At 36.2% G+C, this 72,089-nt stretch overlaps 3 protein-coding genes and 1 long non-coding RNA gene across 5 annotated transcripts in view; 2 read left to right on the top strand and 2 right to left on the bottom strand.

Moving 5' to 3' along the window:
• Positions 1-2,888, bottom strand: part of LOC110777280 (protein FAR1-RELATED SEQUENCE 5-like) — a 2,952-nt gene extending 64 nt beyond the window's left edge. Inside the window, exons 1-6 of the mRNA XM_056839815.1 lie at positions 2,777-2,888; positions 2,624-2,689; positions 1,938-2,096; positions 1,645-1,856; positions 1,188-1,580; positions 1-1,100 (exon numbers count right to left, since the gene is read on the bottom strand). The exon at positions 1-1,100 is cut by the window's left edge and continues 64 nt beyond it. Coding sequence (XP_056695793.1) covers positions 1-1,100; positions 1,188-1,580; positions 1,645-1,856; positions 1,938-2,096; positions 2,624-2,689; positions 2,777-2,888 — 2,042 coding nt within the window. The remainder of the gene's footprint in view (positions 1,101-1,187; positions 1,581-1,644; positions 1,857-1,937; positions 2,097-2,623; positions 2,690-2,776) is intronic.
• A 5,588-nt stretch (positions 2,889-8,476) lies between these two features.
• On the top strand, positions 8,477-10,597 carry LOC130470179 (uncharacterized). The gene is made up of 4 exons (XM_056839814.1): positions 8,477-8,606; positions 8,858-8,941; positions 9,020-9,413; positions 10,497-10,597. Exons 3-4 carry the CDS (start codon positions 9,038-9,040, stop codon positions 10,595-10,597), a joined length of 477 nt encoding a protein of 158 aa, XP_056695792.1. The 5' UTR covers positions 8,477-8,606; positions 8,858-8,941; positions 9,020-9,037.
• A 23,721-nt stretch (positions 10,598-34,318) lies between these two features.
• Positions 34,319-39,192, top strand: LOC110779602 (growth-regulating factor 1). 2 transcript variants are annotated; one of them, XM_021984094.2, is made up of 4 exons: positions 34,319-35,063; positions 35,754-35,966; positions 36,825-37,194; positions 38,161-39,192. In XM_021984094.2, exons 1-4 carry the CDS (start codon positions 34,655-34,657, stop codon positions 38,915-38,917), a joined length of 1,749 nt encoding a protein of 582 aa, XP_021839786.1. In that variant the 5' UTR covers positions 34,319-34,654; the 3' UTR covers positions 38,918-39,192. The 2 variants fall into 2 exon arrangements, with proteins under 2 accessions (XP_021839786.1, XP_021839785.1); XM_021984093.2 differs by having other exon boundaries at positions 34,321-35,063; positions 35,742-35,966.
• A 10,665-nt stretch (positions 39,193-49,857) lies between these two features.
• On the bottom strand, positions 49,858-52,889 carry LOC110777278 (uncharacterized). Its single transcript, XR_002530401.2, has 3 exons — positions 52,690-52,889; positions 50,509-50,626; positions 49,858-50,331 (listed from the first exon to the last, which is right to left on the bottom strand). It is a non-coding gene; the product is annotated as an uncharacterized lncRNA (long non-coding RNA).
• Positions 52,890-72,089: the final 19,200 nt, after the last annotated feature.

Raw genomic sequence — 72,089 nt, 5'->3', positions numbered from 1 at the left:
CTTGTTATATAACTCCCTAGAATCCTCTTTTTTGACTTTTCTTTAGTGTTGGCATGAGCCGGGTCCAAAACTTGCACAGAATTCTCATTCTCAGTTGTCGTATTTGTTGTGTTCTGTTCATTGTTGCTTGCAGCTGTAACAATTGTTTGAATAGCTTCTGAATCTTTCTTGAAGATTTCTTCAAGTATTTTTCTAGCCTCTTCTATTGTATGGCTCTTAAGGATCAGACTGTAGTATTTTCTCAGCATGTGTAAGCGCCAGGGGGTGAAACTGTTCAATAATCCTTTAGCTTTTAGCTGTGCCTCATGCTTGTTCCACACCTCAACCTTTGCGAACTTTGTCCATCTAAAGGAGATGTACTTCTCTGGGGTTTTTTGAATAGAATGTAGATGCAGAACACGAATACAATGAAAGCACAACCAACCTAACTCCTCAAAATTCTTGCAGGGACAAATAATGATATCATTTGGCGGATCATACATCACAGATTGTGCGGAGCCAGCTCTATCTTCAAGGTAAACTCGATAAATCATTTTCGGTCCATTTGTGTGAATGAGTTGTACTTGAGATGCAACAGCAAGATTAAATTCTTCTTCAAAATCCCTGAAAAGTGTATGTGTGTAGACTTGAGCAGCATGTTTCAATAACGAAGTCATTGGATTGTGTGAAGTCGGAATAGATTTGGTGGTGTTGAATTCATCAATATCTTCTGTCCTTCTCCATCTCTTTATCGTTTCTTGAAATATGTGATAGAACTCGGTCAAACTAGTCTTCTTAGTAGCTCTGAAACCCACAGCATTATTCGTACTCTCACTCCTTTGTGATGACAAAATCCCAGCAGAGAAGAAGTCCTTACTCAGAGTCGTTGCCCACTCATGTCTTAATTTATATATTCTGATGAACCATTTGTGTTCCTTTAGTTTGTACTTTGTGACCATTGCTTCCCAACATGCGTTAAACTCAGCTTCATTCAGACAACCACTCAAGCATTTGTTGAAAGCGACTTTGAATGTTGCATCACTCTTCAGGACTCCAAATCGTGTTACTGCATTCTGCATCAAATGCCACAGGCAAAGTCTATGCCTTGTGGTTGGAAATACCTGCAAGAATCAATACAGTTACTATCCCCCTAAAATCATGGTTATTATCTTTGGAAAAGGTCACTATATAAATGATTATCAACTTACCTTCTTTATTGCTCTAGCCATAGCTGCATCTTGGTCAGTAAAGAGTATGATTGGACTTTTGTCACGCATAGCTTTTTTGAAAGTCTCAAACAGCCACACAAAGGATTCTGTTTTCTCATCTCCTAAGAATGCACACGCAAACATAGTATTTTTCCAGTGGTTATTAATCCCCACAAACGGTGCACAGATGAGGTTGTAACGGTTTGTTCTGTAAGTAGTGTCAAAGATAGTAACATCACCATAAATTTTGTAATCTTCTAGCATCATCGAATCCCTCCAAAATAAATTACAAACCCTTTCTTCCTTATCCAACCTTATTCTGAAAAAGAAATTAGGATCTTCATAATAAGCATCTTGCGCGCAGTTTGTCATATACAACTTGAGAATCTCCTCCTTCAATAAACTTAATTTTTATCTTATAACAGAAATTCATATGATCCTTATATAAATGTCCTACATCATCTTCTCCACCAGCTTCGTTTGACATGTATCGAAAGGACTCACTAGGTCGAAAACCTAATTCGTGCATAGTCTCTATTGCTTGCTCCTTAGGTACTGTCATTGCACGTTCTGAGCGGTGTAAATGGTTCCATTGTTGTCTTGTCAGGGGGTGGTTGTGTGCCATAACATGTTGTATTATCTCATAATGACCTCCATCATTCAGTTTTGCTTTGATCAAAGCATTACATTCTGTCCTAGTTACTGCAACTCTTCTAGGTTTTCTTTTCTATTTTTTCACAGAAGTATTACTTTCCTCTGTTAGTAGACTTTCAAGTTCATCTTTCTCCTGTTTTTGGTCTTTTTTCAACACAGTGTTTCTTTTTCCAGCTGCTGAACACAGAAACAGTTTTGTTGTAACCTGTGTAGTTCCAACTTTTCGTACTTGTTTTGCTTTCCTTACACTGAAACCTACACCAGCCCCATGTTGGCGATACAAATCATATATTCCTGTAAGACTTGCCCTAGTTTCTCCAACCAACCAACCATAAATTTATTCACCATTATTTGTTGTCTTAGCTGTACTCTCTGCAATTAGTTCAATTATTGTGTAAATAAGTAACTGTGCTACCAACTTACTATACTATGTTATATACAAAACTAACCTATTATCCATTTAAATACTATAGTCCATCATTTTAAATACATATAGTAACCTTTTATTATTTTGTAGTTACCTTTATGCAATTAAAACGCCAATAAACAAGGTATAAAACTCACAAAATAGATATAGTGACACTTTATCACAACATAGTAGTGTTTAACTTCAAGGTAAAAAATATGGACATATAATAATAATCAATTTACTCGACACTAATAGCATAGTTTACACAAATCGCAGAATTAACTTACGAAGAAAATAAAATCACAAAATCGCAGAATTATATGTTTACGCAAAAGACAGATCGCATTAATCCAAACCGAAAACGTATAGGTACCTTCTGTGATTGCAGAAATCAAAACTAGGTCATCTTCAACCTCTCTCACTTCTTCATCTTCATGATCTGCAAATTGAATTTTACATTATAATGTATGAAATTCTGTTTAAAAATAGCATAATTTGATAAATTTGTTATTGCATAATTGATTACCTTCATTATGAATGTGTAAATTTGCACTTGATTCAGATTCACAAATCGATTTGTTAAGATCAATTTGTATGATTTCTGATGATTGATTCTCAATGACTTCAGAAATTTCCATTAATATTATTCGATTTGCTGTAACGAGAGGAGAGAGAATTTCATAAATTTTGCAGGAGAGGGCTCGCGAGTTGCTGTAGAATTATGGAGGAGAGGCAGAGTGCAGAGGTGAGGGTTTTTTTCGTGAAGGAGAAGGCAACGGGGAATCAAATATGTAGCGCGCAATTGTTTGGCACGTGTGGGCCTTGGGTCCACAGTGAATTTATGGTGGACCAGGTCCACACAAGAATTTTCCTCCCGCCAAAGGTTTTTCTAAGAGAAAACAAATTTTATATATTTTATTTTATTTTGTAGAACCTTCTTCTCATTTAATAAATATGTATGTTAAATCAGAGAAGTATATATGCGTTTCCAATATTTCTTTCGTAATGTACTCTGTATAATTTATTTATTTTTCCTTATTAAGATTTTTTTAAAGAAATAATGAAAGGCTAGGAATCCTAGGATATTCTTACTAACCATTTTCACTCGTCTCCCTCCCAAAATTTAAGAAATAAAAACTCAATCGTCTTTTCTCTCGTATCATATCATTAACAAACAATTACCATTGTTCATACATCAACTCATCGGTACCCATTAGGAAAAGCAAAGCATTGAAACACTATCACAGATGAGAAGAACAATGGTAAAAAGTATCATACTCCATTGTTTTCTTTTTATTTGTCCTCATTTTAGAAAAATGAAATTTATCAAGAATAATCTCCAATGAGTATAAAAAGTAGGAAAATTTGTAATTATTAATCCAACCTTTTCCCGATTTTCTTTAATTAAGTCTACCTAAGCGATATTTCTAAATAATCCAACCTTTATGATCCAACTACTATTTCTAAATTATAAATTTTCCTTGACTTTGTAGCAGGTAATCGGTCATCCAGGCTTAATAATAGTAGTTGGGTCATAAAGGTTGGATTATTTAGAAATATCGCATAGATAGGCTTAATTAAAGAAAACCGGACAAAGGTTGGATTAATAATTACAAATTTTCCTAAAAATTAAAACATTTTGGTTTTATAACCAAAGATCGCCTTTTATTTATCTAAAATTAAGTTTTCATAAACTTGAATTACTTGATTCGTGTACCGTACGGTGTATGATTGATTTCGAACTCAAAAATTCAATCTAGGTTTTATTAAATTACGTCAGTATTTTTTACTTTTTTTTGGTGCAAATTGATAAAAATACATCATCCGTTTCGAAAATATCGCATCATGGTTGACTTTTACTCCTCTAACGTATTACTTAACTCTTAATATCTCAAATCGTGTGTAAGTAAAAATTATAAAAAATTAATATTCAGAAAATATATATTGATACAAATCTAAAATGACCTCACATGACTACAATTTTCTTAAGTACAAATCACAAAAATGGGTAAAGTCGTAGTGTGAATAGTGTAAAGAAACAAAATTGTGAGATATTTCCGAGACGGAGGAAATACATAAATCGATTTAGCAACCTTATCATGTTTAAAGAACAGTTCAAAATTAAAGAGCACTTTCTTTAACTGACGTTTTGTTTTAAACACATGGCCGGCCAATAAACAATGTTTAATGCATGGAAAAAATATAAAAACAAATAAAAAGATCGAGTAATTAAACGTCTCATAAAATCCTACTAATTACAATATGGATAATAAAAAGAAAAGGATCTTATACTGCAAATATCCCTAAAGAAAACACAAACTAACGATGTAAAAAAAACCCTAATATTATTCCATGGTTGAATCTTGCATACATATTAATCAAGAACTAAACATAATCATTAGTTAATTAAGGACTACGAACAGGTGCAGCGCCACTGGTGCATACTAAGACGTACATGAACTTAACTCTTATCGCCGACTCTTTTTTAAGTAATGAACAACACTCAGCAGTTACAGAGCCCTGGTAATTATTATTGAGGTAATTATTCACGTCATTTGCGCAAGCATCGACATCAGCGGCGGCTGCCGGAGTTTGAGCGGGTAATGAGAAATTCGGTCTTGGCCGCCACGGTCGTGGGTGGTGGACGTGGTGGTGGTGAGGCAACAAATGGTGTGGGTGGAAGAACGTTTCTTTTTGCACTTCTTGTGCAAAAGTTCCACCTAGGAAAAGAGTTAGTAAACCGAGGATTAGTAAAATCTTCATCTTTTAATTTTTGGACGGTTTTTGTTTTGTTTTCTTAATAAAACAAAAGGTTTTGAACTTTGAAGGTTGATTTGTGTGATTTTGAAAGTGAGGTTTGAGGGGGTTTATATAGATTTTTAAGGTATGGTATAAACCTAGACACTTTAGACATTGGTATATACGAAGAGTATTAAACATATTTTCAAGTAGGAATAGGAAAGGCAAGGTGACACATCTAACTTTGATAGTATTTTTTGTTTATTTATTTACTTATGGAAAACTTTGATAGGATTATTACATACGGAGTATGTAATTAGAATCATATCCTAGTTAGTTAATTAGCTTAGAGTTTCGTTTAAGTGTGAGTTTTATCTTAGCTGGGACTAGTGTGTTTCGTTTTAGTGTTAGAAAAAGGCTTGTTTGATTATTTTTATTTTTATTTTAATAAATAAAAAAATAAAAAAAATAAAAATAGTTTTTACCTAAGGTTTTACTTGTTGTTCTTCCGAGGGAAAGTGGTGGTTTCATCATTTTCTCTATTGAACAAGATCGATCGGTAATCCCATAAATACGTTCGTGAACTACTCGTGAATAAGATTGGTAAAATCCGGTCAAAGATTTTTTGTTAAGTTAAGAAACAAGCTTGAAAAAAAATTAAGCTCGTTAAGCAAATTAACGAGTTAAACTCGAACAAATTCATGCTCGGCTCATTAATTAATGTACGTGAACAACTCGTTTAAGTATGTTTGTAAGCGTGTTCATGTTCGATCATAACTTGTTTTGAACTCGTTCAAACTCGAAATTCGAAAAAATATAATGAAATGTATTTTAAAACTCTTTAGTATTTTTCTATATTATTTAACGTAATTAAAGTTTTTGCGTTATGAAATATTATGTGGATGTCCATTATACTCATAGTATCTTTCTGAAATATTCTAGATTTTAGGTTTTGTTGTTCTCTAAGCAAACCCTATTCTATTATATGTATATATACCCCCATTGTTCATGGAATAAGACACACAGTTGTTCTCTTCCAATTTCTTTTCCCTTATCTCTGTATTTCACAACACGTTTTCAGCACCAAATCCTAGCCGACTGAGCAAGCCTAGAAACAAAGGAAGTCATCTGTTTTCTTTGAGGTGAGTTTTATTATACTTTTCTTATCATTAAAAAATTAATTATGAACATGCAATATATGATAAATTGGCGACTATTTGGTTTAAAATTGCTCGATCGGATTATTTATAAACAGAGATCATCCGATTCCTTTAAGTTATTACGATTCAATTGCATTGTAATTTATTTTTCCTTGGGTCGGTGAATATTGATTTTGTGATTGATTCTCAATTATGATTTGTTCCGGTGTTGTAAAGATGGAAACAATGGGCTTCGAATGAAGGCCCCTTTGTATGTGTTGAAGATCTTGCTTGTTTGAATGAGTGGAGTCCGAATTCACCTGCACAAGAGCAAAGTCACTAGCCTCGGGGGTGTTTCCGAGGAAAGCCCCTCCGATGCCTAAGTAAGAATGATGCTCGGATTCTAGAGAGAAGTTCTCTAGAAGAGTAGTCTTAAGGCGGTAAATTGGACGTACCTTGAGGTGTGAGCCTTGGCGGCCTATTTATAGTGTTTGCATAATAAATGCCCATAGGTCATTTATTACTATTGGGCCTTGGGCCTTAATGGATGGCTGAATAGCCACTGGTGGGTTCGATGTTGTTGTTTAGAGCCATTGGGCTTTGGACTTAGTGGCCCAATTGAGAGTCAATTGGGAGCCCAAACAACATGCCCCCCAGACCCGGTCCATTTAGAATTAAATGGATGGGTTTCCAGCTGTCAGAAGTCCGAAAGTTCCCTCTCTTTTTTGAAAAGGGATGATTTGCATTGATGACAAGTGTTGGGAATTGTACTGTGTCATGGAGATCGTGGGTTTGAGGAAGTTGATGCGCCCTTTCTCTTTTCTATAAATACTGGGTGCTTTGCTCCTTTTGAACTTTTTACTCCTTATTTCAAACCCATTCTCTCTCTAAATTCCGGCGATCGCAGTGCAATTTGCTTCTTCAGATCTACGAAATTCGGCCAACTTTAGACTTCGGGAACTTGTGTTGTTCGCTTTATCGGCGAATTCCGCTTCGGAAAAAGGTAATTTGTTTCTGAGTTCTCCTTTTTTCTTCGTTCTTCCTTCTACCCCTCAATCTAAACCCTAGATCGAGATTTCGCGACCATGGCAAAGAATAGGGGCAAAAGCAAGTTCGTTGTTGGCTCCTCGAGTGAGAGAGAGAACGTGCCTTCGGGGAGGTTACCGAAATCTTCGAGGGGTCGACCTTCGGAGAGGCCGTTGGAGAAGAGTTCGATTGGTTGGGATGCTTCCGAAGATGAACGCGCAACCTCTGGTGAGAGAGCTGGCTTTTCGGGTGCTCGTCGTCGTTACTCCGAGTTTCCAGTTCATTGGACGGAAGCTGATCCGAAGGGCAAGTATGCCTCAATTTTGCATGAGACCACGCAGATCGACGGTCCGTTGGAGAAATCGGTCAGCGGTGACTGGTTGGTGGAAGCGAAGTTAGGGAATTATCATCGGAAGGCCGAGGAGCTATACGGAATTCAGCATGCCTTGGGGTACTGGTGCGAGCTTCCTGAGCAAGAGCGTCCTCGGGTGACTCATCCACCGAGGGGGTTCATTTCCGTGTATACTCACCATTTGGAGAATGGTCTCCGCTTTCCTCTGGATCCGTTCGTATCCGAGCTTTTGGTGTCGTACAACATTAGTTTGGCCCAGCTCACACCCAAATCTATGAGGCACATAATCGGATTTAGATGGGTGTGTGACTTCGTCAATTTCCCCTGCTCTGTCGCTGTTTTTCGGGATCTTCACGATCTGGTTCTCAACCATGCTTCCAAGGGTGATGGGTATGGTTGGTGGACCATTGTCAACAAGAAGTCTCGAAAGAGGGGGGATCCGAACTACATCACGGCGTACCCCTACCTTAGCTCTGACCACAATTGGAAAACGGAGTGGTTGCTCGTCCGTGTGCCGACGGATCCGAAGCATCCCAACTTTTATCGTCCTCCGAAGTGGTTCGTGGCTCCTGATCCTGATATGAGGGGTGTGGCAGCTCCAGATCGGAACCATCGCCACTATGTGGACCTCCTCCAGTGGTTCTTGGCTCAAGAGGATAACCATCGACTGCCGTCTAGCTGGCTTCCGAATCTCAATTACATTTTGAGGGAGGACATTCTTGCTGTTGCCGGTCTCAGCAGGATCTTTGACAGGGGTAGGTGTCTTTCGGCTGAGACCGTTTTTCAGTGAGTTTGTCCTCTTTCCTGCTTCGTTTTGCTGACATGTTTTGTGCTTTGTTTTTGCAGAGTACGGCTTTAGCCGCATTGATCCTAAGAAGTTGGGCATTTCTTTGGATTTGAAGACTATTCACGACCCGGCTCCCGAGTACAAGTTCGGAAAAGATAACCCTCGTAATCCTCGTCTGAAGGATTACGTGTTGTCTCCTTCGGGGGTTGCTCGGATATCCGAAGTTCGAGCTGATCCGTGGGATTCCGCCTCCTCTGTTGAAGCTGTTCCTGTGAAGGTTGTGCTTCCTGAGTTGAAGACAACTTCGGACCCGGTGAGTGTTCATTTATAGGCTCGATTTTCTGTTTGTCTTTTTCTTTTCGGTTGGCCGTCGGCTAACGTCTTGGTCCTGGACCATCTTTTTAGGGTCCTGGGACTGACGCTGTGCCGCGTGCCGTTCCTTCGGTTTCATCTCCGGCTCGGATAGATATCTCTTTATCTAGGAACCGGGTATTTCCCGCTTTTTTCTCTATTTCTTCCTTTTTCTTCTTTTATATTCGTTGACCCTTGGTCTCCCCTTTTTAGGATCAACGCAAAAGGAAGGGTAGCACTCTTTTGAGGCCTTCCACGCATCCGAAGAAAGCGAAGGCTTCTCAGCCCTCGGAGAAGGTATTTGTTCTGACTTGGAGTTTTTGTAGTTCGTTTCTCCCTTTTTCTGAAACTAATCTTTGAACGCTTGCTATGTAGGAAGCGGTTTCGGAAGTTATGCCTCCTCCTAAGAATCTTCTTCACTTCATGCCCTTGCCGGGGCAGAAGTTAAAGAGTGTGGTGGTTGCTGAACCGCCGCCCGTGGATCAGCCGCTGATCGAGGAAGATATCATCCCCTCTCCCCTGAAACCATCTGCTGCTTCGGGGATCGAAATCCAGGATATCACCGAGGTGATGGAGGCGATTGAAGCCGATTTTGTTCCTGGTTTGGTTGTCCCTGAGGTAGCTGAGGAGAAGGAGTCTGCTGATCTTCCCTTCGAGAGAGAGAAGAGTCCAGACAAGGAGATGATAGATCTCTCGGGCCCCGAAGCTGCGGTCCCCGAGGTTCAGAAGGAGGTTCCCTCTGCTGGAGAGGAGGAGCAGCCCGAGCAAGGTTTGACGAGGAAGAGGCGCCACTCAACTTTGGGCTCTACTTCTACCTCGGCCCTGGATAGGCTGATCCATGCTGATCCCTGTTCGGATGTTCCGCTAAAACGGATCCCCGAAGAAGTAAGGGAGGCGATGGCTCGATATGCTAGGGCTCCGATTTTGGGAGAGGACCCCTTGGCCCACGTGGGATCCTTGGTGGGCCCCGAGGCTGCTCGGGAGAATCTGCTTCGTGCTAACCCGCAGTGGAGGGTTCCTGGGGCCGAAGAGAGGAATCCGGCTATGATGGCCCAGTACTATCTGAACGAGGTAATTTGCTAGATTTTTCTCTTTGAGTTGTGTTTTTGTTTTATGTTTTTCCTATTTTGCTCATCTTTCTCTCGTTCCCAGGCTGTTTTCTGGTCTTCGTTCGCTTCCGAGTGTAGCTCGGTTGAGGAGAAACAACTGAGGAAATATCGTGAGGCTTATGCTCGTGATATTCCCATTTTGGACCAGAAGGCTGGGCAACTCCTCTCCGAGCTTACGGAACTCAAGCAGCTGTACCTTCATTATAGTCGCGAGGCTAGAGAGTCTGCTGAGAAGATCGGGACCGAGGTTGGCCAGCTCATCTTCCGAGTTGAAGAGGATGCTGAGAAGATCGCTTCCTTTGCTGAGGAAAAGAAGGATATGGCCGCTAAGTTCGCTAGCGAACTTGAGGAAAAAGATAGACTCTTCCAGGAGATGAAGTCTAAATTTGAAGCGGCCGACAAGGAGCATAAAGAGGCGGAGTTAAGGCTCCACCATTTTGTCCAGCATCGGGAGCTGATCCAGCAGCAAGCTGATAAGGTGCCTGTCCTTCGGCTGAAGCTTCGGGAAAAGGATGACTATATTCGGAAGCTGGAGCAGGAGCGAGTCAACCTCTACACTGCTGATCAGTGTAGAGAGCAGTACTGGAACGGCATCCTGGGTGCTCGGCGCATGTTTGCGAAGCACATGCCTCACTTCCCTTGGAACGAGAAAGTTCCCCTATGGATGCAGGCCGAGGACCACTTGGTGGAATGCCAAGCTGATCGAGATGAAGCTGAAGCTGAACGCCAAGCTGCTCTTGCAGAGGCTCGGGCCCAGAAGGCCACTTCCGAGGGTGATACTACTGCTGGGGGTTCTTCGAAGGATGCTCCCCTGGGGGCCGCTCCTGAGACTCCTAAGAGTTAGGGACTCGGGCAGTCGTCTTCTTCAGAGTCGGTCGGTTCCAGTTGAGGACTTCCGAATATGTGCTTGCTTTTCCCCCTTTTGCCTCGGCGCTGCGTTGTACTCGTTTCTTTTTGCTTTCTTAGTACTTCGGTAGGCCGGTATTGTCTGTTGATGGCTGCCGATTTTAACTGTTTCATTTTGTTTTCAATTTTTGAGGTTTTCAATGTATTTGTACTTCCCCCAAATATTGAATAAAAAATGAATGTTTGTTACTTGGCTGCTTCTTTTCAACTTGTTCTTTCGCAATTTTAGGTCTTTAAATCCGTAGATTTCTCGAGCTCCTCTTTCTGTAGACTTGCTAAAAACCTTTTGATCTTGCGAGCTCTTTAAATCCGTAGATCGGTTAAGAGACTTTTTAACTTTTGCGAGTTCTTCAAATCCGTAGATCTGCTAAGAGACTCTTTGACTTTGTGAGTTCTTCAAATCCGTAGATCTGCTAAGAGACTCTTTAGTTTTGCGAGTTCTTCAAATCCGTAGATCTGCTAAGAGACTCTTTAGTTTTGCGAGTTCTTCAAATCCGTAGATCTGCTAAGAGACTCTTTAGTTTTGCGAGTTCTTCAAATCCGTAGATCTGCTAAGAGACTCTTTAGTTTTGCGAGTTCTTCAAATCCGTAGATCTGCTAAGAGACTCTTTAGTTTTGCGAGTTCTTCAAATCCGTAGATCTGCTAAGAGACTCTTTAGTTTCCAGACTCTTCAAATCCGTCGATCTGCTCAGAGGTTTGGATTGTTCTTCCGATCTCTTGTGGTTCGGAAACCTGGGCAAGAGATCGCTAGTCTGCCTCTTTAGTTATGCCTTCGGCGATCCGTGGATCTGAGCCGGAGTTTTATAACTTGATTCGAGCGACTGTTTGTTGCGAACAAATTTTATTAGGGTACCGCGAATCCGAGGATTCTGGACGATTCCCTGAAGTGTATGATTTGGTCATTTCTTGCATTTTATCAAGGAATGGGCAAAGTCAACCTGTTTTTAGTCTCGGATTGATCAGATCCGAGGCTGCATATATATATAAAGGGACAATAATTATAGAGATAAGTTTAATGAAACACATGGTGCCAATGGCTTTCCTCTTCTCATTAAACAACTTACTTGGTTTACAGACAGAGATCATACAAAATATTTCTTGAGAACATCGGTATTCCAATGGTTCTTCAGAATTGTTCCATCTAACTGTTTCAGCATATACGTGCCTGGCCTTTTTTCGGAATGGATGATGTATGGTCCTTCCCAAGTGGCTGAGAGTTTGCCATGGATCCGTCCTTTCTGAACCGAGGCGGCGTTTCTGAGTACTAGATCACCGACTTTTAGGGGTCTGGCGTTGACTCTTCGGTTGTAATGCTTGTTGACCCTCTGCAAATAGGCTGCGTTGAGTGTCCTTGCATCGTTCCGAGCTTCGTCCAGTAGATCGAGAGCTTCGGATAGAAGTTGATTGTTGCTTTCTCCTTGGAGCCCATCATACCTGTTGTATGCCTGGATCCTCAGGCTTTCTGTTCCGATTTCCACAGGAATTACAGCTTCGGATCCGTATACAAGGTGGAACGGTGTTTGCCCGGTAGCTTCTTTCTCAGTGGTCCGAAGGGACCATAGCGTTCCGGGTAGCTCTTCTAACCATTTGTTTTTGTCATCTTCGACTCTTTTCTTGAGTGCATTGAGGATGAGTTTGTTAGCAGCTTCGGCTTGCCCGTTGCTTTGTGGGTGACAGACTGCCGAGTACGCTAGGTGTATGCCGAACTGTTTGCACTACTTTTGCAACGGGGTGTTGTCGAACTGTTTCCCGTGGTCGAAGACCATCAGTCTTGGTATGCCGAACCTTGTGATGATGTTCTGCCATATGAACTTGCGGACCTGAGGTTCGGTGATGGAGGAGACAGCTTCGGCTTCGATCCATTTGCTAAAATAGTCGACTCCTACAATCAACCACTTCTTCTGGTTCGTCGCTGAGGGGAAAGGACCAATGATGTCTAACCCCCACTGTGCGAATGGTAATGGATACAGCGTTGATTGTAGGGTTTGAGCTGGTTGATGGATGGCTGGTGCGAACTTTTGGCATTTCTCGCATTTCCTTGCCATCTGCTTTGCCTCGGAAACCATAGTGGGCCACCAGTACCCAGCCCGAAGGGCTTTATGTGCCAATGTCCTGCCTCCGATGTGGTTTCCGCATATCCCGAGGTGGATTTCCCTTAGGATGTAGTCAGCGTCTGTTGGACCCACACATTTTAGCAGCGGAGCAGAGAATGATTTCCTCATGAGCTCTCCTTCGGCGCTGATGATGAACCATTTGTTGAATCTTTTTAGTTTTCTCGCTTGCAGCTTATCTTCGGGAAGTTCTCCCCTTTCTTTGTATGCAACTACTGCGTCCATCCAGCTAGGTTCGGTACGTAAGCTGCATACTGTGGTGGGTAGCAAGTCGATGCTTCTCTCCTGGTGAACTTCCACGTGGACCGACCTGTTTAAGTCGATGAGTGTTGAGCTTGCGAGTTTTGACAGTGCGTCTGCTTGCGTGTTTTGTCCTCGGGGGATGAGGATGACTTCAAAGGATCTTAACTTTGACGTTAAGGATTTAATTTTTGCTAAATAGGCTGTCATGCTGGGCCATTTGGCCTCATATTCCCCTCGGATCTGGTTGGCTACAAGCTGGGAATCAGTTTTGAGGCAAACATGTTCGGCCTCCAGGGATAAACAAAGCTCTATCCCTGCGATTGCGGCCTCATATTCGGCCTCGTTGTTGGTTGCTTTGAAGCCGAGCTTCAATGCATACTCTATGCTTTTCCCCGTCGGGGGGATCAGTACAACTCCTGCTCCTGAGCCTTTTATTGTGGAAGATCCGTCAGTGAAGACCTCCCAAGTGCTTTTCGTATCATCCAACATTTCCTGGTATGAGCATTCGGCCAAGAAGTCTGCCAATGCTTGTGCTTTGATTGCTGTCCTCGGCTGATATTTGATGCCGAACTCTGATAGTTCGAAGGCCCAGGCAGCCAATCTTCCTGACCTCTCTATTTTGTCGAGTACTTTTTCGAGCGGTTGGTCAGTTTGCACTGTGATCTGGTGGGAGTCGAAGTACGGCCTCAGTTTTCGTGCGGCTACCACTACTGCATATGCGACTTTCTCGATGAGTGGGTATCGGGTTTCGGCCCCTGTGAGTGTTCGGCTGGTGAAGTAGATTGGCTGTTGCTTCTTTTCTTCTTCCCGAAGAAGCACTGCGCTGACGGTTCCAGGGCTGACTGCGACATATAGGTACAGGGTTTCTCCCTCCTTTGGTCTGGCCAGTGTCGGCAGTTGAGCGAGGTGGGCTCTGAGTTGCTGAAAAGCTTCTCTTTGCTCCTGTTCCCATATCAGTTCGGGATCCACTTTCCTCGGGACCCCTTTTTTCTTGACTGGTTCTGCTTCTCCTCCGGGGAGGTTCTTTGGTTTCAGTGCTTTGAAGAAGGGGGCTCCCTTGTCCGAGGCTTTTGATATGAACCTTGTTAGTGCGGCTAACCTGCCGGTTAGCCTCTGCACATCTCTCTTGGTCTTCGGCTCGGGTAAATCCAATGCCGCTTGGACTTTGTCTGGGTTCGCATCAATTCCTCTTTCGCTCACCATGAATCCGAGGAATTTCCCTGATTTCACCCCGAAGACGCATTTTTTTGGGTTCAGCTTCATGCTGTATTTCCTCAGATTTCCGAAGGTCTCTGCCAGGTCTTTGACGTGGTCTTCCTCCTTGATGCTTTTTACGATGGAGTCATCCACATAGACCTCCACATTCCTCCCTTTCTGGTCGGCGAAGACGTGATCAACTAGCCTCTGGTAGGTGGCTCCGGCATTTTTCAAGCCGAAAGGCATCATTTTGTAGTTGAACACTCCTGCGCTTGTGATGAACGCTGTCTTTGCTCTGTCATCGGGGTGCATGAATACTTGGTGGTAGCCTGAAAAGGCATCCATGAAGCTGAGCAGTGCATGGCCGCTGGTGGAGTCAACCAATTGATCTATCCTTGGCAGGGGATAGCAGTCTTTGGGGCAGGCTCGGTTCAGGTCTGTGAAATCTACGCACATTCGCCAGGAGCCGTTCGCTTTTTTGACCATCACCACGTTGGCCAGCCATTTCGGATACATGCATGGTTCAATGAATCCGGCCTCCTGCAACTTTTTCACCTCCTCGGCGATGGCTTTGTTTTTCTCCGAGGAGTAGTTCCTCTTTTTTTGCTTGACTGGCCGAGCTTCAGCGTTGACGTCCAGCTTGTGACAAATCAGCTTCGGATTTATCCCTGGCATATCTGCTGCTGACCATGCAAAGATGTCTTTATGATCCCTGAGTAATCGGATCAAATCGATTCGGAGCCCCGAGCTTAGGCCCTTGCCTATTCGGACGCTCCTGTCTGAATCCTCTTCGAGGAAGATATCCTCCATTTCTTGATCTGGTTCGGGAGATAGGGTTTCGGGGCGGGCATCAACTTCTGCGGGAGACAAGCTGCTCGTGCTTGCTCTTCTCCTTTTTGCCTCGCTTTCCTCTCCCTTAGCTCCTTTTTCTTCCTCGGGGCCGTCCTCTAGTTTGGGCTTTCGGACAGCAGTGTGGCAGGTTCTTCTCGCCACTTCTTGATCACCTCTGATTCGTTCGGCGAATCCTGCATCCGAGACGTATATCATCAGCTGGTGGTATGTGGAGGGGACTGCTTGCATCTTGTGAATCATGGTTCTCCCCATGATTACGTTGTATACGGAGTCGCAGTCCATCACCAAAAATTCGTCCCGAAGGGTTTTTGCTGCCTGGCCTTCGCCCACTGTGACTGGCAGGGTGATCTTTCCTCGAGGGATAGCTGCGGATCCGTTGAATCCGATCAGAGGATAACTGACTTTCGTCAGTGCTTCCTCTGGCTCTTCGAGGATCAGCTGCTCGAAGCAGTTTCTGAAGATGATATTGACGGCACTTCCTCCGTCGACTAACACTCGATGTACGTTGTGGTTATTGAGGTCCATGGAGATGACCAGAGGATCGTCATGTTTGTACTGGACTCCGAAGCAATCATCAGCAGTGAAGGTCATGTTCGGGGGGTGTGGCTGGTTGTCTCCCACCGCGCTGAAGTTGACCCGATGGGAGAGGGCTCTTAGGTGTTTTTTGCTGGCCTGGCCAGACTTCTGTCCCCCGAACACCACTAGGATGTCATTTTTCTTGTGCCCTGTTGCTTCGTAGACCCTTTTCTGGGGTTGCTCGTGTTGTTTGCCGCTTGCGGCCTTTTCTTTTTCCTCCCTTCGGTCTAACAAGTACTGTTTCAGGTAGCCTCGGCGAACGAGGTCCTCAATGTTGTCTTTCAGCGAGTTGCATTCTTCGGTATGGTGACCGAAGTCATCATGGAACTCGCACCATTTGTTCTTGTTTCTCCGAGCTGGGTTGGACTTGAGCTTCCCAGGTAGTTTCCACTTTTCGTCATTTCTGTTGAGGCTGAATATCTCCTTTCGGGGCAGAGCTAGTGGAGTGTAGTTGGTGTACTTGGGTTGAAGTTCACCCCTTCTCCCGTCTTTCTTCGGGCTCATCTCTCTAGCTCCTACTTTCTCTTTCCCCTTCCTTGAGCTACCCTCGGGCTTGCTCTGGGTATTCTTTGTGTCTCTCGGATCCGACGATCCTTTCAGTCTTGCAGCGGCCTTGTTGAACTCCTCGGTTCTGATGAACGCATCAGCCATTTGGAGCACGTCAGCTATTCTGGAGGGGTTCTTCATTGAGAGTTCGTCACGGAACTTCCCTTCCTGGAGCGCGTGCTTCAAGGCGAAGATGGCCACGTCTGGCTGCAAGTTTGGTATGTTTGTTGATTCCTTCATGAATCTGGCCATGAATTCTCTCAGACTTTCGTCTCTTTCTTGTTGGATTGAGGTCAATTCTGCTGTGGTTCGCTCGGGGCGATTGTTGCTCACGAACTGTGTGCAGAATCTCTTTTTCAGCTTTTTCCAGCTCTTGATCGATCCCTTCGGCAGCGATCTAAACCACTCTCCCGCCACTCCGGTTAGCGTGGTTGGGAAGTATTTACACCAGCATGCTTCGGAGTAGGGACTCAAGAACATTTGCTGCTCGTAGGAGATGACATGATCCCTCGGATCTGTGATTCCGCTGTAGGTTAGGTGAGCTGGCAGTCTTACCTTCGGTATTTCTTCCATGATCAGCTCGTCCGAGAAAGGGGATGACGTAGGAGTCATGATTCTTTTCCCGAGTCTAGCCCTGATGCCTTCGTTTGCCGAGGTTCTGTGATTAGAACGTTCGGGCGTACGATGGGGGCTAGGGGTTCGATCATGCCTCCTGTCTCTTCTTCTTTCTCGGCTACTGACCTCGGGTCGTTCGCCAGATCTGCTCGACTCACCTACCCCGAGTCTCGTATGGATCGAAGGTCTTAACCTTGAGTGGACCGAGGGCCTCAACCTGCTGAGTACCGAGCTTCGGATCCGAGTGTTACGAGTAGTTGATTCGCTTTGGAGAGCTGTTGGAGTAGGCGATGGTCTCGCAAACCAATCTGGTTGCTGTTGTGCCCTTTTTTGGGTGTCCCACGTGCTTTCCATCCACCTCGACGTCAAGTGTGTACCTGTCAAGGGAAGGAGTTCTCGTTCGGGTCTGGACACTTCCGCACTGGGTGGCTCGTTCAGCCTTCGCCTGGTCCTCCTCTCTTCTCTGCGGTCATTTGCCAGTCCTTGCTGCTTCTCATTGAAGAGGAAGTTTTGCATGATGGTCATGGCCGCAGTGAGCTCTTCCCTAGTTGGAATCGGAGGTCCTGCATTTGTGGCGGTCGTAGCTCTGCTTGGCTGTGACCTCGCCATCGATTGAGGGTGCCCCTCTTGGTCAGATTCTGAATCTGACCGCACCATCATATCGTCGTCATTGTTGTTAACAACATCATTCACCATTTTCGCGGAAAGAGGTGATTGATGTCTTTCAAAGGCTTTGAAGTGTTCTTCCCCACAGACGGCGCCAAATTGTTCCGGTGTTGTAAAGATGGAAACAATGGGCTTCGAATGAAGGCCCCTTTGTATGTGTTGAAGATCTTGCTTGTTTGAATGAGTGGAGTCCGAATTCACCTGCACAAGAGCAAAGTCACTAGCCTCGGGGGTGTTTCCGAGGAAAGCCCCTCCGATGCCTAAGTAAGAATGATGCTCGGATTCTAGAGAGAAGTTCTCTAGAAGAGTAGTCTTAAGGCGGTAAATTGGACGTACCTTGAGGTGTGAGCCTTGGCGGCCTATTTATAGTGTTTGCATAATAAATGCCCATAGGTCATTTATTACTATTGGGCCTTGGGCCTTAATGGATGGCTGAATAGCCACTGGTGGGTTCGATGTTGTTGTTTAGAGCCATTGGGCTTTGGACTTAGTGGCCCAATTGAGAGTCAATTGGGAGCCCAAACATGATTAATACCAAGCTTTATCCTATACCTTATGTTTCGATTAATATCAAGCTTTTCGTTGAGGATTTGTTATTTACTACTCGTATATAATTTCATGCAAACAGTTTGATTATGGCGTCACCAATAGCAACATAGTATTAGCAGCATAATTTGGAGTAATCTAAAGGAAAGGTATGACCACCTGAAAAATATTATATTACCTAAAGTTGGTTACATTTAAGATTACAAGACTTTAAGTTCATAAGCGAATATCACTCAGCTACGTTCAGAATTACTTCACAATTGAAATTATGTGGAGAGAAAATCATTGATGGAGAAATGATGGAGAAAAAATATTCTAATTTTCATGCAAACAATGTTATCTTGCAGACACAATATATGTCTAGTAGACATTGTAGCCGCTCCCCAAACCAAATTTATAAATAAATACATGCAAGGATTAGGGGGAGATAACTCTCAACATAATAAAATTAATAGTATATGATCAAGAATATAATACAATGATGTTGAATTTGGTACAAATATTTGTTCATATCTTATTGACTCGCTTTATGAACATGAGTAGAAGGCTACATTCATATTTAAGGTTGTTTAGCTACTGAAATAAAATACGGTTAAGTACTTCAACAGGTTTCAATCTGCTATAACTAAATACTCTTCTGATTTTAATTACCTCGTATTGAGCTTAAAATTAAAACAGAAATGGTTTATGTTTATGTACCTTACTAGAAGTAACTGCTCAAGGAAAAATAATTTTCAACCTTCGGAACCAAAGTTTTTTCGTCGGTGCTATCTACACCAATAAAATATTTTATTCAAAAAATTGTTAGTGTTAGTTATGTGCTGCAAATTGATTGGGCGAAAAAGTACACGTGGTTAAGTAATATATTGTGAGCAAAATAATAAAAGTAAAACACATTATATGTTTACTTACTTTTACATTGGTACCGCAATTTCGATTTTTTGTCATGTAAGAAATGAGTATCATGGAGAACATTGTTTCACTATTTACATGTTTAGTTCATGTTGAAATCGATGTTATCTAATTTTTCTTTAGATGAACATTGTGAATAGTTTTTCTCGCCTGTTGTACGTTTATGGTGAATAATTATAATAACACAATTTTATTTATATATATATATATATATATGCTTCTGCACGTATCGTGTATATAAAAGTAGTCCACATAAACAAGCCGCTTGGTTTAAGAGGGCGGCATACCCCACATCATATATATTTTTACAAAAATATATCATCTAACTAAACGACAAAATATGATAAGGATGGTTTAACACTTTAACCCTATTGATCACATGAGTAGCTTTAGTGGAGCACTACTACACTTTGTTTTAACTTAAATGTCGATGACGTATTGATGTCCTATACATGAGTTGATGAGTATGAGAGTCACCACACACGTGGGGTAACACATTTGTGCAATTGGGTACTATCTTTTGTCGAATATTGTATGTTACACATTTTATTTTATTTAAAAGGAAACATATACGTTACACATTTCATATACACGCTTCTCACTTTTACCTAGTTTTTTTATAATTTATAATTTTTACTTAGTGTTTTTGTACATTTATATTATATAAAAATAGTTGGTGGATGAACATTTAAAAGAGTTATATGGTTATTCACATTATTAGTGATTTTAAAGATATAATTTTTATTAAAATGAAAATTTAATCACTAAAAACTAAATAACTTTTATCTATATGAAGGTAACTTTTAAATATTTTCAGTTACTTTTACTCCGCTTAAATAAGAATTTATGAGTTTCTTATACTCTGTATTTCTTTGTAGATGTCCTCATCTATTTATCCCATAACTTTTTTTGTACTCCGTAACTTTTTTTGTTTGTTCTATTTCTATCTCTTTTTCAAGTCTACTTTACCGACTAATACGCACATTTTATACCCAAATATTATTAAAGTCAAATTTACTCTATGAGATAATCTTTTAGGCACGGAGAGATAACTCCGTATTACCCTCATAGTCTCATATATTGCACTTGTTTAAATTGACCTTTAAAAAAAACAAAAGTATTACTCTCCTACTTATAGAAATGATTTGCTCTATTTTATTACGAAGTACTCTATCCGTTTCTCTTTAATTGCTACGTATTTTTTGTTAGGTATCCCTTTTGAGATTGATGTATATTTTAAATAGTATCTCTGTTTAAACACCCCCCTCTCTCTCAGTCCCATTTTATTAACTTGTACGCATATTTTACATCCTACTTTTAATAAATATTTCCTCCGTTTCGGAGTACTCGTATCGTTTTTACTGAAAATATTTGTCAATGCACAATTTTGACTACCAATATCTTTAACTACATATTGTAAAAACTTATAAAATATTAGGGTTGGTATCACTGTTAGTTTTCAGTTTTTGATTTTTTGGTTTTGAAAGTCATATGAATTAGATTTAATCATGAACCAAAAAATAGTCATACCTATAGTAATTATGTTTATTTTGAAAACTGGCAACAAAAAACTGGAAACTACTTTTTATGGTTTTCAATTTGTGTTTTTTGTTTTGTAAAAAACAAAAAACTGGAAAAAAAAAAATTATACCAAACGGACCCTTATATTTTGAAAATATATTAATATTTTGAAAATATATTAATATTTTGAAGCCAATAATATATTACATACTTCATTTGTTTACATATATAAGAAATAAAAACGGGTCAAAATAAATTATGTGTATAGTGCAAAAAGTCAAAATGGTGCGAGTATTTCGGGACGGAGTGAGTATATTTTAATTATATGGAACAATCAAACTATTAATTAGGGTGGAGCCGGTTGTCACGAAATAAGCATCTTGGACCAACAACTGGCCCCAAAAACCACCAGTAGTTCTTCCGCCGTATTTTGACCTCACTCTTGCCCACCATGGAAAAACTTCTTTGGAGATCACCCATACTAATAATACTCCCAACCAAGCACGCTTAACTATGGAGTTTCTTAGCATATGGCTCCCTAAAAGAAGGTGCACCTTGATGGTATAAGTAGTACGTTAAATCCATTTTAAAGCAAAGCAAGGTGATTACAGAGAGAGTACCAGTATTTTCTCTTCATCGTCTAGTCTAGTTTTGTATGCATTTTCTAGTTTCAGGTTTGATTTGGTCTGGTCAAAATATTTTATAGGAGCGTTTTTTGCATTTTTCTGAGGGGTTTAGGGTCGAGTATTAAGGGACGGAGGGAGTACTTCAGACCATGTTTTTTTAGGAGTCACAATTTCATTTTTGATGGCTTTTACATACTCTCCATAATTAGTTATTATTTTTTACTTCCTATGAGCCCATTTAAATTATAAATAATTTTATTTTTAATAACGGTTACACTTACTTCTTTTTTTATATTTATTTATTGTCAACTACTCTAATTATTTATTACTAGTCTTATATGTACGCGCGCGATACGTGCGAATATAAGAAACGGATTTGTGTTATTACATTTAAACCTGAAATAAGATGTAAAAAATATAGGAAAATTTGTAAATATTAATCCAACCTTTGCCTGGTTTTCTTTGATTAAGCCAACCTATGCAATATTTTTGAATAATCCAACCTTTATGACCCAACTACTATTATTAAGCCTGGGTGATCGGTTACCTGTTACAAAGTCAACATTCAAAACGTTGACAACCTAAAGTTGATTTCCCTCCTAAAATTTTGGACACGTCCCATCACGTGCCACCTAAACAGGATTTTCTAAATTTTTTTTTTCAAAAAACCCTTAACCCTTTTCTCCTCTTAACCCTTAACCCGGATCCAACAGTTGATTGGTTTAACCCAGTCATAGCAATTGCTGATTATTTTTGACGAACTTCGAATGTAGAGGTATGAGGGACCAACAATGGTGGAGAAGAGGTAGAAGAAAAATGATGAACACAGGAGAGAGTAACGAAAATTATAAGGGTTATATTGCCACGTAAGGGTGAATCGGTTACAACAGGTTATTAACTTGCTAGGCTTAATAATAGTAGTTGGGTCATAAAGGTTGGATTATTTACAAATATTGCATAAGTAGGCTTAATTAAATAAAACCGGGCAAAGGTAGGATTAATAATTACAAATTTTCCAAAAATATAATATAAATGTGATGCGTGCGAATATAAGAAACATATAAGTTAGATAGAGTCGAACGCATATAAACAGATTAATTAAAAGGGTAAGAATTTATTTAAGGGGCTATATTGATTAAAATGTTCTTTGGGCTTTTCCTATTGGGTAGGTTGTCATTATAATCTTTATTCTTTAAGTGTGGAGGGTATTTTAGTAATCCAAAGGGAAAACCAAAAGTGGATTTACTAAAATAACCTCACTTCTTCACTTATATAATAGATATTACATCAAATTCAATTATGTTTCTTTAATACGTGTGACGGGTAACATTTGAATCCTGGCAAAATTATGGAGGAGGTAACAGAAACAACGACAACTTTTGTGTAAGACCGTCTTACCGAAAAGACCATTTTGGTTGCTTAACTAATTGATTTCATTACTTAACTAATGAATTTCATTGTTTGACTAATTAATTTTAATACTTAACTAATTAGTTTTTGTTTAACTAAGTGATTTTATTGCTTAATATATATGACACTAATGTGATCTTTTACTCCCTCTGTATTTATTTAAGGGATACACTTGTCTTTTCCGGCCGTATTTATTTAAGAGATACACTTACCATTTTTAGTAACTTATCAACCCCACCATCTAATTAAATAATATATTTACACCCCACCCCAACCCCACACTCCCTAAAATGACATGATCTCCACTTGTTTTTCTTATTAAAATATCTACTCAACCCCACTTATTTTATTACTTTATTTCATTCAATTCTTTTTCTTAATACCCGTGCCCGATCAAGTGTATCTCTTAAATAAATACGGAGGGAGTATATAATACCGCCTTACATAAAAATTTGTATAGAAACAATGTCCCTTGAGGATAGGGTGTGAAGTTTGGATAAAAGTTGTCAAGTGACTCATCCGGTTGAGGACCAAATCAAATCCATCGAGCTGGCAATTGGAGGACAATTTGGACTATTTAAAAGGGAACGGTAAAAATGAGTTATTTTTTTTCCTTTTTTAATATTCTTAACTACTTTTCACTCAGTTGACATAAATACCCTCTTTCGTTTTTGTTTTCTCGTGAGATCTGGATCCTCTGAGAGTGATATTGATCTCGCATGATACTCCGTAAGATATTATGATGTACTCATTTGGCATTTTGTGAATATTTGTTGTTAGGTTTTGACCTTCTACTAACTTACTCCCTCTCTCGATACATAGTACTCCATCCGTCTCAATTTAATAGTTATATTTATCTTTGCACAAAGTTTTAGGTGATAAGTGGTTGTTTAATTATTAATTATTATTTTATTAAAAAGTAGATGTGACAGGAATTAGTTGGATATATTTTTTAATTGAATGATAGAGGATGTGGAGACAAAAAAAAATAGGGAAAGAGAGAAACAATATAATAATTGTGGGGTCACTTCTAATTTAGAAGTATAAAAGTTAATTTGGGACGGACGGAAAAGGAAAGTATAACAACTAATCTGAGACGGGGGGAGTACTACTTCAGAGTTATACGTAGATCCGTTAAAATTGACCCTCCAACATGAAACACGACTCGAAACAAACCGGAAATAATGGGTTTTAAAGCAAAAAGTTATGCATGTAACACGACTTTATTTGACCCCGAAAAGTAATAGATTATCTGATTGAACTTCTTTTACCCAACTGATTAAAATTTGTTGTACTTAGAGTAACAAATGAGATTATAAAAAAAAATTAAGAATAATAAACATGTTGTTGTTACTATTGTTGGATGTAATATGATTTTGATCTTGTGTATGAAAATTTGTTAATTTGTGCACATATTTTTTTTTATTTACTACATAAATTAATGAAAATATAATACGCGTATTAAAATTCTCAACCCGTTGCTCGATCCGAACCCAAAAGTTCTATGTCTTGAACAAGCATTTGTAAACCCGAACTCCAAAGAGACGACCGGATCGAATTAGCCCGAATCTGGAAATAAGGTTTTATAACCCGACCCAACCAACCTGTTTGACATTTCTAGTAGTACGGATTAAAAATCACCGAATATAAAAGTTGTTATTCTTAAATTACTTTCTGCAACGGATCAAATAAGACCTTATGGGATCATATATCTTGAGTAAGTTTTATATATGACCATTTTTTAATGCTCATAAGACCATAACTAATAACGTAAAAATCACAATTGTTATATGAAGCCTTTTTTTTTTTTGACAAGTGCTAACTAAACAAATTACGGGAAATGAGAAAAGCAAATTAAATCTCGTGAAGCTCCAGTTGCGAGATCATGAGCTCGATTCACCCGCTCGTGCTCCATCTTGAGAATGTTACATCAAGAGAAAACCTTACCTAAGTTCCTGATTTCTTCCAAGATCTAACAAATCTGCATATCCTGAGAATCTTCTTTCACAAGAATTTGCACCAACTACTTAACATAAAATCATAACTATATACTCATAAAACAATATGAGTTAAAAGTTGCATTATATATTTTCATATACCGTACGATTTTTTTTTTGATGTTATCACCCGATTCACCCTAAAGGCTAATTCGAATTTGGGGGGAGTTTTTGGTGGATAGGTTTCAGTCCCCTTCCAATTATTACTACGAAGGATCAAACATGCGGTATTTTTTACCAAGTTCAGCCACAATTAACACTAAACCATCAGACATTCGTACTATACAGAGTAATAGAGTATATTAGAGTATTTAAGTATAAATGGTGATAAAATTTAAATGTGGAGAACAAAAAGGATTCACCTAATTTTAATTGTAAGCCGTTAGTTGGGTTGGGTATCAATAAATTCACCTAGTTTTTGTCACAATTATATTGTGGGCCACTTTACAAGGAGCACCATGTTCCATTGTACTCTCTTCGTCCCTTGACCTTTGGCCCATTGTATTTTTTAAGTCAATGAATTCTTAAACATATAAGAAATAATGTAGTAATGTTGGATATTGTTATACTCATTTTAATGTATATTTTTTAATATTAATTTTATAAAACTTTTACACATGTGAAATTGGGATATTCACATTTATGTTGCATTTTAGAGACCATAAAAAAGTCAAATGGAGCAAACAAAGAGACAGAAGAGTACTCTATAATATGCATTGCTCATAAGGAAGTACTTCGTATAAAATATTGTTTGGTTGGATAGATATTGAAAGTAAGTTCCCATGGAGAATTTCATTTATCTAATGGGATATAGGAAAACAACTTTCTCCATTTTGTTGTTTCCTTCCTTTTATGGAAAGTGAAAGTTCAAAGAAAGTTTGCATATATTTTGGAATTATTCTCGTGGACCTGATCCACAATAATAGTTTTCTCGAACACATTTTTTTACACTCATAGGGACCTTTATTGTTCATATAGTAACTATAATAAATTAAACACCAAAATTTTTAGACACAGTAACCATTTTTTGAAGCATAGTAACCCTATGTTTTTAAAAGAAAAATGTGACTTAAAATCACATTATTCAAGCACAACATGTATTTAACGGCACTAATTTGATATTTTTTTTTCCATAATAATCCTAATAAAATGCCAAAATAAATTAGAAATAAGTTGTTGGCTTTATTTTAAGACATGGTCCGCAATAAATTTAGTGTGAACCAAGTCTATTTAAGAATTGGTGGTTTTTTTTTACTGAACAATACTATAATCTTCCACTTTTTATGAAGTCATACTTCCATATTTTTTCATATCAACCAAACAACACATGTCTTTATTAGCAATACATATTTACAATTACCAGGGTGTTCTACTTAGGAGGGCGGCGTGCCCTATATCAGATATGTTTTTACAAAAACATATCACCCAACTAAACGGTAAAATAGGGATAAGACAAGCATTAAAACATGTGTCATTTTTCAAAGAACATATGCCATTTTTCAAAAACATATGCCATTTTGGAAAAATGGATGCCATTAAAAAAAAAAGATGCCATTTTCCAAAAAAATTGATTTTGTCCTTTAACGTTTGTCTTTAGCCTATTTTGTCGTTTAGTGGGGTGATATGTTTTTACAAAAACATATCAGATATGGATTTATACTTCATCTTTTACTTAGTGCACTCTGTATTAAAATCTTGTAGATCGTAAAATATTTTCACAAACAGTGCGTCTCATGTGTGACCAGCCACACCATCTTGATGGTGTGACGGCGCAACTAATATTGAAAAAGTTATTGCGGGTGTTACTTGACTTTCTATGTTGGTGTTTCTATACATTAATTGTATTCGCTATTACTTTTCTTGTTTTGCTGCAGTTTCTTGAATTTCATGTTAGAGGTTCCTTGTATAAACTGATGTTACTTGATTTTCTATGCTCATGTTACTTGCTTTTCTATACTCGTGTTACTTGATTTTCTATGCTGGTGTTACTTATACATTGTTGTTACTTTTCTTATTTTATTGCAGTTTCATGTTAGAGTTTACTTGTATATAGACTGGTGTTACTTGATTTTTTATGATAATGTTACTTATACACTGTATTCGATGTTATTTACTTGTTTTACTACAATTTCTTGGATTTCTTGTTCGAGGTTCCTTATACAGACTGGTGTTACTTGACTTTTTATGTCGATGTTACTTTTAGTTATTGCAGTTTCTTCAATTTCATGTTAGAGGTTTCTTGTATAGACGGGTGTTACTTGACTTTCTATGTTGGTGTTATTTATACATTGTATTCGTTGTTACTTTTCTTGTTTTATTGCATTTTCTTCAATTTCGGGTTACAGGTTCTTCGTATATACCGATGTTACTTTATTTTCTATGCTGATGTTACTTTATTTTTACGCTGATGTTACTTTACTTTCTGAGCTTTAAACATATTGGGCTTATTTATAAGTGTGAACATGTCACATCGTCAAGTTAATGGTGTGGCTGATCACATATAAGACTTAAGGTTTCACAAATCACTTTTACAGGGGTATTCTATTCAAGATTGTAAATAGTTATGAGAATCGTTTTATTCAACTTGAACTTATCAAACCTTTGAGAACTTAAGTTAGTTATAAATTATACTTGGGTAATCTTTAATTTTCCCAAACTTATATATAAACTCAGTTTTCCTAAAAGAAGTCTTTGTTTGGTTTACCTTATTTTCACTTGTTTCATGTCTCATTAGATAAGATAAGATAAAAGTCAATAGATTCATATACGTTGATGGCATGATGCTCATATAAGATCATTTTAGATACGATAAGTTCAATGGACACGATAAGATAAGATAAGGTGATGTAAGAGAAAATAAGATAAAGGTAATAAGATAATACAAGATTAAGGATCAATTAGATAAGATAAAATACATAATATATAAGTGAAATAAGATGAACAGAACAAGAGCTTACTCCCTATCTAGTCAAATTCATGGTAAACATTCCCTTGTTACATTGGGTTTTGGAAAAAAGAAAAGAAAGGGGGGGGGGGTGTGGGGGGTGGGGGTGGTTTACATTTAGACAATCGGTCCCTAAATCACGAACTTAAAACAATTGATAAAAAAAACCCTACTTGTAGTTGTAACATTGATGTTACAAGATGAGATATCTATACCAGATACTAAAAGGTGTTCCTATTACGATGTATGCACTACGTGACACTCTCCTAAAGTGTTTCGTTATTTGTAAATAACAAACAATAGAGACTTAACGTTGGGCAAACATGGGTAGAATGAGAATTACAAACAATAAATACTTAACTATTAGATTATATTAAAACTTACTCCAGTTGTTATTTTTTCGTCCTTAAAATATTGCCCATTGCAATATTTTGGGTCAAACTTTGGAAACTTTGATCACGAATTCTCATTAATTTGGAGTAAGAAATAATATAGTTGTGTGGATACTTGTTAGATTTGTTTATATAATATATTTTTGGAATATCAACTTTTTGTAAATTTTTATGCGTGTTGAATTATAGATATTTACATTTTAAATCATGTGTTGGAGACCGTAAAAAGTCAAATAATACGATCTTCCCAAATTCTTATATGAGACTGTCCTCACCATCAACTGATGGTGAGACCAGTTCACACTTGCGAATTTAGGTATGTTACTTCTATAGTTTAGACATGTTACTTTTTTTATAATTTTAGAGGAGATACTTTTTTTAGTTTAGGTATGTTACTTGTATAGTTTATATATGTTACTTTTTTTATACGGAGTAGTTTTAGGGTAGATACCTTCTTAGTTTAGGTATGTTACTTCTATAGTTTAAACATGTTACTTTTTTTTATATAATTTTAGAGGAAATACTTTTTTTAGTTTATGTTACTTCTATAGTTTATACATGTTACTTTTTTTTATATAATTTTAGAGGAAGTACTTTTTTTAGTTTATGTTACTTCTATAGTTTATACATGTTACTTTTTTTTATACAGAATAGTTTTAGGAGAGGTACATTTTTAGTTTAGGTATGTTACTTCTATAGTTTAGACATGTTACTTTTTTTTTTTTTTTTTTTAATAATAATTTTAGAGGAGATAGTTTTTTAGTTTATGTATGTTACTTCTATAGTTTAGATCTGTTACTTTTTTTATATAGTTTTAGGAGAGGTACGCTATTGGTTTCGCGCTCGTCACACCATCAAGTAGATGGTGTGACTGGTCTCACAGGAGACGCGCTGTACGATCTTTTATGGACGGGGAAGTATATTTTAAAACATAGTTAGAAGAGGAATGGAACCCACGTCCAATGTTCAAACTATAGAGACTTAACTATTGGGTAATATTAACTTATATGCCATAGTTTCAAAATAAAATATACCATGTTTCCCCAGTCATGAATTTCACATTTAAAGTCGAAATCATAATTTATGTAAATTCGGATATAACCCAGGCCCAAAAGCTAGTTGAATCATTAAAACCTAAGTTGATGTAACCCCTAATTGTTGTATCCGGGTACAGTCATTTTTGGATGTACTTCAAAAAAATGACGCGTCTATATTATTTGTTCTTTCTCGTTTACTGTTTGTTCTTTCGTGTTATTTTTTAAAATTCATCATAAAATTGTTCATAATTGTTGTATGGTTTGTTCTTTCTTCTGGAATTTTATATATTTTTTATACTCCCTCCCTCCCAGATCAATTGTTACACTTACCTTTGTACAAAAATTTTAGATATAAGTGGTTGTTTGGTTATCAATTGTTATTTTATTGAAAAAGTAGATGTGATAGGAGTTAGTGGAGTATTCTTTTTAATTGAATGAGAGAGGGTGTGGGAACAAAAGAAATTTTTATGGGAAGATAGAGACAATATAATAATTGTAGGGTCATTCCTAATTTAAAAGTGTAACAACTAATCTGGGACGGATGAAAAAGGAAAGTGTAACAACTAATTTGGGACGGAGGGAGTATTGTTTTTTTTTTTTTGAATTATTTGTTTTTTCTTGTTTATTTGTTTGTTCATAATAATTATCTGGTTAATGTTCATAATGAAATTAAGCTCTTCATTGATCTTTTATGTTTTTACAAGCGTATGTATTGTTTGTTATTTTCTTTTTGTATTGTTTGTTCTTTCTCGTTGTACTGTTTGTTCTTTCTTTTTTGTATTGTTAGTTATTTCTAGTTGTATTGTTTGTTATTTCATGATTTTTTTTTGAAATTCATCATAAAATTGTTCATATTTGTTGTATTGTTTGTTTTTTTCTTCTGGAATTTTATGTTCTTTTTTATATTGTTAGTTCTTTTTTGTTGATTTGTTTGTTCTTTCTTGTTTATTTTCTTGTTCATAATAATCATCTGGTTAATGTTCATAATGAAATTGTTCATACTTTTTGTTTTATTTGTTCATACATTTTGTATTCTTTGTTCTTTCTTGTTCTATTACTAAGCATCTTTTAAACCCTTGTTCTTTCTTTTTAACCTATTTGTTTTCTTTGCATGTTCATCATTTTCAAATCAGTAAATGTTCATTTTTAAATTAGTTGTGATCATCATATCAAATTACTTATTATTTTCATTTTCAACCTACAACAATGAGGAAATTGAAACCGTGAAAGTCAAATATTTGTTCAAATCACACTTCATACACACATTCAAATGTATAAGAACTCGAGACTACATCGAAAGAAATATCCAATATTAAAGATATAGAAAAATAAGTGGGTGATTTCTACCAATATCTTGTAATTCAAATACAATTTTACATAGACAATGCCTAAAATGTTCAATTTTTTTGGTAAAATATGTTACTTGACATGTTTTAATTGCTCAATATATGTAAATATATGTTCAAAGTAATAACATAGTAATGCAATAACTAAGTTCATTTTAAAATTAGTAAATACTCATCTCACAATCAGTAGATAAATGTTCATTTCTAAATTGGTCGAATAAATTAATGAGAATTTTCAAATGATTAGATAAACGTTATATTCGAATGAGTAGATAAATGTTCATTTTCAAATAAATAAATAAATATTCATTTCCAAAATAGTAAATGTTCAATTCCAAATAAGTAAATATTCATTTTAGATGGGGGTACAACCAGCTCTGCCTGTACACGGTTACAACCAAAGATTTGCGAAGTTGATGTTCAAGATCTAGTTGAATAATTAAAACCTAAGTTGATGTTCAAGATGGGTGAAACATAGGATAATTCATATAATGCCATTTGTCCCCAAGAAAAAAAAAATAGAATTAGAGATAACTTTTAAAAAAATTGCTTTCTGTAGTATTGATGTTACAAAGGGTCTGTTCGGGAAACTAGCGACATCAATAACTTTTAGCTATAGTGTAGCGACTAGCGAGTCATGGTTGAAGTAGCGGGTAGCGGATAGTTATCATAGTGGATAGCTAGCTAGTATGAGTGTTAAGTAAAGTAATATTTAAGATTGTAAAATACTATGAAAACTACTCCGTATATGATCATTATATAGTTTAAAACTTTACTACACTGTGTAATTTTATCAAATGCTACCTGTTACTTTCGAACGCTAATATTTTTAACGTTTTGAGAAAAGTTACCCAACTGCTACCTTATCAAACACTTACAAATTTTACAATTATAATTTTAACTAGGTCAAAACGCTATCCGTTACCTTAAACGCTACCGCCGAACACTCCAAAAGTCGCTACTCACCGGTCGTTAGTTGTTAGGCCAAGTCCAATATGATCACTCCATAACACCCTCCTCCTAAAAAACATCGGATATTGTGGTGATCGAACAAATTAAAGATGGTCGTGGGCCGGGCTGGGCCGGGCTTCGGGCCGAGCTCACAGGTCGTGGGCTAATCGGGTCGGGCCCACCCCAGCCCCACGGGCGTTAGGTCTGGGTCGGGTCGGGCCAGTCCGTCGTGCATAAGGCTAATTTTTACTAAATTTAGCGTACTTTGTTGTGGCGGGTCGAGTCGTGTACGTCGTGTCTTGTCGTGTTTTTTCCAAAAAAATAAGGCCCATCCCGATCTACGGCCGACGACTTCGTGCCCTTACCGAACCGTGCTTTTTTGGTGCTCGTGTAAGGCCGGATTTTTTTCGTGCCGGGTCCCGACCCAGCCCACAACCATCTTTAGAACAGATTATCTCTTGATCAATGAAACCCGACTCAAGAACCATACACATAATTGGCAAAATGAAAAAGATAATGGCACACAAACAAATCTTCATGATTAAAGAGGGATTAGATAATGTGCTCCGTAATACTCCTTCCGTTTGTTATTGATTTTTTGTCTTGACCTATTAAAATATTTATGATTTAAAAAACACTACTAAGACGAATCACACAAAATTCTACGTGTTTTTTATGTATTGAAATAAATAAATAGGGTTTTCCAAATTCTAAATAGTTGTAAGATTTTGTACAAAAAGAACATTAAGAAAAAAAATTAAGCAATGAAAATTGATTTTATGCCCTATTCAGTTCGACTTACTCTGAGTTATTTCAGACAAAATAAGTCAAGAAAAATACATACAAATAAGTTTGTTTCAGACAAAATAAGTTATTTTTTTATATAAAATAAGTTTTTTTCTATATAAAATAAGTTTAGTTAAGTTCAAATAAGTTGAAATAAGTTCAGACAAATAAGGTTATGTTCTATTCCCCTTACTTTCACTTATTTCAGGAAAGATAAGATTAGACAAAATCAGTTAAGTTCAGATAATATAAGTTTAGGAAAAATAAGGGTTGACAATGTATAATTTATAACTAAAATAAGTTTTGATAGTTCAAATAAGTTCTGAAAAGATAAGTTTAGAAAACTAAGTAAAAATCAAGTGAATAGAACATAGCCTTAGAACGCCAATTTTTTTTAATACACCCCTTATAAATAGAGCACGGAAAATTGTGTTTGTAGTGATATGCTAAAATCATTTATCTGAAATAACGTGTACTATAATACCAACAAATTTATTTTAATGCCCCCTTATAAATATTACACGAAAAATTATGTGTTATAATGGAAGTAAAGAAAAATTAAATAACGTAAATAAAGAACGCATCGATTTAACGTGGTTAACTAACAATGGGTTAGCTACGTCCACAGGCAGAGGGGAGGAAAGTTTTATTGATCTTGAGGAGTACTGATCACATAATACTCCCTCCGTCCCGGAATACTCGCAACGGTTTGACTTTTTGCATTACTCACATAATTCACTTTGACCATATTTTACTTATAGTATATGAAAATAAGTGTTAGCATATAATATATTGTTGGCTTCATCTTAATATATATTTTCAAAATATTAATATTTATAAGTTTTTATAATATATAATTGAAGATATTGATAGTCAAAGTTGTGCATTGGCAAGCGTGTCTAGTCAAATCGTTGCGAGTATTCCGGGACGGAGAGAGTACAACTGTTATGACCTAGAGAATTTATATAGTACTCTCTAGACATATTCGGAAAAGCCCAGAAAATAGGCCCAAAACAGATAACCTAGGCCAGAAAATAGATAGGGGCGTTGCAGTAAGGGGTTTGACCGATTCAAGGCATTATTCTAACAAATATCCACCTTGACTTGAATCCTCTCACAAATAACAGATGTACTAGATGCACCATAATAATGTCATATGTACCAGAAACTCCCCTGCCTCATATTTTGCCCCCATAAAGGGCAATCAACAACTCTTAACATTTAGCAAGTCCAAACAATGTTGAAACTCGTTATGTGGAACCGGCTTGATAAACATATCGGCTGGGTTATCAACAATTTCCACTTTTGTTCACCTTAATTCTCTTTTCACGTCTAAGAAAATGACATCTTACATCGATGTGCTTAGTCCTCTCATGATGAACTTGATCGTTAGCTAAACAGATTGCACCGAGACTATCACTTGTAAACTATAACATGATCATGCTGTAGACCCAAATCACTGACCAATCTTTCAACCATATTCCCTCTTCTGATGCTTCTGTCAATGCCATATACTCTGCTTCTGTAGTAGACAAAGTCACCGTAGGTTGCATAGTAGCTTTCCAACTGACAACTGAACCACCAAAAATGAAAGCATAACCAGTCATAGATCTTCTACTATCAACATGTCCAGCATAATCAGAGTCTGAAAACCTTCTCAACAAACACTCTGTATTACCTCCATAAATGAGACCTACATAAGATGTACAATACCTTTAGGTGTTGCCAATGTTCTTTGCCAGGTTCACCCATAAACCTACTAACAACACTAGCATACTGTGCTAGATCAGATCCAGTACATACTACTACATTAGTATAGGGAACTCCTCAAGATTCCCGTGTTGAGGCGTTGCAGTAAAGAGATCGATCGATTCAAGACATTATTCTAACAGTGTTTTTTTTTGGTATCATTATTCTAACATTGTTGGTGTGCTAAAATATGTCCGTGAAATAACGTGTAATCTAAATCAAAAGGTCTTACGCGCACAAGGTGTACAATAAATTTATTGAAAACCAAGATAACATTAACCATTTTTTTTTTAACTTTAACTTAGTTTTGATTAACTTTTATATTAGTAAAAAAAAATTGATAGATAAATATTTTTAAGGGTTAAATTATTAATTTTATACATTATTAGTGATTTTGAAGAAATAAGTTTTACTAAAATGAAAAAATTTATCACTTAAAAATAGATAACTTTTACATATATATGCTTAACTTTTAAGCATTTTGGGTTAACTTTTACTCAGGTGTACAATATTTATTGTACACCCATTGTAAATAAGAATATGTGAATCTAAATTACCTTCAAGGCTTGAAGCTTGAACCCAATGAAAATAAAATAATGTATTAATTGAGCTGCAAATGTCATGTCCGAAAGTTGGAATTGTGATTTTGGGTACTACATTGTCCAAATTCCTCAATTTCAAGTTTCAACACTCTTTGAGTCTTTTCTTCTCTCTCCTCTTCTTCTTCCCCAAACATAAAATAATAATTTCAAAAGAAAATTAAAAAAAAATCCATTTCTTCCCTTTTCTCAAAGAAGAAGCACCCCTCTTCCTCAACCCCCAAACAAGTCCTCAACTTAAGATGCGCCTCCCATTCTCTCTCCTCTTCATCTTCCTCAACCCCCTTTCTTCATCTTCCTCCCACTCCAAAATCTCATGAACTCATCCTCTGTTTCCTCTTCCTTTTCACTCGAACTCTCTCTCTTCAGCAAATGGATTTCGGGTTGGTGGGTTCTGTAGATTCTTCAGAGCAGCAGCAAATACTAGAAGGGAAACCCAATGGATCTGGGTTACTCATCAAGCAAGAAAGACCCGACCCGTTTGGAGATGAAGATAACAACAGGGCTGCAAAAATGGTGAAAAGGGGTCAAGATTTGGGGCTGAGATCTGATAATAATAATGTTAATGTACTCCCAAAACAACAAATGTTGAGCTTTTCTTCTTCAAATAAACCTCAACAACTGAGCTTTCTGGGTTCTAAAGATGTCGGATTCATTGCAGCAGATAATAATAATAATAATAACAATAATAATAATACAAATGCACAAAATCTTTTCTTGTCTTATTTTCAGCACCAACCTCCTCCTCCTTCTGCTCCTAATTACTCCAGAACTCCTGCTGGTAACTACTCCACTTTTTAATCTAAATTAATTAATTCCTGTTTTAATGTCTTAATTTCCTATTTGGGTTTGTTTTGATCTTCTTTATTTAAGATTGTGCTTCTTTAATTAGTAAAATGTCATTATCAATATACAGTTTTTATTTTATTTTATTTGTTTATTTGTTACAAGTAGTTTAAGTTTTCATTGGTAAAGGATTGTCTTTTCAATCTTTTGTTGGTCTTGTCAAGATACAGTTCTATTCATTGAATTTGTGGTAAAAAAAATTATCTTGTAATTTATTTGTGGCAAACAAAAGAGGAAATTTTTGTTAGGTGAAAAAAGTTTGATTAGTTTATCTTGTCTTTCCCATTTCCTACACCTTCATGTTCTGTCTCCTCCTTTGTAGCAAATTTTACAATTTTTTTTTGATGATTTTGGCTGCTGCAAACTTTAATGTGTCTGTCAATTAAATTCAGCTCTTCTCACTTTTATATAATTTCATATGTTTACTCCTTTTAATTCTTATTTTCTCTGATAAATCTTTGCCTTTCTGCTCTGGCAGTAATAGATTTTAGTGAAACTAGTGATGCATTTCTCTAGATTATGGTCCCCCATATAATTTTGTCATGTTTTAATTTCTAAAAAAAGTTGGTCTGATTTTAGCAGTTAATTATACAATTTGATTTCATGAAATCAGGGTTTAATCCAGGAAACTTGAATGGGAACATGCATGGATCATTTACAGGGATAAGAGGACCATTTACACCAGCTCAATGGATAGAATTAGAACATCAGGCAATGATATACAAGTATCTAACAGCTAATGTTCCTGTTCCTCATAATTTGCTCATTCCTATTAGGAAAGCCTTATGTTCTTCTGTCTTTCCTGGCTTCTCTATTGGATCTTATCCTCCCCATTCATGTAAGCTTTTCTTCTCCCTTTCTGAAATCGATTTTTTTTTAACTGTTCTATGAATTTTATGGTTTGAATTGATCTGCCACAATGTGCTATTACTTTTAGAGGAGTTGGGGTTTTGAAATTGATGTTGATTTTCTAACTTTTTTGGTTGCTTGATGATTGTATGAGTTTTGAAGCAAATCATAGATTCATAGTGATCAATGCCAACTTTGCTTCTGACTTAGTCTCCTTTATGTGTTTTGTGTTACCTGTCAAACGGGTCGGTCGGGTTGGGTTGTAAGAAAGTACTTTCGGGTTTGGGTTAATTCGGGTCAGTCACTTCCAGGTTCGGGTTTACAGATGCTTGTTCAAGACCTTGTTTAAGACCTGGAACTTCCGGGTTCAGGTCGACCCAACGGGTTGAGAGATTTTAAAACGCGTGTTATATTTTCACTAATTTAGGTAATAAATATACAAAATATGGGCACCACTTAACAAATTTTCCTACACAAGTTTATATTTAGTCAAATTCAACAATAAAATGGCGTAAAATTCAAATCAAAAATTATATTACATCCAACAATAGTAACAATGGTTATTGTGCTTAGAATTTCTTATAATCTCATTTATTACTATAAATACAACGATTCAATCGGTTGGGTAAAAAACGGGTTCGGTCGGGTTTTGACCTATGATTGTTCGGGTTCGGTCGGGTTTTGGGTGACAAAATCTTGTGCAAGACCCAGTGTTTTCAGGTCGGTTTCAATCGGGGCAATTTTTGATAGGTCTTGTGATGTTATTTGTGAGTTTCTGCAGCATGAATTTTGTTTCTGACTTGGCTTCCTTTTTATGTTGCGTTTCCTTTTACGACGAGAAATGTAGATGGATGGGGTGCTTTCCATCTAGGATTTTCCGGCAACACCGACCCCGAGCCGGGGAGGTGTCGCAGGACCGATGGGAAGAAATGGCGGTGCTCAAGGGACGCAGTCCCCGACCAGAAATATTGTGAAAGACATATCAACAGAGGTCGCCATCGTTCAAGAAAGCCTGTGGAAGGCCTCACTGGCCAAGCTGCCTCTGGACCCACTAACACCAAGGAGGTTCCAGCGATGTCTATGCCATCATCGCTGGTAACATCCAGTGGCGGTGCCTCCAACAGTAGTACTGTTACTATAGCACATCACCACCACCACGTCAAACCCTTGCAGCCTAGTGGTGCCACCAATGCTACTACTGATTCAATTGTTAACCGGTGAGACATTCCCTACTTTTTCGTGATTTTTGTGATGATCTGGATTTGATAGTGCATATACGTTAGACCTGATCAAATTGCGGGCCGGGCCATGCCTTAAAAATTCTGTCCATCAGGTCGGCCAAACTCCAGGCTGAAAATTTCTGCCCAAAACCCGCTATTTGGGGCCAAAATAGCGGATTTTGGGACATTTTCGGTCCGGCCCAAATTTATAACTAAAATTGCAATTTTGAGTTTCCCAAAACCCACCCAAAGAATTTAAAAATCGGAGCGGGTCTGAAAACGGGCCTAAAAATTCTGCCCAAACTCCCGCTTTCTCAGGACAAAATAGCCTAGTGGTGCCACCAATACTACTACTGATTCACTTGTTAACCGGTGAGACATCCCTACTTTTACTGATGATCTGGATTTGATAGTGCATATACTACGCATATAGCTTTATTCACTTCCTTTTACTTTCACTTATAAGGTAGACCCCTTCAATATAGGGCCGAACTTATAACACAATAATTTTGAAGTTATGATTCTTTCATATTCACTTGTATTCTCATATGACTCTTTTTTTGTTTTCTTCATTTTTCCTTGTTTGTTTATTGACCCGCCCGCTATCTGCCCCCCGCTTTGACCCGCTAAGAGTGACTCTTTTGTTACCCAACCCGCTTTTGACCCGCACTGACCCGTCCAATAACCAGGTCTAGTGGATATACTACGCATATAGCTTTAATCACTTCCTTTTTACTTTCACTTGTAAGGTAGACCCCTTTCCTTATCCCAGCATCACTTTCCAAGAAAGTGAACTACAGTCTTAGTAATATAGCCTTCAAGATTTAGATTCCCCTCTAGGGATGGATTGCTGCCTTGTAGTGGACATTGCTGTTGCTCATCATCTGTTTACCTTTTTGGCATAGTTTTTAGCAGAGAATTTGATATTTTCTTTACTAACTGTTTTTGTTTTTGCAATGACAGCTTTCATGATGAGCAGGGTCTGTCTGTGTCCGTAATGCCTCCTCCTACAACCATGAATTTGAAAACAAACGACACCTCATTTTCCTTAGACGATTCCTCGCAATCAGAATTCGGACTTGTTTCGACAGATTCACTCCTCAACCCAACACAGAAAAGCTACAACAATTCTTCTTCATCTTCTTCAATCTTGGGGTTCAATTCTCAGCAAACACAAGACCAACAATACCCACTCAGACACTTTATGGACGTCTGGCCCAAAGACAACTCAACCCGCTCAACCATCCCCTGGCCCGAAGACCTTAAATCAGACTGGACTCAACTCTCCATGTCTATCCCCAATCAAGAGAACAAAACAGCTGTTTCACCCTTGAGGCTTTCTCGTGAACTTGACCCGTCTGAAACGGGTTTGGGTTTGGATGAAACGGGCATGAAACAGCAAAATGCATGGATCCCGATTTCATGGGGAAATAATAATAATAATAATAACTCAATGGGTGGTCCTTTAGGGGAAGTGTTGAACAATACGAGTAAAAATATCATGACATCAGCCCTAAATCTCAAGGGTAGTGATCAACGATGTGGCGGTGGTGGTGGTGGTGGGAGTCCTCAACTCGGGTCATCTCCGACCGGGGTGTTGCAGAAGTCTACGTATGTTTCACTTTCCAACAGTAGCTCCGCTGAAGGTGGTGCTAGTCCGTGTGATGATATCTTTGGTTTAGCTGCTCATGCTAGCTCTACTTTCGTCCCCTCCATGTAAACTGGTACATGGAATCGGAATCTCTTCATATTGTTATCTGTTTTTTTGTGTTAAGATTGTGTTTGCTGAAAAGTTGTGGGATTGCAGGTGGTGAATTGCTGATAGCTCAACCTTTTTTAATGGTTTGTGAGCTGTGAAAATCTGTTTCATAGACTGATAATTGTAATATTGTGTCTGTTGCTGTTACTACTGTATTTATCAATGATCACTTTGCATATCTCCTTTTTTTCTCCATTGGGAGAAATTAATCCAAACTTTCATGAATTTTAGTTGAAGGGAAAGTTGGATTTGGCATTAAACCAAATTCCTGGTGTTTTTTCTTCTGAAAATTCTTGATGTTTCGTGAGGAAAATACTGAAACGCTTTTCTATAGTTCTGTGTATGCTGATTTAGATTTACCAGCTCAGGCGTAATCTTATGTTCTTTGTCTACAGTTAGATTAGACTGGGAGAAAGTATGAGACTGGTTTTTTGGTGAATATTAATAAAAACACAGAAGTTATGATATGCTATGCATTGGAAAGCGTGAAAATCAAAGTGTTAGTAAGAGAATGAGCAATGTTGAGGTTGTCCACAACATAATAAATTTATCTCTCTTTCCCACCATCCTCCACATAACCTTCCACCATTTCGAGTCACTATTATGATTTTGCTGGATGTTGGCTCGTGGGCTGAGGTTGTCAGTGACAACGGTCACTACAACCTCTAGGTAAAGATGGTCGGGCTTCGGGCCAACGGCTGGGCCCACTCTGCATCGTGTTGGGCTAGGCCGAAAAGTTCAAAAAAGGGTCCAGGCTCACAGGCTGTCGTGTCTAAGCCTAATTTTAATGAATTTAGCATGCTTTGTCGTGTGGTGCCTTGTCGTGTTTTTTTCCAAAAAAATGCTGCCCAGGCCCGGCCCACGCCTTCGTTCTCATGTCGGGCCATGCTTTTTTTTTTATACCCGTGCCGGGTCGGGCTATTATCCACAAAAAAAAAAGGGTATTGTGAGGCACTAGAAATTCACCATTGTTCATGCTCCAAGGGAAACGGGTGAAGTACAAGTAATCACTAATCGGATGTTACAAAGTTGATGATTCAGAGACTCAGATTCAGACTCTAGCAAGCAGGGAGAAGGACTGAAAGAGGTGAAGAGGATAAGTTTAACGGATTTTTCATGAAATACCCCCGAGTTTTGGCGGAATTCACCAAATGCCCCTCGACTTTCAGAAATACATAAATTACCCCTGTTTCAAAACATAATACACCAAATACCCTTATGACGTCATCAACCCTAATTAACCAATTTAACTCACCCATTAACCCATGTTTTACCAATTAATCCACTAAACTCCTAATTAACCCTTTTTTTTCTTTTTCTTTTTTCTCTTCTCTCTCCCCCCTTTTTCTTCATGTTTCTTCCATGGATCTCCATCTCCACCAAGATTGTTGACTTGCCAGCCGCCACCATCGCCGCCAAGCAACACTAACAACATTAACAGCGACGGTAGAAGCAGGCCGACAACATCACCACCAACTCATTTTCCCTCCTTTTGTTGCGACAAGTCCAACTCCATCAACCTCATCTCCCTCGGCAACTCCGACATCTCCATCAACAACTCCGACATAGCCATCAACAACTCTGACATCTCCCTCAACAACTCCGACATAGCCATCAACAACTCCGACATCTCCCTCAGCAACTCCATTAACAACCAGCTCTCCACGAATGCAAATTAAGATCCGAAAATCGCATAGAAGAAAATCAAATACTAGAATCGAATAGAAGCAAAATCAATCAATTTTTTGGGCGAAATTCCCTAGCGTCCACCGTCGCTGCGCTGATTCCCCCGATAGAAGAAGAATCAGCCGAAGAAGTCGTAACCCTATGCATAGGCGGAGGCAGGAGAGGTGGTGGTGATTTGAGGAGAGAGAAATCGAAGTTGGTGGTGGAGGAAGTGGTGTTGGCTGGTGGTGGTGCAACGAGGAGGCACAAGAAGACGGACGGGAGAGAGGAGGGAACTGCAAGGTGGGGAGCAACGCTGTTTGAGGAGTAGAGGAGAAGAGCGACGAAAGCAGGGGAAGAGGGAGGATGAGTGGCTGAGTTTTGGCTCACTTTCTTTGAAGTTCTTCGTTCTTCAATTTTCGTTGATTCTCTTCAAATTTCTTCGAATTTGTTCAACTGCTTTGATTTTTTTTTTTTTTTTGCTTGGTTTGGCTTCAATGGAAGTGGTGTTTGCTTGGTGAGCTGATGGAAGGAGGAAGGAGGAAGGAGAGAGAGAAAAGAAAAAAAATGGGTGGGTTAGTGGGTTAATGGGTGGGTTAGTTAGGTTTGTTAATGGGTGGGTTGATTAGGGTGTTAATTAGGGATTAGATTGGTTAATTAGACGTTAATTGGTCGATTATAGGTTTGATGACGTCATTAAAGATATTTGTTGTATTAAGTTTTGAAATAAGGGTATTTGGTGTATTATGTTTTGAAACAGGGGTAATTTATGTATTTTTGAAAGTCGAGGGGCATTTGGTGAATTCCGCCAAAACTCGGGGGTATTTCATGAAAAATCCGTAAGTTTAAATTCAGAAAATGAATAAAATTGTAATAGTAATAATAACAAGTCAAAAGAAAATGAATAGAACGAAAGAGAAAAGGTACAACTCCATAAAAGAAAGAAAACAAACAAACAAAAGATGAGATGAGATGAAATGGGGCCATTTGGTATGTTTAGTCATTACTACTCCAGCAAATGCGAAAAAACAGGTGGGTTGGATGGATTTAAATCCTCCTGTCGGATCAGAGGTTTCATTGGTGACTCTTGTCTGGGATCCGGAAGCTCCTCCCCCCGGACCGTTACTATCACCCTCCCACACATGGCACATACAAAGTAAATTTTATTATTACTTTCTCCGTTCTTATCTACATAACACAATTGGGTTTATGAAACTTCACACAAGCTCCTTTGACTTCATTTTGTGATTTATAGTTAAGAAAAAACATAGTCGTGTGGGGTCTTATTGGATTCGTCTCAATAAATATTTTTTTAAATATTAAATTTTTATAACTTTTTCTTATCCTTTGGAGATATTAACGTTTGAAATCATGCATTGGCAAACGTGACTAAATTATTGTGTCATTTAAAAAAGAACAGAGAAAGTATTATAAAGAATTTTACAGTTACTATTTGTACAAATATTAAGACAAAAGTAAAAAATTGGTTGGATATAACAAAATATGAATAAAATAAGAGAAGTATGTAAAAATGCCGGTAGGTGTAAGAAAAAAAATGAACAAAGTAGGAGAAAGTGAGCGGAAAATTGTAAATATTGTGGGTAGGGACCAAAGACCGAAATTTTATAATTCAAGACCCGAAGACCGGACCGATTAAGCTTGGACCGGACCGGAAAACCGGTCCAAATCCCGGACCGGACCGGTTCGGATCGGTTGTAGACCTATTTCTATATATTTTTATTTTTTCTAAAAATTATGGTAAAAAAGAAAAAATATTATAAAAACACAATTGTTTAAGGCCTATTTTAGAAGCTAAAATAAAATATATCACAATATAATAAATATTTACAACATATTAAAGGAGAGAATTAGTTTTTTAAATAGTTTATATTATATTTTATTAAGAAAAAATCGATCCGGTCCAAAATCGGGTTTTGAACCGGACCAGACCGGATCGAAGACCGGAAATTGATATTTCTCGACCCGAAGACCACTTTGGTCCGGTCTGATCCATTTTTTCGGTCTTGACAAATATTTGCACACCCCTAATTGTGGAGGTAAGAAGGGTAAATTTGTAAATTTTCATGTCCAAAATAGAATAAAGCAAAGTGTAAAAAATACTCCCTCCGTATTTATTTAAGAGATACACTTGGTCGGGCACGTGTATTAAGAAAAAGAATTGAATGAAATAAATTAATAAAACAAGTGGGGTTGAGTAGATATTTTAATAAGTAAAATAAGTGGAGACCATGTCATTTTAGGGGATGAGTGGTGGGGATGGGGTGTAGATAGATTATTTAACTAGATGGTGGGGTTGATAAGTTACTAAAAATGACAAGTGTATCTCTTAAATAATTACGGCCGAAAAGGTGGAGTTGATAAGTTACTAAAAATGGCAAGTGTATCTCTTAAATAATTACGGCCGAAAAAGGCAAGTGTATCCCTTAAATAAATACAGAGGGAGTATTACACTTTGCTTTAACCTACGTCATTAGTTAATAGTTCTGTAGTTGTTTTTTTCTTCTTCTTGCTTTATTAGTGTAGTGTGTGGTTTATTCTTCGCTTTTAATTTTATTCTTCTTCGGGGCTGTTCCCCTCACTTTCACCCAAAAAAAAGAAAAAAAAATTATGAAACATGTTAAAACGGAAAGTGAAATAAAATAATAATGTTGTCCTAATATTGTCATTAATGATCATTTTTATACATTAAACGATTAACCACTAATTTACCCCAACATTTTATACAAGCATCTAATTCAGCCAGATGGTAGTTCATCTTAGTAGCTAGTAACATGACTAACATCGACGAAATAATAGCCAAATGTGGGGTCATAAAGACTATTTTTGTTCATTCGTTAATTATGAGGGAAGCATGAATGCGTATTGCGTACACATACTCTTTTAATTCACATAATCACATTATTATATTCATTTGATGTCTTGGCATTTATTAGCATGTGTTCCCTTAAACCTTTTTTTTTATATAGTTGTTCCTTGAAGTCTTGAACTTTAGTCTTTGTATCTTAAATAAATGGACAAAAGGAAAGTTAGTGTAGGAAAAACTTAAAAGGAAATTGAGTAAATACAGAGTTATAATATTTAGTAACTAGTTAGTGGCCCGGGCGATGTCCCAAAATATATAATTCGAGTTTTTTTTTTAATCATCTCAAATTCACTTATAAATTTATTTTTAGATATGCAGTTTGACCATAATATGAATTTCATTACTTATTCAGTTTAAGAATAAATTTGGTTAACCAACTATCGTTAAACTAATTTTTTGAGTAATTTTGCATTATTTGTGTAAATTTTACTTTTTATACCTACTTTACTTGAGGTGTAAGAAAAATTTTAAGTTACAATTGTATATAGAGTTATAAAAGCCGAAATACATTTTGGAGGAAAACATACATTTGATGAGTTAAAAAAAGGCACATCATTTTTGTCTATTATTTTCTCTGTTAATTTCATGGTTTTATGTTTGATCTAAATATATTTCTAGAAAAGTAAATGAATCGATTAGTAAATGAATAAAAATTAAGAAACTTTATGTTACCATAAATTATTATTCAAGTACATAAATTTGGGTATTAAAGGTTTATGCATTCATAAGTATGTATTTTCTATTTTTAAATTGTTTTATATTCATAAGTTGTGTCATTGGAGTGATGGTTAAGACTTTGTATTAACATGTAAGAGGCCATGAGTTCAAGGATGTATAACAACATTTTTTTATGAGGACACACAATAAACGATGTGTGCGTATGACATGGCACTGCTACACCGTGTCACTTTCCAAGTTATCATGACACATGGAGAGATGTCATGGAATGCCTTGAAGTTTTAATATATGACATTTTGATAATTATTAGAGTTGAATGATATTGTACGCCGTAATTTAGCCCGTCTTTATCATATCGGTTCGAAAATTTAGATATCCGAAGTTCGTGTATCCGGTTCAAAAATTTAAATACCTAAAGTTTGGATATTTTCAAATTTTATCGATTAATTTACGATATTAATTTAAATATTATAGATTATCGGGTACTTGATCTGATAGTGATATCGATTTGGATATTCAATCATGCTCAAGGATGGATAACAACATTTTTTTTATATGAGGACACACAATAAACGATGTGTGTGTATGACATGGCACTGCTACGCCATGTCACTTTCCAAGTTATCATGACACATGGAGAGATGTCATGGAATGCCTTGGAGTTTTAATATATGACATTTTGATAATTAGAGTTGAATGATATTGTACGCCGTAATTTAGCCCGTCTTTATCATATCGGTTCGAAAATTTAGATATCCGAAGTTCGTGTATCCGGTTCAGAAATTTAAATACCTAAAGTTTGGATATTTTTAAATTTTATCGATTCAATTTACGATATCAATTTAAATATTATAGATTATCGGGTACTTGATCCGATAGTGATATCGATTTGGATATTCAATCATGCTCATTTTTAGATAGATGAGCTTAAATTGAATATCAATTTCACTCAAGCATCCCCATATCTATAGATGAAAATAAATTGTCTGTATTCCACTCATCCCATGCCTTTTCCATCTTTAGAATCAAAATCAAACACATAATCCTTTTAAGGGTGATGGAAGTTGGGGGGGACTACCATTGTACATACCGAATAAATTATTGACCGTACTTTCTTTTGGCCCATACACATCACACACCCAATTAATTATGCATTAAAAACGTTGAACTAAAAATGTTTTTGGGGTAAAATCTATTGAGAAGTACTTCCAATAACATGTTTTGTGTGTTTGGCTAGATAACTATTATTAGGTAAATAGAGGGCCCATTACATGGCTTTGTAAGTCATCATACATATAGCTGGATCTTTTACCAAATTAGCTAGTTTTATAATTTTATTTACCAAATTGGCTACTTTACAATTTTATTTACCAAAATAGCTATTTTTATATTATATTTTTCAAACTAGCTACTATTTTGACTTTGAAGTAAAAATCAATCAACCGGTTTCAATTTTTTTAGTGAACCGGTTTGATTTATTTATTAATTAATTTATTAGTTAACCGCTTTGAGTTTTTATTTAATTATTTATATTGAACCGGTTTGCTTTGAGTTTTTATTTATTTATTTATATTGAACCGGTTTGGTTTGAGTTTATTTTTTTAATAGGTAACCAACGTGGTTTTTTTAGGGACTTATTTATATATATCTTTTGGGTTCTTTTTATTTTTCTAATACCTAAGTAAACGTCATTAGAGTCTGGCGTTTTCCAATTTCTCCAATTGTCTATCGACATTCATAAACGCTAATGTTTTCTGATTGAAGATTCCAAAAGGAAAATTGACAAGTATGTAATTTCCTTTCTCTTTGAACGTTTAAAGCTTATTTTTCATGCATATATATTTGAGACTCAATTATATTCAATGTTCTGGAATTTTTGTCTTCAAATCAGCTCGAATAAATAGGAAAGGTAAAATAAAGAGTTAAGTGGAAGAGTATTATATTTGCCAAAACTCTTGACATCTCGTAGGATTAGGAAAATAAGGGAATGGTTCATCTAAAACATAAACTAAAGAAAATAATTTTACTTGCTTTTTTGTAAAAAGTATAAAAAACATTAAAAAAACTCCAAAACCAGGTTCACTTGTTAAAAAAAAGAATCAAACCAAATTAAGTTTTTTTTTTTTTTTTGCATCAAAGTCAAAATAGTCATTTTCGTAAATGAATAGTAGCTAATTTGAGAAATAGAATTAAAAAATAGCCATTTTGGTAAATAAAATTGTAAAAGTAGCCATTTTGGTAAATAAATAGTAGCTAGTTTGGGAAATAGAATTAAAAAATAGCCATTTTGGTAAATAAAATTATAAAAGTAGCCAATTTGGTAAAATATCCCATATACCTAGGGGTGTGCAAAAATTGGTCATGATAAAAAATGGACTGGACTGAACCCAAGGCAATCGGTCCGGTCTCCGAGTCGAGAAATATCGATTTTCGGTATTCGGTCCGTTCTGGTCCTGTCCAAATTCCGGTTTTTGACCGGGCCGATTTTTCCTTAATGATGTATAATATAAACTATTTAGAAATTTAATTATCTCCTTTACTATATTGTAAATATTACTATATTGTGATATATTTTATTTTATCTTCCAAAAAAGGCCTTAAACACTTGGTTTTTAATACTTCATATATTTTTATTTTTTACCATATATTTAGAAAAAATAAAAAATATATAGAAATAGGTTTACAACCGATCCAAACCGGTCCAGTCCGGATTTTGGATCCATTTTTCCGGTCCGGTCCTAGCTAATCAGTCCGGTCTTCGGATCTTGAATTATCAAAATTTCGGTCCGGTCCTAGTTGGTCCGGATTTAGACAGGTGAACACCCCTAGATACAGTTAGTTTTGCTTCGACCTCTCTTGAGATAGAATGTAGTATTAATTTTAGTTAACTTTTCCTTTCTGTATCCGTCATTTGTGTCAAAATCAAAATTTAAAATACATTACTCCGTATATTCTTTCTATCGTGTCCTCTACTTATATATATGTTTCTTTCACTTTCATTAATTAGCGTAAAATAATCATTTTGATCCAATTTTATCCTCATTTCCCTTAAGACACAGAGGAAGTGCAACTAATAATAGCTCTTGGTATATATAGTGAACATACTGATTTTAAGTAGGGTTACAAGTAAGTTGAGCCGAGTTTTGGTCTATTCGAGCTAAGCTTGATAAGATTTATTAGTGTTCGAGCTAAGCTTGATAAGATTTATTAGTGTTCGAGCTAACTCAACCTTGAACGAGCTTTAGAAATTCTTATTCAAGCTTAGCTTGTTAAGAATTTCATTTGTTCGAAATTTGTTCACGGACATGCTTGTTCGAATTTCGAGCTTAAATCGAGCTTCATAAAATAAAAGGGCCTAAAATTACCTTTGAAAAAAAAAATTATATGAAGTAGATCCACTTATTTCAAAGCCCTTTACATTTTTTCTATAATAAAAAACTAACAAAAACTTTAATTTCAATTAAATAATATTGAAAAACACTAAAGAGTTTTAAAATGTCATTATATTTTTTCGAATTTTGAGCTTCAACGAGTTTAAAACAAGTTATGCTCGAACATGAACACACTTATAAACATACTTAAACGAGTTGTTCATGAACATTAATTAATGAGCCGAGAATGAATTTGTTCAAGTTTGACTCGTTTACTTAAATTTTTTTCAAGCTTGTTTCTTAACTTAACAAAAATATTTTGACCGGATTTCACCGATCTTATTTGCGAGTAGTGCGCGAACGTATCGGCTTACCTATCTTGTTAAATTTTTTTGATGAAACCACTTCTTTCCCTCGGAAGAACAATAAGTAAAACCCTAGGTTAAAAATAATTTATTTTTTTTAAGAAAAGACGAATCAAACAATCCTTTTTCTAACACTAACAAAACACACTAGTCCTAGTTAAGATAAAACTCACACTTAAACGAAACTCTAAGCTAATTAACTAACTAGGATATGATTCTAATTACATACTCCGTATGTAATAATCCTATCAAAGTTTTCCATAAGTAAATAAATAAACAAAAAATACTATCAAAGTTAGATGTGTCACCTTGCCTTTCCTATTCCTACTTGAAAATATGTTTAATACTCTTCGTATATACCAATGTCTAAAGTGTCTAGGTTTATACCATACCTTAAAAATCTATATAAACCCCCTCAAACCTCACTTTCAAAATCACACAAATCAACCTTCGAACCCTTTTAACCAATTACAAAAACAAAACAAAAAACCCTCCAAAATTAAAAGATGAAGATTTTACTAATCCTCGGTTTACTAACTCTTTTCCTAGGTGGAACTTTTGCACAAGAAGTACAAAAAGAAACGTTCTTCCACCCACATCATTTGTTGCCTCACCACCACCGCAACCACCACCCACGACCGTGGCGGCCAAGACCGGAGTTCTCATTGCCCGCTCAAACTCCGGCAGCCGCCGCTGACGTCGATGCTTGCGCAAATGATGTGAACAATTACCTGAATAATAATTACCAAGGCTCTGTAACTGCTGAGTGTTGTTCATTACTTAAAAAAGAGTCGGCGATAAGAGTTAAGTTCGTGTACGTCTTAGTATGCACCAGTGGCGCTGCACCTGTTCGTAGTCCTTAATTAACTAATGATTATGTTAGTTCTTGATTAATATGTATGCAAGATTCAACCCTGGAATAATATTAGGGTTTTTTTACATCGTCAATTTTTGTTTTCTTTAGGGATATTAGTAGTATAAGATCCTTTTCTTTGATTATACGTATTATTGTATAATTAATAAAAGTTTATGAGACATTTGATTACTCGATCTTATTATTATGTTTTTTTATTTGCATTCATTAACCTTGTTTATTGGCCAGCCATTTGTTTTAAACGTTGGTTAAAAAATGTGCTCTTTAATTTTGGATTATATAACATGATAAGGTAACAAGTCAATTTATATACTTCATATTTTTATCAATTTGCACCAAAAGGTAGAAATTGCGGGGTAATTTAATAAAACCTAGATTGAATTTTGAGTTCATAATCATACACGAATCCAAGTTTATGTAAATACACGAAACAAGTTTATGCAAATTTAATTTTAGATCAATAAAAGGCGATGTTTAGTTATAACATCAGAATGTGTTTTTCTAATATTTATTGAAGATTATTCTTGATTAAAATTTCATTTTTCTAAAACCGGAACAAACAAAAAGAAAAAGGCGAAGTATGATAGTTTTGATATATTATTAATAAAGTTTATGGATTACATAATTCCTATCTCAACGAATACGGAGTACTCCGTAATAAAGTTTACGGAGTACATATATACGAAGTACGAAGTAGGGGTAGGTGGGTTAATAGGAGTGGAGTGAAAAATAATATAATATTGTTAAAATATTTTCATTTTTAGAAACAGGTTAAGTATTAAGGGACGGCCCGATAAGGAAAACAGGTCAAGTATTCCGCGATGGAGAAAGTAACTATCTAAATCAAAAGTCAATGTTTTTTTCCGATAGGATTATGTTACTAATTACCTAGATCAAAAGTCAATGCTTTTTCAGATAGGATCATAGGAATATGTTACACCGTATTTAATTTCTTAAAGAGTAGTTAATCATGAGCATAATCAAATCAATAGTGTGTAATTTACAAGAACAAAATCATTATCCTACATACTCCCTATCATTTATCCTACTTTTATCAGCCAAAATAATCCCACTTCAACTGATATCTATAATGGATATAAGCTGTTTGGCTACAGAAGAAACACAATAATTAGCATAGGCCATAAAGGAAGGAAGTGACTATCTTGGACTCTTTGTTATCAAACATCTGAACAAAGGCCCATCACTTTCGGATCAAATCTTCTGTTCCATAAAATCATTGACATTGGTATGGAGAGAAAGAAATCTCACTTATTCTCCATTTTGATTAAAGAGATAAAACAAAACTACTTCGCTCGTGAATCATGATATTTACGGAGTAATATTTATGCTTCAAACATAACAAAATAAATGGTTGAACAAGTGAAATTGATGATCTGTCTTCCCATGGTTACCTTTACAATTCAAGGCGGACTTTAAAACCAGTATTCTTCTGCCTTCGACAATGCTTATACTAAATGAAGTCGAAGATAAGCATATGTGCAACTTTCAAGGGAAGCTTGCGTTATTGACCCTTCTCCCTACAACAATTAGCTACAAATTAGATAACCCTAAAAGAGTACTCCCTCTGTCCCTTTTTGTTTGCCCCATTTGCCATTTTAGAACGTACCTAAAAGATTAGGGGCAGGGGGAGTAATGCTTAAGACACACGGAGTAATTGATATAGAGATGATCAAACAAGAACATTAATTGGGTACCGGTTGCTATTGTGGTTTTGCGTCACTCTCCTTGCTTGCTGCTTCCTCTCCGAGCCTTTTCTTCCAATACTCTTCCAACGGGGGGCCAAATATTGCCTTTCCAGAAATTACGCCAACTCTGCAAGATTTTAAACCCATTTAGTCCTCTTTAATAGAAAAATGTCTAATGCACACACATATTTCAACTGAATTTCAAGAAACTCAAAAAGCAATAAGTGGTCTTGGGAAGATATTTGGCTACAAATTAGATAAAGCCTAAAAGACTAATGCTCAAGACATCAGATGCATGACATCCAGCTACCTCTTCTTTGAATCTAACCTTTCATAATTCTTATCAAAGCATTCCAAAGAAGGAATCCTGCGTGGTGCACCCTCAACATTACAATGCTGGACTTGCACACACAGGATTGTATACCATGTAACAGAATTGTCAGCTAAGATTATTGCAGCATGTTTGTTAGTGCCATATGATTGGTTGTTTGGTTAAGGACTTAAGGGTAGCTGTTTGCCCTCTAGAATACATAGTCTTAGTATTATTTCTCTAAGATCATTAAGTATTATTCTAGCCTGTAATCCAAGCAACTCTCTCAGTATTTTCTATCCTAATTTCTTCCCAGCTGTTCTGTTCATAACAGCACCAAATATTCATCTGTGTTCTTCATTTTCTGTGAATGATTTGCTAATTTCAACAGCTAGTAAGCCAAAATCATGGAAATTCTTCCCCACATGCAAGCAACGATGCTGTTACTCTAATGACAATAAAACAGTTAAAAGGCTCTGTGAGAGAAAAACGAGTAATCACAACACACAGAAATTAGTTGTGAGTAGCGCCTAAACAAAGGGATCTTATGCCCAAATACAAGCACGTCAAAGATTTGAAATCTGAATCAGAAGAGCTGAAGGATGGCTTATATTTCTTTGGGAATAGTGCGTAAATGACACCAAGTCATTATCCATTACTTGAGAAAAGATACCAATATAGCTAAGAGCCTGAAAATCTAGCTACTGGATATTGTCCTTTTGCTGTAAAAAGAAAAGTGGAGCAGTTACTAACTGATAACAATGTCTTTGGATGAGGGAAAGGAAATACACTCCATAATTCCAGAATCCTATTTAAGGGAGACATTGCCTCACTCTCTCCTTGATACTACGTATATACTCCGTATGTTAAGCCATAATCTCTGTTACCTCGAGTCTTAAAACACCCGTGTCAGATCCTCGACACTCGGACATGGACACTTTGACACTTTTGGACCAAAATCATGCAATTTTTTCACAAAATAGCCGTGTCGGACACTTTGGACATGTAACCGTGTCCGATATGGGCATCCGAGTCCAGGTAACATAGGGCCATAATCAGTCTTACAGTATGTTTGGACAGCGATGGCAGAGGGACAACGATAGGAAGAGAGAAGTGAGCACCCCCCAATCTTTCCAACTTTGTAAAAATTAAACGGGGAAGCAAATCGGTACCTCAATTCCCCTTCCCTCTACTCCCCCAAAGTCTATCACTACTCCACCAAAAGTTTATCACTACACCAACCCCCTTCCCTTCAAATTCTCTCATCCAAACACATTGTTAAGCATAATCAACTCTAAGTCAACCAAAAATCTGACAGCTATCGAAACGAATCAAAACATCCCTTTATGCTAAAAGTGAAATGGAAATGTTTACAAAGATCAACTGCTAGCAGCATAGGACTTCCTAAGGGTAAAAGGAGCAGATTGAATTTCTTCACCTAGGCAAAATCAATTTGTTCCTAATGCTAAAAGGAGTAGATTGAATTTCTTCACCTGGGAAATCAACTTGTTCAAGTTATTAAGCATAGAAATTTCACTTTCACAAACCAATTCCCAAGTGATTAGCATCATAACTTATAAAAAGAACTTGGATTTTCCATCCAACTTAATGAATGAACATCTTCAATCAAAAATCACCCAACTCAGTCAAAATTACAATTTTCAATCATAAACAAAAATGTATAACCTTTCTTATTCAATCAGCTATGCTAGGAATGGAATGAATAAAAATAAAAATCACATTAACACAGTAATCTTGGAACAATCACAATTCACAAGTATAAAAATTTCAGAAAAATGAAGAGGCGATTATATTAACCCAGAAATAAGAAAAAGGGAAATTAAAAATACAGTAAGCAAATGAAGAAGAAAGAAACTAACATGACAGCACCAGCAACCATGGGAATGGATGGAAATCTTCGTCGATAGAACATAATGTTGATCTCTTCGTCTTCGATGGTTTCCTCCCACGATCACCTGGTTCGTTTAGGGTTCTTTCTCTCTCTTCCAATTAATTCCGGGCTTCACTTCGGGCTGTATCCCCAATTCGTTATGCCAAGTAATTTCTGGCCCAATTTTTTTTTTGGTTAAGAAGAAACACAAAATTCAAGACAATCTTTTCTTGAGAGTTAAGACTTGGGTTTTGAAATCTTTTGTCCCGTAAGTCCGTAACTTGGGAAATGATAAATCCAAGGAATAATTTCACTTATTCCAAGGAAATCAGCTTTAAAAAATTGTGGATTTCCTTGGCAGAAGTAAAATTTTCCTTGGATTTATCACTTCCCCGTAACTTGTGTACCGCATATTTACATTTGTACTCCCTACGTTTATTTTTTTTCTTTACGCTGGACCTTTTGCATGTTTATTAACGTAATGTGTATTAAAATTTCTTTATTTATTTTTATTTAAACAATGAAAAGTACGTTTATTTATAATATTTTCCCTTTTATCGAAAATCTGATATTGAGAAAATTAGAAAAATTTAATGTCTCAATACAAAAATGTAAGAGATTAAATAACCCAATAAATTTAATTGGTTAAAATAATCATTTGACACAAATTTTGATAGAATATTAAAACCAATCCGTGGACTATGGACCGTGGTGTACATAGAGCATGGTGCACCAGAAGAACATATGTGCATAAGCAAAAGAACATGACACTACGGCAAAAGAACATGCGATATAACATTTCACTTTTTTGTTATAAAAATAATACATTATTTTACTATTTATTAAAAACCTCAATAAAAAAAAAATATGCATGTTCTTTTCTCGTAACCAGATGTTCTTTCAATTATATACTAGTGTTCTTAAGGTGCACCATGCTCTATGTGCACCATTGTCTACCTTCTAAATTGTATTTATGTGATAATATAAAAGAAAATGTAAAGAAAATTTTTGAAACACCAAAAAAGGAAAACGTAAAGAAGAAAAAGAAACGGAAGGAGTATCATTTTCTTTTGTTGGTCGATATAAATGTAATTTTAATTATAAAATATAAGGTGGTTGACAAAGTACATATATCATGAGGAATAAACACACGAATGGGAAACAAAATGTGGGGTCGGATATTTGGACTCAGACAATAAGATATTGTAACTTATTAAAAGAAAAAAGTGCGGAAATTTACTTTTCGTGAATGGAACAATATCCTGGTAAATTTGAACACGGTGACCTAAGGCATGGCTTCCCAGTAAGCGTGGTGCAAATCGATGGTATCGAAATTGACCAGCAGATGCTTGATGAAAATTCAAAGATATGTTTAATCTCATTCGTGGTTTCTACTATATTTTCTCTTCACATGTAACGAGTAAATGTAAAAGTGCACACGAGTGCATCTAATTGTTTGATGTCATCCAACAAAAGCGTAGAAGATAGCCATTGTAGTAGATGTCGGTTGTGCTAGTAACAAAACAAAAAATGACTGTCTTCTACCTCTAAAAGGTACCTTTAGGCCATTTATAAACAAATGGGCCAAATTGGGCTGATGAATGGCATTATGTTAAGATGTTTGTCGTTCATGGCTTATAACAACTTGTGATTAGGTTACATTTTGTTAGAATATATTGGGCACGTGAGTTTGGTCACTCTTCTGAAAATATTAGCTAGTGCTTGGGCTCATAATGTGGGCTTGGAACGGGCCAAGAAGATAGTTACTACTCCGTATTTCATTGTGTTATTGCTTATTTGGCCAGATCAGAAAAATCAAACTAGATCAAACCATACCAGAAAATGAAAGAAACACTCACAAAAAACAATAAGATCAGACCATAATAGAAACTAGAAAAATCAAAACAAATCAGATGAAGAGAACAAGGTCTCACTCCAGTTACTCAATTAGTGTAAAAATGTGTGATTCTCTTTTTAAAATAATTATTGGACATTTTTAAATAGCTAAAGCGTAGAAGCTATTACTTTTAAATAAAAACATCCAACTTTTGTGTAAGACCGTCTTACCGAAAATACCACTTTGATTGCTTAACTAATTGGTTCCATTGCTTAACTAATTACTTCTAGTGCTTAACTAATTGGTTTCAGTACTTAACTAATTCGTTTCATTGCTTAACTATTTGGTTTCAATACTTAACTAATTCGTTTCATTGCTTAACTCATTTGTTTCATTGCTTAACTTATATCACACCAAGATGGTCTTTTGTGTAAGGCCGCAGTAAATTAAAAATGGTTTATATATATGAGAAAAATATTGTAATATTGTAAGAGTTATGCGAATAGTAAGGTCACCAACTCACCGTATACTTTATCTGTTTCAAAAATATTGCAACACTTTGACTAACACGTTTGTCAAGGTTCAACTTTGACCATAACTATCGCTAATTATATTTTTCTAAAAAATCTTAACATTTAATACAAAGTATATATAATGAAAACAAGTCAATGACATTTAATTTTAATAATTTAACAAAAACATATGGTCAAAATTGGTGTATCAGTGTATGAATAATGGCAAAACTAAAAGTATTGCAATTTTTATTTTTATTTTGAAACGGATGAAGTATGTAAAAGAGTTTTTAGATGATGTGATTTGAAGGTTTGAACCCACACTTAATAATCTACGGAGTAATATTTATATTGGACTAGGCCTATGCAAGAAAAATTCGTCTCAAGGAAAATGAATGAGATAGGATAGTAAAAGAGGTTCTGTTTTTCACGCCCATGCAAGAAGATATGGTCAAACTATAACACATCAAATCATATTTATTGTTCCAATTAGCGCTTAAATCATATTATTTCAAAAGGCAATTAAATATCACCTTAATATACGGATGATGATAGAGGTACACAAGGTGTGCAAGAGCATCTTGCACACCACCATCTATAATATGCCACCTCAATTTTAAAAGATTCTATCTCTTTTAAAAATTTCAAACTGAAATTTGAAATGTGTTTTGAAATTTTAATTTTGAATTTCAAATTTGTTTTAAGTTCCCAACACAATCAGCAATTAATTATCTTTAATTCCCCATAAAAGCAATAAGTGCATTCTCCATAAAGGAAACGAGTAACCAAAAAATTATCTAATATTTTGATCTTTCCATGACTAAAATGATCCCGTAAAATGGTTTTGATCCGCAATAAAAAATTTGTTTACTTATCCTCCCGAGAAGAATCGAACACAGGTTTGCGCAGTTAGAGTAGATGTTGTAACAGCTTAGTAGTGACCATTGTAGCAAGGGGTATCAGCACGTAAGTCATTGCAAACATAAATCTTTTGATCATTTTACCGAGTTTGAGAATTCTAAATATGATTTATGTAAAGGTGAAATGATCCTTTATAATCGTAGATAATATTATAACACATTCATGTGTTCTAGCTATTTTTTCTAATAAAAATTCTAAAAAGGTCGTCGACCTCCGACGACTAAAAAACCTTAGATAAATATATACCGTTAGATTATGTTGATTAGATCCTAGCCATCCATCATTTTTTTTATTAAGTCTTGTTTGGTTACAAAGTTAAGGGGTATTTAATTTATTTTTAAAAAACCGAAATTAATCTTAATGACATCATCGCCGGTCACTACCCTCATCGCCGGCAAACACCATCAACGCCGGCCACCATTACCGTCGGCCACCACCATCAACGCCGGCCACCATCACTGCCGGTCACTACCCTCATCGCCGGCAACCACCACCCGGCAAACACCATCACCGTCGGCCACCATTACCGCCGGCCACCATCACTGCCGGCCACCATCATCCGGCAACCGACCACCATTATAATCGCCGGCCACCATCACTGCCGGCCACCATCATCCGGCAACCGACCACCATTATAATCGCCGGCAACCACCAACATCATCCCGGCCACTACCATTACCGCCGGCCACCATCACTGCCGGCCACCATCATCCACATCGGCGGCCATCTAATTTTATAATTAATTAAATATTAATTTTTTTTAATTTTATAATTAATTAAATAATAATATTTTTTAATTTTAAATAGATAACATTTTAGTTTTTAAAAATATTATTGTTATTTATCCGATATTAGCTAATTTTGACATATATTTAAAAAAATTATCAAATATAATTTTATAATCTTTACCGAATTTTTTTTAATTAAATTTGATTTTATTTGATACGGTATTAGATAATTATTACCGAAAGTTTTTTAAAAAAAACAGATTTTATTTGATACGATATTATATAATTATTACCGAAATTAAAATAGATTCTGATATTATAGAATAATATTTATTTTTTAGATATTCTTTAATTGATTTAGTAGATTTCGTTATTGATTTTCCAAAAAAAAAAAAAAATCAGATTTTATTTGATTACCAAAATAAAAATGGATTTGATATTTTTTTAGGGATAAAAATAGATTCTGATATTATAGATATTCTTTATTTTTGATTTAGTAACTTAAGTTTCCTAAATTGATGTCTTAGATTTCGTTATTGATACTAAATCTGAATTACAAGACACCGTATATCTGAATTATATTAGTTAATAATTTTTACAGAAATTGTTAACAAATAAAATATGAATTATTACCGAATTTTTTTTAAAAAATTGCCGAAATAAATAAATCAGATTTTATTTTATTACCAAAATAAAAATATATTTTGATACATAAATCTAAATTATATTAGTTAATAATTGTTACCGAAATTGTTAACAAATAAAATCTGAATTGTTACCGAATTTTTTTTAAAAAATACCGAAATAAAAAGTATCAGATTATATTTGATTACCAATGTAAAAATTATTTTGATACCGTATATCTGAATTATATTAGTTAATAATTGTTACCGAAATTGTTTTGAAAATAAAATATGATTTGTTACCGAAATTTTACACAAAGTTAACGAAATAAAAAATATCAGATTTGATTTGATTACCAAAATAAAAATAGATTTTGATATTTTTTTTAGGGATAAAATAAATTCTGATATTATAGAATAATATTTATTTTTTAGATATTCTTTAATTGATTTAGTATCTTAATTTTCCTAAATTGATGCCTTTGATTTCGTTAATAATTGTTATTAAAAAAAAATCAGATTTTATTTGATTGTTACCGAAATGTTTTTTAAAAAAATCTTATCTTATATTATTTGATTATATATATTGTTACCGATCTTTTTATAAAAAAATCTTATCTTATATTAAAAAAAAATCTTATCTTATATTGTTACCGTAATTTTTTTAAAATAATCTTATCTTATATTAAAAAAAAATCTTACGGACCAACTAATATTAATCAAATATTTCCTTATCTAGTGTGACCCTTTCATTATTAATACCCACGGACCAACTAATATTAATCAAATATTTTTACGAGAACGTATTATATATTGTAAAGGTTGCAAGTTTTACGATTCAATAATCAAATAGTGTATACATTAACCCACTTATTAAAGGTGGGTAGCATTTCAAAAAGGTGAAAAATAGCATAAACATTAAACCTTTATGTGTAAGCCCCTTGAAACAAATATTAGGCACACCCAACCAATTAGATTATGTGAAAAAGTGTTTGAACATCAAAAAAAATTAGAAGTAAAATTATTTCCAATAATAGTATGTTTTTTTTTGTACAAAAGAGAGGCTAGTCTCATACAACATGAAAGAAACTAAGCATAAAATAATCCACGAATTTCGGAAAACATATTTTTCCAATGATCTAGTCACTCGTATACAAATTTGGAAAGAGCCAAAGGCCGAAAACGATATGAATATTCAAATAAAGTGACAAACATGCCATTTTTTTTTTAACAAGTACTATTGTGTACATTGTTGTTGGTAAGAAAACAGATATACTTGTAAAATATATTATTTAATGGATTAAAATCTCTATATTGTAAACACAAATTTGTTTCCTAAGATTATTACCATGTACTACTCCATTTCATAAAGATTTTTATAGTAACTATTTGCACAAATATTAAGACAAAAGTAGTAAAGTTTGATGAATTTAATAAAATATGGATAAAGCTAGTAAGGTAAATGGTTAAAAAGATGGGTGGGTGTAAGAAATAAATTCTGATCATGACAAGATCAGAAACTGGTCTGTACATGATCAGTTCTGATCTGTACATGATCTGTACAGTTTAGTTTTGATCTGGACATGATCTGTACAGACCAATTCTGATCTGAACATAATCTGTACATAGTCGATATCTAGACCAGTTATAATCTGGACATATCGATTCTGATCTGGACATGATCTGTACAAATCGGTTTGGATCTGAACATATTGGTTCTGTAAGGATCAATTCTGATTTAGACAAGATCTTTGCATATTTGAACATGACCTGGATATGATCTGTACATATCAGTTATGATATGGATATTATCTTATCATATCAGTTATGGTCTAGATATATAATGGTTCTAATCTATAAAAATCAGTTCTGATGTGGACATGACCTGATCATATCGTTTCTGATCTGGACTTAATGGTTCTAATTTGAACATGATGAATTTGAATGTTTTGTTTATGTTTATTATGCCTTAAGTAATAGATTTTAATTGCACCAATAGATTTTATTAAAGCATTAATAGTAATAAAATATTATACCAATAATAATAATAATAATAATAATAATAATAATAATAATAATAATAATAATAATAATAATAATAATAATCTAGTATGATCTGATCTCATCTGATATGATCTGATCTCAACTTATTTTTTTCTAATCTGATCTGATCTGATCTGGTCTGGTCTGATCTGATCTGATTAAATTTGAAATAAGTAATAAGGTCCTGAAATAAGGTGAACTAAACAGGTCCTAAGTTTAAAAAAAAAATAAGAGTATTGTAATATAATAATTATAATTATAGTAATTATAATTCAAATAATAGTGATAACTTTGTAAATAATGTATAACATTGAGTGGTGGCCCAGATTGTATCTCAACTTCCCACTAATTATTTAAAAAAATGTATAAATTTGTTAGCATTTGATAATATTAATAATAATAATTATTATTATTACGATAATTATTATTATATCATTGTTATTGTTATTATTATTATTACTATTATTATTATTATTATTATTATATCATTGTTATTGTTATCATTATTATTATTATTATTATTATTATTATTATTATTATTATTATTATTATTATTATTATTATTATTATGACAACGAAAATTATTGTTGTCTAGATCTGAACCGATATGTCCAGATCAAAACTAGTGTGATTAGATCATGTCCAAATCATAATTGTATCTCAGTATCTTTACTTATCATGTGTAGTTAAGAAACAATTTGTACAGATCAAATGAAGATCATAATCGATTCTGATCTGGACATGATCTGTACAAATCGGTTTGGATCTGAACATATTGGTTCTGTAAGGATCGATTCTGATTTAGACAAGATCTTTACATATTTGAACATGACCTGGATATGATCTGTACATATCAGTTATGATATGGATATTATCTTATCATATCAGTTCTGGTCTAGATATATAATGGTTCTGATCTATAAAAATCAGTTCTGATGTGGACATGACCTGATCATATCGTTTCTGATCTGGACTTAATGGTTCTAATTTGAACATGATGAATTTGAATGTTTTGTTTATGTTTATTATGCCTTAAGTAATAGATTTTAATTGCACCAATAGATTTTATTAAAGCAATAATAGTAATAAAATATTATACCAATAATAATAATAATAATAATAATAATAATAATAATAATAATAATAATAATAATAATAATAATAATCTAGTATGATATGATCTCATCTGATATGATCTGATCTCAACTTATTTTTTTCTGATCAGATCTGATCTAATCTGGTCTGGTCTGATCTAATCTGATTAAATTTGAAATAAGTAATAAGGTCCTGAAATAAGGTGAACTAAACAGGTCCTAAGTTCAAAAAAAAAAGAGTATTGTAATATAATAATTATAATTATAAAAATTATAATTAAAATAATAGTGATAACTTTGTAAATAATGTATAACATTGAGTGGTGGCCCAGATTGTATCTCAACTTCCCACTAATTATTTAAAAAAAATGTATAAATTTGTTAGCATTTGATAATATTAATAATAATAATTATTATTATTATATTATAATTATTATTATTATTATGATAATTATTATTATATCATTGTTATTTTTATTATTATTACTATTATTATTATTATTATTTTTATTATTATTATTATTATTATTATTATTATTATTATTATTATTATATCATTGTTATTGTTATTATTGTTATTGTTATTGTTATTGTTATTATTATTATTATTATTATTATTATTATTATTATTATTATTATTATTATTATTATTATTATTATTATTATTATTATTATTATTATTATTATTATGACAACGAAAATTGTTGTTGTCTAGATCTGAACCGATATGTCCAGATCAAAACTAGTGTGATTAGTGAAGGAAATAATGCCCTTGGTCCAAGTATGCATTCTATGATAAGTCTAATAAATGCGGTTCAGTATTAATTAACAAGTTAATAATTCAGTGAGATCAAGTGAGCTGAATGCCTAGCTAGAGGCCGCTTCAGTTCAAGTGGAATTAATGATATTAATCCACAGCTTACTCTTGACTGAACCCGTAGGGTCACACAAATAGTACGTAAACGGATCAAGTATTTAATGGCATTAAATACTCCATCTATGAATATTCGGAATCGACGGATCTTGGTTTCAGTGGGAGCTGAGATCGTCACAGGCAAGAAATGAATACTCCGGAAACGATGATATTGCCGGAAACGGAAATATGGATCGTATCGGAAATATAAATATTATCCAAGTCGTAGATGTTGCCGGAAACGGAAACATGGTACGTATCGGAAAATATTATCGGAAATGGAAATATTGCCAGAATCGGAAATATTGCCGAAAACGGAAATATTGTCAGAATCGGAAATATTATCGGAATCGAAAAATAATTCCGGAAACGGAAATATTAAATATTTGTTCGAAACGGAAATTAATTCCGGAATCGGAAATGTTAAATATTGTTCGTATCGGAAATGAATTCCGGAATCGGAAATTTAATCGGAAGCGTATCGTACGAATAAGCATCGGACGAGGCCTGCCGGACGAGGGCCCAGCTCGAAGCCAGGCCATCGCCCAGCCAGCCAAACGCGCGCCACAAGCCCAGCCAAGGCAGCGCCCAGGCCTACCGCAAGGCAGGCCCAGCGCGCGCCAAGGCCGCGGCTGCGTGGGCCTCGCTGCGTGGGCTGCTGCTCGCACGCACGCGCATGGGCGGCCCATCGTGGCTGCCGTGTGTGTGTGTGTGAGTTTGTGCTCATGCACGATTCCTAAAACGTGCAGAGTTCGGTTAATGATTAAATTCCTAATTCTATTTGATAAATTAATTAATTAGAGTTCTTGTAGGATTCTAAGTTTAATTAATTCGTATCCTAATAGGATTCCAATTCTCTTTCCATACCCCTATAAATATGTGGCCTGGGTTCACAATTTATAACGAGTTTTCAAGTATTCAAAGTGAGTTTTTGAGAGAAAAATTCAGTCACACATCTTGCTCAAAAGTGCCGAAAATTCTAGTACCTTAAGGGCGATTCTAGTTGGTCAATCTTAAGGCGGATCCGGACGTGCTGTGGACTATCTACGGAGGGACGACACTTGGAGTCCTAAAGACTTGTTCTTGCTCGGTTCGGGCGCAGCTAGGGAGGGCACGCAACAAAGAGTATGCATCTAAATTATGCTATATGATTATGTGTAAATAATATGTATTCCTGGGTTAATGGTTGTTTCCGCATGATTTATGTAATATCATATGTATCATAACCTAACAGTGGTATCACGAGCCCCTTATTATTTTCATAATCTAATTTGCATGAACATGGTTAAATATTACAAATTTGCAAGAATTAAAAGGGGTGATTAATTTTCGTAATTGTTAATTAATTGCAAATTGCGTTTATTTAATTAAACGTACGCAGTTTTTCGGCAGTTTCTTCGTTACTCATCCAAATAGAGTGATTTTTGTGTCAATTCCGCATGTAAAAGGCATTCTAAAATTTTGACAAAAACAGTATTTTTCTGCCGAACCCAGAATTCTCAAATTCGAAGCCTAACTATGACTTTTCGAAGGTTTTAGTTTTTCGAATGCAAAATTTCATAAATTTAAGATGTTAAATTAAATATTTGCGATTCTTGTTAATAAATCTTGAATTTTTGATTGACCTACTGTATATGTTTAACAAGTTTGAATGCCTAGCCTTGTTAATTATGCAATCTAATTTGTAATTATGATTAATTTGTTGAAAATTAGAATAATTTAGAATTAATTTGATTTTCATAATTAATTATAATTTAATTAGAAACCTGTGATTAAAAACCACCATAAAAATTGTAAATTTATGATAAATTTTAAATTTTTATGACCTAGACTTGAATCCATAACAATCGGAAATCAATTGAATAATAAATTTTCGATTTTTTCGCCCTAAAATTATGAAATTAATATTATTTATTAATTTGTCATTAATTTTAAATATAAATTTTAAATTTTATGCGATTCGTTCATATAACTTGCACGCACAAAGCAATGGACGCTTCGTGTTACCCTTAAGGGGTGTTGTATAGTGCGGGCATGCGACGACGAGCAAGGGAGCTCGTCGCCCGTGCGGCACCAATGCAATGAGCAAGGCATGGTGCACGAGCACAAGGCAGCAGCCCTGCCTTGTGTTGTGGGCCACGAGCTATGAACAAATGGGCATGGGCGAAAGGCAAGCCAAGGCAGTCGCGTGTGGGCAGCAAGCGAGCTGCGCCACAACGCGCACTGCCTCGCGCAAGAGCGCGCAGCCTCGCGCGCAGCGAGCGCAAGCTCGCGTGCCACGAGCGCTGCGCCCAGCGTTGCTCGCGCGCACAGCGAGCGATGTCGCGCGCCCAGCGAGCGATGTCGCGCGCCCAGCGAGCGATGTCGCGCGCACAGCGAGCGATGGCTCGCGTGCACAACGAGCGATGGCTCGCGCGCACAGCGAGCGATGGCTCGCGCGCACAGCGAGCAATGGCTCGCGCGCACAGCGAGCTATGGAGCGCGCGTAGCGAGCGCTGGCGAGCGCGCACTGCGAGCGATGGCTCGCGTGCGACGAGCGCTGGTGCGCGCGCAGCGAGCACCACAACGTGCGATGGCTTGCGATGGGAGATGCAGCAGCTATGCGACGAGCGCATGGGCTGCGCGCACATGGCCAGCAATGGCTGTGTGCGTGCGGCCCATGGGCGTGCAATGCGTAGGGTGTTTGCGTTACGATTAGATCGTTTTGAATGTTTAATTTGAAAATTTCAGTTCACGTAATTTTAATTAATTTTAAAATTAATAATTTAAATTATTTTCTTGGATTTTAATTTTGAATATTGTAATTATAATAAATTTTATTTATTCTAATTATTTTACTAAAATTAAAATCATGAATTAATTTAAATAACGACTGAAATTAAATTAAACTTTTTGGATTCAATTATGAATATTATGAGCTTTAAATTTTAATTAATTTTGTATGTTTCCGGTTAGACTAGAAATACATTTTTATGTTTAAAATTAGTAATGCATATGAATTTATTGGTTTAAGTGGGAGCGCTTTTTTATTTTGGTCATAAACTCTTGATTAGGTCTACAAATCCTTAAGGTTAAAACAACTTGATTAGAATTAATAAGGACTGAATAATTGGTAGATTATTGGTGCCCTTGATTAATTGCTGCAAATGTTTACGTGATGCATAATGTGTTTTACTAACCAGCTATGTGGGTCATTCATGATAATGAATGGGTGAATGGTATATATATATTGTATATGTACTGTTTTGCAGGTTATGAAGTGACTAGTATGGCCCAAATAGGATAGAAAATATGGTCTGCGTACCATTAATTTGAATGTAATTGGTCTAAAGTACCAAAGTTATTTTTCAATTCAAATATGGTATGCGAACCATCAAATAGTTGTAATTAGTTATAGCTTATCCTATTTGAAGAAAATGGTGCCTCCCACGGAGATTTTCAAGACGGACTTTGAAGTCAAAGCTTCAAGATGAAGTCGGGCCATACTAGATCACATTTATCTTATGCATGTTTTAAGTTATTTATTGCTTTTAAATATGTCTTAAAATGCATGAGATCAAAAGCTTGATTATGTTGCATGATTAAGGATTTTAGTTCACTTAAAATCTAACCAACATAGTAAGAGCCTTAAGTTCCAAACTTAAAAATTGAGTTAAAAGGTGCCATGCCAAAATATACACTTGCTTGGATATCCTTTACATCAATCTAGTAATAGTTTTCGCTCAGCGAGGTGTTACTTATTGGTCCTAAAGGGGCAAGGTACACAAACAATTGTGAGTACATGTTAGTTTTGGTGAAACTCAACGATATAAGTAAGGAGTCCTTTTATGTCGTGGCAAAATCGATAGGTTTACCTAATAAGTTCTTAGACGTACCTATCAACCAAGAATAGTTTCTAGACTATTAGCAAAAGGCTTTTGCTTACCTAAGATGTTCTAGGATTAAGTCGACAAACTGTGCTTAGTTCTTCAATGATTTTAGGATCTTGGAATCATTTTATTCACACCTGCCGGAACACATAACTTGAATAAAATGCTTAATAAACATTGAATTATGCATGTATGCTAGAATTTAAGTTTATTAAGAGAAACTGTGAATGGTTATTTATTTGTTTATTCTTTTCAATTGTAGTTTTTAATATGGCAAACAACAATTCATTCAACATTCGATCAATTCTCGAAAAGGAGAAGTTGAACGGGAAAAACTTCCTTGACTGGCAAAGGAACTTGCAAATAGTTCTTATGCAGGAAGAAAAGGAGTATGTCCTAAATGAGGTGATGCCCGAAGCTGCAGGCGACGGGGTCACTCAGGCAGCCCTCAATCGTTGGATTGATGCCAACAAGGATGTGAAATGTCTAATGCTCGCCACCATGAGTGTGGATCTGCAGAAAACGTTCATCAACTCAGATGCTTTCACAATCATCAGTGAGTTGAAGAACATGTTCCAAGATCTGGCTCGAGTCGAAAGATTCGAGACTCATAGGCAAATTCTTGAGACCAAGCTTAAGAAAGGCGAGCCCGTAAGTCCACATGTTCTCAAAATGATTGGACTCATTGAGAATATGAGTCGGCTGGATCAGCAATTTTCTCAGGAAATGGCTATAGACACCATCCTCCATTCTCTTCATAGCGGGTATGATCAGTTCAAACTGAACTACAGTATGAATAGTCTGGACAAAACGCTCACTGAGCTTCACGGTATGCTGAAGACCGCTGAAAAGACGCTCAAAAGTGATAAGCAGGATGTGCTTATGGTGCGTGGGGGCAAGTTCAAGAAATCTGGAAAGAAGAGGAATGCTAAGAAAGGTGGCAACAAGGCCAGCCCAACTAAGCAAACTGGCGCCAAATCTGTAAAGAGGAAGGTCAGTCAAGCCACTTCTGAATCCGAATGCTTCTATTGCAAGAAGAAGGGGCATTGGAAGAGAGATTGCTTGAAGCTAAAGGAAGATCAGAAGAACGGAACAGTCGTTCCATCTTCAGGTATTTTCGTTATAGACTGTATACTTGCTAATTCAACTTCTTGGGTATTAGATACAGGTTGTGGCTCACACTTATGTTCCAATCCACAGGGACTAAGAAGAAGTAGAAAGTTAAGCAAGGGTGAAGTCGACCTACGAGTGGGAAATGGAGCACGGATTGCTGCATTAGCTGTAGGAACTTACTATTTGTCGTTGCCCTCCGGGCTAGTTTTGGAACTGGAAGAATGTTTCCATGTTCCAAGTCTTACTAAAAACATCATTTCAGTTTCTTGCTTAGATGCTATGGGATTTTCCTTTTTAATAAAAGACAATAGTTGTTCGTTTTATTTTAAAGAGATGTTTTTTGGATCTGCTAGATTAGTCAATGGACTTTATTTATTAGATCACGACAAACAAATATATAACATAAATACCAAAAAGGCCAAAAAGGATGATTCAGATCTCACCTATCTGTGGCATTGTCGATTAGGCCATATAAACTTGAAACGCTTAGAAAGACTTCAAAAGGAAGGAATTCTAGAACCATTTGACTTAGAGGATTATGGTAAATGCGAATCATGTTTACTTGGCAAAATGACAAAGCAACCTTTCTATAAAGTTGGAGAAAGAGAAAATGAACTATTGGGTTTAATCCATACAGATGTATGTGGACCAATGAGTACCAATGCTAGAGGTGGTTTCAGCTACTTTATCACTTTCACTGATGACTTCAGTAGGTATGGTTATGTCTACCTAATGAAGCATAAGTCTGAATCCTTTGACAAATTCAAGGAATTTCAGAGTGAAGTAGAGAATCAATTAGGCAAGAAGATTAAGGCAATGCGGTCTGATAGAGGCGGTGAATATCTGAGCTATGAATTTGATGACCATCTGAAAGAATGTGGAATTCTATCAGAATTGACTCCTCCTGGAACACCACAATGGAATGGTGTGTCGGAACGGAGGAACAGAACCTTGCTAGACATGGTCAGGTCAATGATGGGTCAGGCCGAACTTCCATTAGAATTTTGGGGACATGCACTAAATGATGCTGCACTCACTATAAATAGAGCTCCGTCTAAAGCTGTCGAAAAGACTCCATACGAATTATGGTTTGGAAAGCCTCCAAATGTGTCTTTTCTTAAGATTTGGGGATGTGAAGTATACGTCAAACGATTAATTTCAGACAAACTTCATCCAAAATCTGACAAATGTATCCTTGTGGGCTATCCAAAGGAAACAAAGGGGTATTACTTCTACAATACATCTGAGAACAAGGTGTTTGTTGCTCGAGATGGTGTCTTTTTGGAGAAAGATCACATTTCCAAAATGACAAGTGGGAGAAAAGTAGACCTCGAAGAAATTCGAGTCGAACAACAAACTCTAGAGAATGCTCAAGATGACATTTAGGATGAAACTCAGAGATCTTTAGAAGAATCTGGTGAGAATCATGGTCAATCTAGAAATGTTACCCCGCGTAGATCGCAAAGATATAGATCTCAACCGGAAAGGTACTTAGGTATTTTGATGAACGAGAGCTATGACGTTCTATTACTTGAAAGTGATGAACCTGCGACTTACAAACAAGCTATGACGAGCCCTAGCTCCAAGCAATGGCAAGAAGCCATGCAATCTGAATTGGACTCCATGTCTGAAAACCAAGTATGGGATTTGGTCGATTTGCCAGATGGCTATCAAGCCATTGGAAGCAAATGGGTTTTCAAACTGAAAAAGGACAAGGATGGGAAACTTGAAGTTTTCAAAGCTAGATTGGTTGCAAAAGGTTACAGGCAAGTCCACGGTGTGGATTACGATGAAACTTTTTCACCAGTTGCAATGCTAAAGTCTATTCGGATAATGTTAGCAATCGCTGCATATTACGATTACGAAATATGGCAGATGGATGTCAAAACTGCTTTCTTAAACGGCGTTTTAACAGAAACTGTGTTTATGACACAGCCTGAAGGTTTTGAGGATCCAAAGAATGCTAAAAAGGTATGCAAGCTAAAGAAGTCAATCTACGGATTGAAGCAGGCATCCAGGAGCTGGAATATACGTTTTGATGAAGCAGTCAGTGACTTTGGTTTCATCAAGAACGCAGACGAATCTTGTGTATACAAGAAGGTCTGTGGGAGCAAAATTGCTTTCCTAGTATTATATGTCGACGACATATTACTTATCGGAAATGACATTCCTATGTTGAACTCTGTCAAGATTTGGCTTGGGAAATGTTTTTCGATGAAGGATCTAGGAGAAGCACAGTACATATTTGAAGGAAATAATGCCCTTGGTCCAAGTATGCATTCTATGTTAAGTCTAATAAATGCGGTTCAGTATTAACAAGTTAATAATTCAGTGAGATCAAGTGAGCTGAATGCCTAGCTAGAGGCCGCTTCAGTTCAAGTGGAATTAATGATATTAATCCACAGCTTACTCTTGACTGAACCCGTAGGGTCACACAAATAGTACGTAAACGGATCAAGTATTTAATGGCATTAAATACTCCATCTATGAATATTCGGAACCGACGGATCTTGGTTTCAGTGGGAGCTAAGATCGTCACAGGCAAGAAATGAATACTCCGGAAACGATGATATTGCCGGAAACGGAAATATGGATCGTATCGGAAATATGAATATTATCCAAGTCGTAGATGTTGCCGGAAACGGAAACATGGTACGTATCGGAAAATATTATTGGAAATGGAAATATTACCAGAATCGGAAATATTGCCGGAAACGGAAATATTGTCAGAATCGGAAATATTGCCGGAATCGGAAAATAATTCCGGAAACGGAAATATTAAATATTTGTTCGAAACGGAAATTAATTCCGGAATCGGAAATATTAAATATTGTTCGTATCGGAAATAGATTCCGGAAATGGAAATTTAATCGGAAGCGTATCGTACGAATTAGCATCGGACGAGGCTTGCCGGACGAAGGCCCAGCACGAAGCCGGGGCCATCGCCCAGCAAGCATGCGCGCCACAAGCCCAGCCAAGGCAGCGCCCAGGCCTACCGCAAGGCAGGCCCAGCGCGCGCCAAGGGCCACGGCTGCGTGGGCCGTGCTGCGCGGGCTGCTGCTCGCACGCGCATGGGCAGCCCTTGTGGCTGCCGTGTGTGTGTGAGTTTGTGCTCATGCGTGATTCCTAAATCTACAAGTGTTAGTGTATGATTAAATTTCTATTCCTAATTGGATAAATTAATTAAATAGAATTCATGTAGGATTCTAATTTCAATTAATTCGTATCCTACTAGGATTACGATTCCTTTTCCATAACTCTATAAATAAAGGCCTAGGGGTCATAATTTATACACAAGTTTCAAAGTATTCAAAAGTGAGTTTTTTGAGAGAAAATTAAAACACATCTTGTTCAAAAGTGCCGAAATTTTCTAGTACCTTAAGGGCGATTCTAGTTGGTCAATCTTAAGGCGGATCCGGACGTGCTGTGGACTATCTACGGAGGGACGACACTTGGAGTCCTAAAAGACTTGTTCTTGTTCGGTTCGGGCGCAGCTAGGGAGGGCACGCAACAAAGAGTATGCATCTAAATTATGCTATATGATTATGTGTAAATAATATGTTGTCCTGGGTTAATGGTTGTTTCCGCATGATCTATGTAGTGTCATATGTATCATAACCTAACAGTGGTATCACGAGCCCCTTATTATTTTCATAATCTAAATTGCATGAACATGGTTAAATATTACAAATTTGCAAGAATTAAAAGGGGTGATTAATTTTCGTAATTGTTAATTAATTGCAAATTGCGTTTATTTAATTATACGTACGCAGTTTTTCGGCAGTTTCTTCGTTACTCATCCAAATCGAGTGATTTTTCTGCCGAACCCAGAATTCTCAAATTCGAAGCCTAACTATGACTTTTCGAAGGTTTTAGTTTTTCGAATGCAAAATTTCGTAAATTTAAGATGTTAAATTAAATATTTGCGATTCTTGTTGATAAATCTTGAATTTTTGATTGACCTACTGCATATGTTTAACAAGTTTGAATGCCTAGTCTTGTTAATTATGCAATCTAATTTGTAATTATGATTAATTTGTTGAAAATTAGAATAATTTAGAATTAATTTGATTTTCATAATTAATTGTAATTCAATTAGAAACCTATGATTAAAAACCACCATAAAAATTGTAAATTTACGATAAATTTTAAATTTTTATGACCTAGACTTGAATCCATATCAATCGGAAATCAATTGGATAATAAATTTTCGATTTTTCGCCCTAAAATTATGAAATTAATAATATTTATTAATTTGTCATTAATTTTAAATATAAATTTTAAATTTTTATGCGATTCGTTCAAATAACTTGCACGCACGAAGCAATGGACGCTTCATGTTACCCTTAAGGGGTGTTGTATAATGCGGGCATGCGACGACGAGCAAGGGAGCTCGTCGCCCGTGCGGCACGAATGCAATGAGCAAGGGCGTAGTGCACGAGCACAAGGCAGCAGCCCTGCCTTGTGTCGTGTGCCACGAGCAATGAACGAATGGGCATGGGCGAAGGGCGAGCCAAGGCAGTCGCGTGTGGGCAGCAAGCGAGCTGCGCCACAACGCGCGCTGCCTCGCACAAGTGCGCGCAGCCTCGCGCGCAGCGAGCGCAAGCTCGCGTGCCACGAGCGCTGCGCCCAGCACTACTCGCGCGCACAGCGCGCGATGTCGCTCGCCCAGCGAGCGATGTCGCGCCCCAGCGAGCGATGGCTCGCGCGCACAGCGCGCGATGTCGCTCGCCCAGCGAGCGATGTCGCGCCCCAGCGAGCGATGGCTCGCGCGCACAGCGAGCGAGCCAGCGCGCCCAGCGAGCGATGTCGCGCGCCCAGCGAGCGATCTCGCGCGCGCGCACAGCGAGCGATCTCGCGCGCGCGCACTGCGAGCGATAGCTCGCGTGCGATGGGGCGCTGTGCGGAGGCTTGCGATAGGACAGCAGCAGCTATGCGACGAGCGCATGGGCTGCGCGCACATGGCCAGCAATGGCTGTGTGCGTACGGCCCATGGGCGTGCAACGCGTAGGGTGTTTGCGTTACGATTAGATCGTTTTGAATGTTTAATTTGAAAATTTCAGTTCACGTAATTTTAATTAATTTTAAAATTAATAATTTGAATTAATTTCTTGGATTTTAATTTTGAATATTATAATTATAATAAATGGTATTTATTCTAATTATTTTACTAAAATTAAAATGATGAATTAATTTAAATGCGACTGAAATTAAATTAAATTAAATTTTTGGATTCAATTATAAATTTATATGAGCTTTAAATTTTAATTAAATTTGTATGTTTCCGGTTAGACTAGAAATACAATTTTATGTTTAAAATTAGTAAAGCATATGAATTTATTGGTTTGAGTGGGAGCGCTTTTTAGTCATAAACTCTTGATTAGGTCTACAAATCCTTAAGGTTAAAACAACTCGATTAGAATTAATAAGGACTGAATAATTGGTAGATTATTGGTGCCCTTGATTAATTGCTGCAAATGTTTACGTGATGCATAATGTGTTTTACTAACCAGCTATGTGGGCCATTCATGATAATGAATGGGTGAATGGTATATATTGTATATGTACTGTTTTGCAGGTTATGAAGTGACTAGTATGGCCCAAATAGGATAGAAAATATGGTCTGCGTACCATTAATTTGAATGTAATTGGTCTAAAGCACCAAAGTTATTTTTCAATTCAAATATGGTCTGCGTACCATCAAATAGTTGTAATTAGTTATAGCTTATCCTATTT

Source organism: Spinacia oleracea, chromosome 3 (assembly GCF_020520425.1).
Source record: "Spinacia oleracea cultivar Varoflay chromosome 3, BTI_SOV_V1, whole genome shotgun sequence".
NCBI classification, from domain to species: domain Eukaryota; kingdom Viridiplantae; phylum Streptophyta; class Magnoliopsida; order Caryophyllales; family Amaranthaceae; genus Spinacia; species Spinacia oleracea.
This window is presented reverse-complemented; position numbering and strand designations above follow the sequence as displayed.

What these genes read in the sequence shown, in the direction of transcription:
- LOC130470179 (XM_056839814.1), top strand. Translation starts at nt 9,038, where the DNA reads ATGCCTCCTCCTAAGAATCTTCTTCACTTCATGCCCTTGCCGGGGCAG. An exon ending in GGAGGAGCAGCCCGAGCAAG is followed by an intron (nt 9,414 to 10,496) that starts GTTTGACGAGGA and finishes CTGCTCTTGCAG; the next exon opens with AGGCTCGGGCCCAGAAGGCC.
- LOC110779602 (XM_021984093.2), top strand. Translation starts at nt 34,655, where the DNA reads ATGGATTTCGGGTTGGTGGGTTCTGTAGATTCTTCAGAGCAGCAGCAA. An exon ending in TTACTCCAGAACTCCTGCTG is followed by an intron (nt 35,064 to 35,741) that starts GTAACTACTCCA and finishes TCATGAAATCAG; the next exon opens with GGTTTAATCCAGGAAACTTG. An exon ending in ACTGATTCAATTGTTAACCG is followed by an intron (nt 37,195 to 38,160) that starts GTGAGACATTCC and finishes TTGCAATGACAG; the next exon opens with CTTTCATGATGAGCAGGGTC.